General features: G+C 44.0%; 2 protein-coding genes across 7 annotated transcripts in view; one reads left to right on the forward strand and one right to left on the reverse strand.

Annotated features, from left to right (window-relative positions):
• Positions 1-18,681: 18,681 nt before the first annotated feature.
• btd (biotinidase) lies at positions 18,682-34,553 on the forward strand. The gene is made up of 3 exons (XM_033050763.1): positions 18,682-19,029; positions 30,027-30,176; positions 33,304-34,553. The coding sequence occupies exons 1-3, from the start codon at positions 18,934-18,936 to the stop codon at positions 34,480-34,482; spliced, it is 1,425 nt and encodes a 474-aa protein (XP_032906654.1). The 5' UTR covers positions 18,682-18,933; the 3' UTR covers positions 34,483-34,553.
• Positions 34,554-56,022: 21,469 nt separating this feature from the next.
• ankrd28 (ankyrin repeat domain 28) overlaps positions 56,023-72,089 on the reverse strand; it is a 210,697-nt gene continuing 194,630 nt past the window's right edge. For 4 of the 6 annotated variants that reach the window (XM_033050798.1, XM_033050785.1, XM_033050777.1 and 1 more), the window contains 7 exons: positions 71,015-71,102; positions 70,843-70,926; positions 66,370-66,515; positions 66,022-66,104; positions 61,725-61,807; positions 59,673-59,764; positions 56,023-58,254 (listed from right to left, as the gene is read on the reverse strand). In XM_033050798.1, the coding sequence (XP_032906689.1) occupies positions 57,968-58,254; positions 59,673-59,764; positions 61,725-61,807; positions 66,022-66,104; positions 66,370-66,515; positions 70,843-70,926; positions 71,015-71,102 (863 nt within the window). In that variant the 3' untranslated portion in view covers positions 56,023-57,967. The remainder of the gene's footprint in view (positions 58,255-59,672; positions 59,765-61,724; positions 61,808-66,021; positions 66,105-66,369; positions 66,516-70,842; positions 70,927-71,014; positions 71,103-72,089) is intronic. The other 2 variants (XM_033050790.1, XM_033050808.1) reach the window with 1 other exon arrangement.

Raw genomic sequence — 72,089 nt, forward strand, 5'->3', positions numbered from 1 at the left:
GTTCAGACACAATGTGGTTAACTTGCAGCCAGCCACCACCTTAGCTAAGTGCAAACTGTAATTGCCAGGATTTTGCATCCTGTGAACCAATTAAGCAATGTTCCATTGAAGACTATGCCAGATTTTAGGACAGCATTAGTCATGTTGCAATGTCAAGGATGCAACACTGAATTCAAGAATTTTCATATAACCATCCTTTCCCATTTTGTGCCAGAAATGATGCGTATTCTTAAAGAATCATGCTATGTTAATTCAATGTTACCCTCTCCACATTTGCTGCCTGACCTGCTTGGAATTTTCTTTTAGTACAGATTTCCATCAACTTCAAGTTATAGTTCCAACAATTCCTCCTCTGTCTCTTATGCGCGAGTTTGGTATTCCGACTGTGCATGCCCAGGTCATAGGTCACAAGCGAAAAACACTCTCGGCAGCCGTGCCACGGCATGGACATAGACCTGCGCCTCATCCGCAGCCAGGATCGATCCCGGGTCTCCGGCGCCGCAATCGTTGCTGAACCGCCACTGGACCATCCCCGTCCCCTCCCGAGTGCAGAGTTGAGCTGGATTTAGCGCTTGTTCTCCACGCTGGCTGTGGGCCTGGGGCGCCGCTCACATCTGACTCCAGACGTCTCTGGCTGCCCCTGAATGGGGGGGGGGGGGGCACTCGGGAGGGGACAGGGACGGCTGGCGAGAGTTTTTATCGCATGTGACCTTTGACAAATTGCATGATTCCTTGCGTTTTTCGGAATACCTAATTCGCTTATGCATTTGCTGCCAACATACACCTCTTCAAAACCAATTAACTGCAGTTTACAGACCTATATCATGCTCTCTCAACAGTCTTATTCTGTCGTTCATTTTCATTCTCCACATTGTCAAAGACATTCTCTTTGTTTTCACCATTCCTCCTACTTCTCTGCAACTTTAAATGCGTTAATTGTCCAATTTTACTGGTTCCGATATAAAATTCACCACCCTGAAATATATTGACTATTTTTCTCTCCGTACTCTGCTTAAATACTTTCAGAGTTGACAGTGTTAAGCTTTTTTTTAAATTATATTATATATTAATGGAATAGACCAGCAGGATATTCCCAATTTTAGTGAAACAGAATAGTACAGAACAGAAACTATTCTACTCCGCCTGCACGTGATTCCCTTCTGTCTATTCCCTGCATATCCATCAGCCTATCTGAATGCCATTTAAACAATATCATTGAATCTGATTATGTGTTAATAAAATTGCCTCGTGCATACTTCTCCCCCCGGCCCACTAGGCTTTGGCGATTCCACCCCAGGAAAAATACTCCGAATGTCTGTGTATTTATGCCTCTTATAATTTTATAAACTTGTTTCAGGTTACTCCTCAGTCCCTATCGCTCCAGAGAAAACAATCCAAATCTTCCTAACCTCACCTTATGGCTGATACACTCAAATCCAGGCAGCATCCTGGGGAACCTCTTCTGCATCCTTTCTACAGCAAAAGTAAAAAAAGTAACAAAAATAAAACTGCTGGAAGAACTCAGCAGGTCAAGCTGCAACAGTGGAGGCAAATGGATTTCAGTTCCATAAACTACATCAGAACTGAAGATACATGTACAGAAGTAACACAGAGGATTATTGGTGATTTGGATACAACAAGATGGGGGAGGAGATTGGAAAGTTGAACCAAGGAAGATAGGTATGTGGGTGATGGACAGTTGGAATTGGGTGCGGGAGAGTGATGAGTCGAGATAACGGAGGGCGGGGCGGAAATCACTATCAATACATGAGGGGGACACAATTCCTTGGTGGCCGCATACACACGCAAGGCTGTGGAGGCTTCAGCCATGGGCCCCGTGGACAGTAACATCGGGAGCTGACCTGGTTGGTGACCGACTCCGAACTCCAGCAACAGCAGCTTCGTCCGCCCTGAATCGTGGGGCTTGAATCGGCCCATTCACGGGGCCTTTCATTGCCCGGCGCGGCTTAAAATCGGCCGGCGGGGGCTTCAACATTGGGAGCCTCAATCGCCTCGATGCAGCAGTTTGATTTTAAGTGAATGGGCCGATTCAGCCCTTAGAAAGCATCTGACACCAGCTTGAATTTTTCAAAAGCTACAATGTGATAAATAACACTTAAACAAATAAAACTGAAGCAAATAAAGGCAAACAGAAGAACCAACCTTGGAGGGGGGAGAGAGAGATGGGAAAAACATACTAAATAACGTGAGCGACTGTGAATGAGCGACTTACCTGCAAGCCATCCAGGAAACCCGTTCGACCGGAGTCCTTAGTGACCTGACCCGTTTAAATCCGATACCCGTTTAAATCTTTCTCATCCACTAATACATCCAATTAGTTCAAATGGTAATTGTACCCGCATCAGACAGCTTTAAGAAATTCTCCGTGAACACCTTCAGTAATACTTGAAGGTTAAAACACAATTAGTGACACATCGTGTTAATACGATGTTAATAGAGCTTAACAAGAGGGAAAGCACAACTATCTACGCTGGATGTGGAAAAAACTCGTGAATTAGCACATTTACGCACTCATGTAGAATGTGTGATTGGTGGTGTCAGGCAAAAATATCTATGTCTAAGTCATACTGTGCCATTGGACTACATGATGACCAACTCTGAAAGTCAAGTACCCAAAATTGATAAAATTGCAAGGATCTGTTGCGCACTTTTCAGCTTAAATAAATCCATAGTCCCACAGCAGGTGCAGATAGTTGTGCTTTCGTATGGCCCCGCTACGCTGGAAGCCATGATAAGTGATTACCTGAAGTTCACCGCGTGTATTCCAGTTGGCGTTGCGATGCAACAGTACGGGTCACGGGTCGTGACCTCGACTGTCGTGCAACCTCCCTTACGCATTTATGATTGTGGCGTTTGGAGGATTTCAGACAGACATGCAGGGTGTGGGGCGAGGGTGGATGAGGGGTATGGAGCAAACTGGTCATTTGGCTCTGAAAAATATGCAGCTTTAAGAGATTTGGTAAGTGTTGCTTATTTGTATTGGATAGACACAAGGAACTGCAGATGCTGGAAACCTGGTCAAAATCCATAAAGTATTGGAGTAAATGCAGGTCAGGCAGCATCTCTGGATAACATGGATAGGGGACGTTTCGGCTCGAGACTCTTCCTCAGACTGCTCCAGCACTTTGTGTTGTTTTTATTGGAAACTTTCCATGACCTAAACGTGGTGCAAAGAGCAATGTTTGACTCAGAGCGTCCGACGAAGGGTCCCTATCTGAAGCGTCAGCTATCCATGTTCTCCAGAGATGCTACCTGACCCTGAGAGTTATATTTTATAGATTTGGCTATTGTTCTTGAGGGGGGGGGGGGGGAGTTATTGTGCCGTATGTATTTTGCATTTTACTGAATAAGTTGTTGGTTATATCAGCCCATGAAATGGACTGTGATGATCACGGAATCAGTTTTGTACAGCTTGCAAGACACTAAAGGAACTCTAATGGATTTGCGGTCTGGTTTGTTGGACTTGTTTGCTCCCCGATTCACTGCCACTCCACCTCCCCACTTAGCTGTTTATTTTCAAGTGTAAGTGGTGCTGTCTGAAGAAGGGTCTCCAGTGAAATGTCACCTATTCCTTATCTCCAGAGATGCTGTCTGACCCGCCGAGTTACTCCAGCATTTTGTGTCTATCTTCTGCAGAATGCCGTCCTCTCCAAACACCGATACAATTCTGACCTCAGAAGTTATCCCAGAGCTTCTGTGACCCGAGGACAAGATCAAATTATATTAAACTCAGTGTGTAGAAAGGAACCGCAGATGCTAGTTTACATACCGAAGATAGACGCAGAATAATTCGGTGGGTCAGGCTGCATCTCTGGAGAAAAAGGATGGGTGACGTTTCAGGTCAGGTCTGAAGAAGGGTCCCGGCCAGAAACGACGCCTATCTCCAGCGATGCTACCTGACCTGTCGAGTTACTCCAGCACTTTGTGTCCATCTTTTACATCAAACTAAAGATGTCTTGCACATCTTACCGCCACCCCCCCCCCCCCCTTCCTCCGCCACGCAATTATATTGAAACATAACTTCGCTGTGCTTCCCTGAACGACTCGGCCTGTAGTGTCCTCTTGGGTTTAGACTCTCTGTTACCTGCGAGAGGCAAGAAGAGTGTTTGATTGTATTTGCACCAAAAAACACTACCATTAAATCATTACTTGCCGCAGCATAGAAACATAGAAACATAGAAAATAGGTGCAGGAGTAGGCCATTCGGCCATTCGAGCCTGCACCGCCATTCATGGCTGGTCATCCAACTCAGTATCCTGTACCTGCCTTCTCTCCATACCCTCTGATCCCTTTAGCCACAAGGGCCACATCTAACTCCCTCTTAAATATAGCCAATGAACTGGCCTCAACTACCTTCTGAGGCAGATAATTCCACAGAGAGGAGGGGGGGAGAGGGGGGGAGAGAGAGGATGGGGGAGAGAGGATGGGGGAGAGAGGAGGGGGGTAAGAAGAGATGTATGGAGAGGGGGGGGGCTGAGGAGGGGGGGGGAGGACGAGAGGAGCAGGGGGCGAAGAAGAGGGGGGGAGGAGGAGGGGGAGAGGAGGGGGAAGAGGAGGAGGGGGGAGAGGAGGATGGGAGAGAGGAGGAGGGGGGGAGAGGAGGAGGGGAGGGGAGTGGGGAGCCGGGAGCAGCGTGGATTAGCGAGGGGGGATCAGCGGGGGGGGGAGCAGTACGGGGGGGCGGGGGAGTAGCGGGGGGGGAGCAGCGTGGAGTGAGCAGCGGGAGGCGGCATCACTCACAGCGCTGTGAATGTAAATCTTGAATCAGCACTGTAAAATGGTTATGTGAAGGGAAAATGGAGGTCAGGTGAACTGGGTTGAAACTTAAAATGTCTGCTCACCAAAGTTGCTGACTATGTGGCTGCAGGCCTCAGGAAGTTGTGATCCTGAGAAATACACATTATCCTGCTGATGCTGCATATTCGCAACTTTGATATTCCCCGCACTCGTCTGATTGAGGTGGCTGAGTTTCAGAAGGCTGAAGAATATGCAAACCACTGGCTCCCGAATGTCTGAGAAATGTCCCTGTCTTAGCTCTAGTATTGTTCCACTAATTAACATCTCCCATTGTGTACGTGCCTGTTATCATGACCATTGTGTACAGGTCTGTCGATTGTTTGGGTAATGTGGGAGGGGGCTAAACGGTGGCATTAATGTATATAAAGCATTGCAATTAAGGGCAGTCAGCTGACTCTTTGCTAGGTTGTCAAACCTGTGTGGAGACTACCAAGCTCAATAAACGTACGTTTAAAGCAACCCTGGTGCCTGATCGATTATTGTCGAAACAACCGATGTGAGAGAAAAACGTGAATCAACATTTGGTGGCAGCGGTGGGATGTCAACCAGCGACTGATCGAGCCGGCGAGTGAATCCTCTGGGCGACGGGATCGATGTGAAGGGTGCGCAGCCAAGTGAGTAGATTTAGTTAAATCTCCTCTTGGTCCTTCCTCGTATCCCGGCGTAGCAGGGTAATTCGCTGACTTGCATCAGTTGGTGGGACGACATCCGAACGTTCCGGTTGTGGGCACTGGGATAGGGCCGTCTCGAGGATTATCCTAGTCTGATCGAGCGGATAAAACACCCCGTAGAGGGGGACCGTAGACGGTATATAAGAGGAGTGCACTGGGTATAGGAAGTTAACTAGTATTGAGACGTTAACTGAGACCAAGGTACCCCCATATCTCACAGAAAGTCCACTTCAAAGTGACTGAGTGAGATACGGTGGAACCAAGGACTCTAGGTTAACCCTGAAAGAGTTAACAAGTATTGAGTGTTAACCGAGACCAAGGTACCCCCATATCTCACAGAAAGTCCGCTTTAAAGTGGCCGAGTGAGATACGGTGGAACCAAGGACTCACGGTTAACCCTGAAATTTTGTTGTGATATTTGTGTAACCGTCTCGAGGATTATCCTAGTCTGATCGAGCGGATAAAACACCCCGTAGAGGGGGACCGTAGACGGTATATAAGAGGAGTGCACTGTGTATAGGAAGTTAACTGGTATTGGACGTTAACCGAGACCAAGGTACCTCCGTATCTCACTGAAAGTCCGCCTTAGACTGGTTGTTAAGAGAGGAAATCCTCCACGCGAAGGTCAGGAATTGAAGTGACCAAGTGAGATACGGCGGAACCAAGGACTCGCGGTTAACCCTGAAAGAGTTAACAAGTATTGAGTGTTAACCGAGACCAAGGTACCCCGTACCTCACAGAAAGTCCGCTTTAAAGTGGCCGAGTGAGATACGGCGGAACCAAGGACTCACGGTTAACCCTGAACTATTGGTGTGTAATAGCATAAGTGTATATTGAATCGTCGGATTAAAAAGTATTGAGTGTTAACCGAGACCAAGGTACCTCCGTATCTCACAGAAAGTCCGCCTTAGACTGGTTGTTAAGAGAGGAAATCCTCCACGCGAAGGTCAGGAATTGAAGTGACCGAGTGAGATACGGCGGAACCAAGGACTCGCGGTTAACCCTGAAATATTGTGTGTGGTAGTATAAGTTTAAAAATGGGTAATGGTATGGACACCAGTGGTCACCCAGACCGGCCATTACATCAGCTATGTTTCTTGCATCCAGAAATGGAGGAGACCTTTAGGCGTATGTCGGGAGGACTCATTCATAAACTGGGGAAGGATGAATGGCCTGAAGGGGGTTCCAATGATATGGGTGTGTTGTCAAGGGCTCAAAGTGTAATATGGAAAACGGATTAAAAAAAATATATATAAAAAGGCCATTCAGTTGTGGATCGATCATTGTAACAGAGAAAAGGCACGGTCTTTAACGGCCAGTTGGCAGAGTAATGCCTTGAAACTAGGAATACCCCTGACCGAGGGGGGTCAGGAGAAGTCAGCGACAGTACTAAAACAAGAATGCAGGCATGCAAAGGAAAGTAAGGATCGTCAGCAGAGAGAGAGACAAAATAAGGCCAAGGTAGATAAAGACTTACGTAAGTCAGTGGCTGGCATAGATTTGGGAGGTGACGACGAGGAGGAGGTAGAGGATTATCCTTGGGGAGTCCGTGGAGCACCCCCGTTGAACCAGCCTGCCCCCGTTGCCAGTCCTGTGTCCGCTCCTCCAAATCCCGCTACCCGATCCAAGATTAAAACTCACCCTTCACCGATACCAGTTTCCAAATCTCCCGTACCCTCGCCGAACCCCAGAAGACGGTCCCATTCAGGGGAGACCACCGGGAAGACAGTTGCCCCCAGTGCCCCCCCCGCAGGCCGACCCCCTCCGTACTCACCTGGTGCCCCGCAATCCACTGACTCCGTGGGAGGCAGAACTAAACTGAACCCCCGGAACAAACCCAAAAAGAATATGGCACAGCGGCGAACACAATCCCCCTCCAGCTCCACCTTTTCGACCTCCGACGATAATAACGAATGGGAGAGTGAAGGGGACACGGCATCTGAAGACAGAGACGAGAGAAGGGAGGAAGAGGCTAGAAGGGCTAGGAAGAAGAAGCACTCCCCACGCGCACGGCAAATGCCAATGAGAACAGTCCCGAATCCTGCAGCCGCCGGGGTGGCCGTTGTAGCAGGAGGGCCCCCTGCGACCATCCAGGTGTATGCTCCGTGGAAACCAAACGATATGTTGATAATCCTGAATGGGGCACCAGATAAAGTCAAGTGCCCAGGACGATTTGTGGAGTTCATCGGCAACATGCTGGATGCCTACCAAGCCGTCTCTTTAGATGCCTGGAGTCTGGTCAGACAATCCCTGAATCGAACGCAGTGGGGCAAGTTCCTCACCCAGCTGAGGCACAATGACCACGCTGCTATGGAAGCCGTGCACCCGGGAGTTGCCGGAGATGACCAGCGGAAGACCCTACTCCTGGCGGCTCTCGAAGCGACCCTGAGAAAACCTATTGACTTGCCCAAGGTACTGGATCAGAAACCCAAGCGAAATGAGGACCCCGAGGACTTTTTGGAAAGATTTAAGGATGTGTATGGCTCGCATGCTGGGGACCAGAACTTTAACACCGGTCAGCAATCTCCCCAGTTCTGTGCTACACTAATGCTCTGCTTGCCCGATGATGTCGGTACCAGCGTTAAGACAAATAATTTAAATTGGACCGGCATAACCACCCCTGATATGTGCCGCGCCGTATGTGCATTATGGAAGAGAGGAGAAGCTAGGGATCCACCAGCAAAGGTAAAGACGGAATATGTTATCACCCGAGAGCAGCCGCCAGAACACAAGGGACCTCCGCACGCAGAGACTCAAGGATACCAGAAGGAGCACCAGCCCTGCTTTCCGGTATGGATGGATAGCCAGCACAACACGTACCCTTTCCCTTGGGGACATCCGAACGGACCTAATGCCTCCCCGTACAGGCCACCATATGCACCCCGTGGAGGTAACAACCAGCAGCCATATGGAGGAATAGGATGGGGACCAAGAAAACCCTTGATTTGTTATGAATGTGGAGGCACCGGTCACATGCGCCGACAATGTCCAAGTGATAACCAGCAAGGAGGAAGACGAGGAAGTGGCCAGGGACAATACGGACAACCTGGACAGCAAGGTCAACAAGGACCCCGAGGAGGGGACCCAGGTCCAACTCCCTCCTTCCAAGGAATACACCAAAACCTCTTTGAAAATTGACCACCAAAGATGCTGTCGATATCCCCAACAAGGAGGAATGACAGTATCCCGGAGCCACACCTGAAGATGATAGTTAATAATGAATCACACTCCTTCCTTGTTGATACCGGAGCAACTGTTTCATCAGTGCAATGTTCCTTAGCCCTCCAGACTACTGGACAGCATGAAATGTTACAAGGCTTTGATGGAATCCCCCACCCTTATCGCCTAACTGTACCAGTGTCTGTCCAGTATGAAGGAATCCGCATTATGCACCAATTCGTGGTGACTAACAATTTGGACATTAATGTTTTGGGACGAGACCTACTTTGTCGACTACAGCTTCTGCTTGTATGTCAGCCGCATTCCATAGAGATTGAACACGCTCAACATCGACAGTGCTATCAGCATCGAACCCCCCAGTGGTGGAGCCTGGACTTGGAGGACCAAGAACACCATGTCACACTTGCCTATGATGCGAGTGGATCCAACTCGGAACTGGAGCAATTCTTTGGGCCCCATGAGGGCAGTCAGTGGACCATCACCGAGTTGGCTACCGTAACCGGTCGGGAAGGAGAAGCGTTGGCTGTGTCAATATCTATGTCCAACTGGAGGCAAAGTCCTGGCATCGCACCTCATCTTACGCTAAAAGTATACCTTCCATATACCGCCAAAGATCTCGGACCAATGGTTTTTCAGGCCTTGAAGGGATCAGATGAAAATATCCAAGGCCCCCAGCAAGTTACCTCCGATCTGTCCATTACCTATTCACCCACCCGACCTACTCAGGAGGGTACCTTGAGACACCATAAGGGCCGAGATATTGTGGAATTTACTGATCCGGAAGTATGGGCGAATGATCAGACTCAAGTAGGACTTACAAATGTTGAGCCAGTCCTGGTGCAGGTCAAGCCTGGTGCAGCCATGCCATCTATACGACAATATCCCTTGAAAGTCCAGGCCGTACCCTATATCGACAGGTTACTCAAAGGACTATTGGAGCAGGGTATTTTGATCACATGCCAGTCCTGCTGCAACACACCGATTCTCGCAGTCCCAAAACCAGGAAAGCCGAATCAGTATCGTCTAGTCCAGGACCTGCGGGCCATTAATGCCATAGTACAACCATTACATGCTCTTGTTCCTAACCCAGCACATATTCTTGCTACCATCCCGGCTAAAGCAACCGTCTTTGGATCGGTGGATCTCCAACATGCCTTTTTCTCGATTCCTTTACACCCGGACTGTCAGTACCTGTTCGCATTCACCTATAATGGACAACAGTATACATGGACCAGATTGCCACAGGGCTTTGTAAACTCACCGACCCTATTTTCTCGTTGTCTGCAACAGCAATTACAAAACCTGCAGTTACCTGAGGGGTCTGCATTGATCCAGTATGTCGATGACCTTTTAGTGGCCAGTGAAACGGAGGAGCAAAATAGGGAAGCTATAATTTTGTTGTTAAACTTTGTAAAGACATTGGGGTACGTTGTGTCCCCCTCCAAAGTAAATGTCGGTCAAAAGGAGGTGAAATTCCTCGGAGTCATAATCTCTGCAGATGGCCGTCGGTTGGACGAGAGCCGCATAGACCCTATTTATAGAACAGCACCTCCCACGTCAGCCAGGGGAATGCGACAGTGGCTGGGAATGATCAACTACTGCCGGCAGTGGATTCCGAATGTGGCCCTGGACATAAAGCACCTGACCCCTTACACCAGCGAGGAAAGTACCTTTGTGTTGTCAGGTGAAGCCTTGACAGCGTTCAATAATCTACGAGAGGCCCTGCAGAAGGCTCCTGCGCTGGGGCGACCCCTGTATGATAGACCTTTTCAGCTCTATTGTACCGTCCTGGGCGAATGTGCCACTGCGGTTTTGACACAGCGGCATGGGGATAAGCACCGACCAGTGGCGTATTATTCATCCAAGTTAGACCCTGTGGCACTGGGGTATCCCCATTGTACACAGATTCTGACAGCAGTGTACAATAGTCTTCAGTCGGCCGCCAACCTCACTCTCCAGCAGGACATTACCGTATATTCCTCCCACTCTGTGACCGCCCTGCTGGGACAACTCCAGACCCAGCATTTGACCTCAGCCAGACAAAATAAATATGAGATCTACCTGTTGAATAATCCCAAGCTACAGTTCCGGCACTGCACTACTATCAACCCCGCTGCGTTTCTCTGTTCTCCTCCTGACCCCCTCGCTCCATGCGACCATAACTGCTTGGAGGCTATTCTCACAGATACCAGTCCGCGCCCTGACCTTAGCGATCAACCTCTAGCCTCTCCAGATTTGATCCTTTATACCGATGGAAGTTCGTCCATCAACGAGCAGGGACGCCGTCTGTCAGGCTTTGCGGTAGTTAAGCAAGATGGAACCTTGCTGGATTGTGGCAGTTTTGACCCACCGTTTTCAGCTCAGCAGGCCGAGTTGTTTGCCCTCACCCGAGCCTGTGTCCTTGCAGAGGGGCACTCCGTCAATATTTACACCGACTCCCGATACGCATTTGGAGTCGTTCACGATTTCGGACAGTTATGGAAAAACAGGGGATTCCTCACCTCAACGGGCCATAAGATTGCCAATCAGATCCTGGTCTCTGACCTGTTGAATGCTATCCTCCTGCCCTCTGCGGTAGCCGTAATTAAATGTGCGGCTCACACGACAGGAGATTCCCCGGTCCAAATCGGTAACAGGTTGGCTGATGAAGCGGCTAAGTGTGCTTCACGCGATAGATTTAAAGTGGTGGGTAGTATGATGAGGCAGGTGAAAAGTCTTTATATGGGCTCGTCTGAATCTGAGAAACCTATGCCAACCATAAATGATGTATTGCTCTTACAGGGGGACGCCTCTGCTAATGTTATAATGGAATGGGAGCAGCTGGGCTGTCGGAAGGCTGACTCCGGATTGTGGCTCACGCCGGCCGGACAGACCTGTATGACAGACCAGTTAGCGACCTGGGTCATTGATTGCCTACATCTAGCCACTCACTGTGGGGCCACCTTGCTAGTAGACGCTCTCTTACAGGCATGGTGGCATCCTCGACTTAAGGTTTTGGCAGCACAAACTAGCGCACGGTGCCTCACCTGTGCGACACACAACCCAGGTAAAGGAGTTGTCTGCCAGACAGGTCGTACTCCATTACCTACTGCTCCGTTTGAAACCTTACAGATGGATTTTATTGATTTGCCTAAGTGACAGTGTTATAAACATGTACTTGTTATTGTTGATGTGTTTTCTAGGTGGATTGAAGCCTTTCCCACCACTGATTGCACTGCTTCTACGGTGGTGTCTATTTTATTACGGCAGTTTGTTCCTCGATTTGGGGTTCCAAATACCATCAGTTCAGATAACGGCCCTCACTTTATTGCCGCTATCAATAAAGAATTGTGCCGACAGCTGGGAGTAACTCAGCGGCTGCATTGTGCTTATCGCCCACAGGCTGCAGGAATGGTGGAACGCTTGAACCAGACCCTGAAGACCAAGCTTGCCAAGCTGGTGGACCAATCAGGCTCCACATGGGTTAAAATGTTGCCTGTTGCTTTGTTCCAGATCAGAGTCCTTCCAGCAGGGAAGACAAGGTTGTCTCCTGCAGAGATCATCTATGGCCGACCTCTGCGCACCCCCTGGACAGACATTATCCCGGCCACAATGACATTGCATCACATGACGGAGGAGATGGTCTCTTACGTCCTTGCCCTTACAAGGGCCCTGCGTGAGATTCATGGGGAGGTCAAGGCCGCTTATGTGGGCGACATAGATTTTCCCGTTAATGGACGGATCACCCCGGGCTCTTATGTGTTGATTAAGAATTGGGTTCGTAAGGACACCCTTTCTCCTCGATGGTTGGGCCCCTTCCAGGTTCTCCTCACCACCCCCACCGCAGTAAAGGTAGAAGGACGATCGGCATGGGTGCATTTGCACCATTGCAAAGTGGTTGGTGACACCAAGCAAAGGGGGGAGGTCAAGGTCAGGGAGGGGGATCCAGTCCACGGGAAGCAGGGCACAAATTAATTTTGACATGAAATTGCACGTTCTTTTCTTTTTCCCTCCCTTGTCTTCACAGATACTAAATAAATCGCTGAAATGAGGGTCTTTGTGGCATTCATATTAGTGGTGACCACTGCAGGGTTAATCGGTTTTGGCTGGAAATGGATAAAGCCTGAACATGGACGGAACGAACGAGGAAAGAGAGGGGAACGAGAAGACTCCAATTTATTCATCCAGGCACACAACGAGCTATTCGGGAAGGGGCAGGTGGTTTGTTATCCACAAATGACATCAGTTACCTCCCTGTTTACCCCATCCCCTGCATGGGGCAGAACCGAACGATTGGTGAAGTGCCAGGGAAAAGAAATGGTCCCTGTCAAGCCCGTCAGCATCGACTATGATATGCTTCTTGCTCCACCGGCCAACTGCTTACCGCTACCTAAGAACAATAATCACTCCTACGACAATTGCTATAATGGATCTAGGATGGCGTCAAGAGCACCAGCTAGGCCATGTAACTTCACCACCAATAATGACAACAGGCAATATGAAAATTGTTTTAGTAACCAAGGACACGGGTGTATAGTCATATATATTAAAAATAGCCTCACTTGCGCTCTGCAAGGGCCCGTTCACGGCTCCACGTGTAACCTTACCTATAATGGAGTTCAATGTAATGTGTCTAAGGACTGTATCCCTGTAAATGCTGGATTTCAGTTGTTGTGTGGATGGGCTAACGGGACCCATCTGACGGTAGGATCCCATCACCTGCCAATCCCCAGTTATAGCAATGGGATCAGTGAAGCGTGGAGGGACTGGTCTGGAGGGGGAGAAGTCATTAATACCCGAAGGGGCTGTAATGGATCATTATATACGGAGGAAGGATATTACTTTTTCTTTAATGGGAAAGGAACCAATGTCCTTAAACCCCCTTTCCCCAAGAATGTGGCAGTTGGAGCATTGGTGCCAACCACGGTACCTTGTCCCGAGCAATGGACTAAACCCATGGCTCGGGTTCATCGAAGGACAGTGTCAGCCGAGTTTTGCGCGCAATGGAGAAATCCAGGAGTCAGGGGAGCTACCCACGGACATGCCATCGGATGGGGATTATTAAGCATGCTAACCATGGGAGGAGTGGGTGGAGGTGAAGCAGCCAAGAACCGAAATTACCTTGTTTGCGGCCTGACAATTCTGGGCAATGCAACAACTGGAGCCTTGGAGGCAGTAAAAACCCAGATGGCCGAAATGAGGATGTTTTCCCTACAAAATAGATATGCGCTCGATTACTTATTGGCTAGAGAAGGGGGGACCTGTACCGTCATAAAAGGGAAATGTATGATGGGGGTTCAAGACAGGACTAGCAACATCACACATCACCAGAAAGAGATTACCACCTTTTTGGATGGAATGAATGAAAACCAGGGATGGGGGAATTGGGAATGTGGGGGATTATACAACTGGATCATCAGCATGGCCATCTATGCTGCTATAGTAGTTACTTGCTTATTTGTGGGGATTGCCATTGTGAAATGTATCATAGCCCGATTAATGGTGGCCTTATTGGGCTTGGGGACCACCCCCGAGGAAACTAAAAATTCTGTACGAATAATGATCTTACAGCGTGAGCAGGAGAAACTGTTACCATTCCCCAACGACAGCGACAACGATGAAGTGAGTGAGGAAGGAGAATTGGGGGACAAGGGTCGGACGGTCCAAGAAGCCTTGGCCAGGGAACTAGAAGGTTACGAGATTCGGCGAATGGGACTTTTAAATGGACTGTGAGTGTTGCCATAAAAATGGCAAAAGGGGGGAATGTGAATGTAAATCTTGAATCAGCACTGTAAAATGGTTATGTGAAGGGAAAATGGAGGTCAGGTGAACTGGGTTGAAACTTAAAATGTCTGCTCACCAAAGTTGCTGACTATGTGGCTGCAGGCCTCAGGAAGTTGTGATCCTGAGAAATACACATTATCCTGCTGATGCTGCATATTCGCAACTTTGATATTCCCCGCACTCGTCTGATTGAGGTGGCTGAGTTTCAGAAGGCTGAAGAATATGCAAACCACTGGCTCCCGAATGTCTGAGAAATGTCCCTGTCTTAGCTCTAGTATTGTTCCACTTATTAACATCTCCCATTGTGTACGTGCCTGTTATCATGACCATTGTGTACAGGTCTGTCGATTGTTTGGGTAATGTGGGAGGGGGCTAAACGGTGGCATTAATGTATATAAAGCATTGCAATTAAGGGCAGTCAGCTGACTCTTTGCTAGGTTGTCAAACCTGTGTGGAGACTACCAAGCTCAATAAACGTACGTTTAAAGCAACCCTGGTGCCTGATCGATTATTGTCGAAACAACCGATGTGAGAGAAAAACGTGAATCAACAGCGCGAGCAAGACGACGCAGACCTATTGTGACGTCATCAGCGAAAGAGTTGTTTTTATTTCAAAGTTTTGTCGGAATCTTGAACATTTTCATTAATAACTCGAGAAATAGGATAAAAAGGTTGGAATCAGAATGGGAGGGGGAGTTGAAGTGCTGAGCCACCGGGAGATCAGGTTAGTTGTTGCGAACCAAACCGAGGGTGTGGTTTGGGTGGGAATGGACAAATTGACCAGGGAGTTACGGAGGGAGCGGTCTCTGCGGAATGCAGACAGGGGAGGAGACGGGAAGGTGTGGCAAGTGGTGGGGTCACTGTTGTACGTGACGGCTGGTAGGGTGGAAGGTGAGGACAAGAGGAACTCTGTCCTTGTTACGAGTGGGGTGATGGGGAGTGAGAGCAGAGTCACGGGGTATAGGAGAGACCCTGGTGAGAGCCTCATCTATGGTAGAAGAGGGGAACTCCCGTTCCCTGAAGAATGAGGACATCTCCGATGCCCTGGGGTGGAACATCTCATCCTGGGTGCAGATGCGGCGTAGACCGAGGAATTGGGAGTAGGGGATGGAGTCCTTACAGGAAGCAGGGTGGGGAGAAGTGTAGTCCAGATAGCCATGGGAGTCAGTGGGTTTACCTATCCCCGAACTCTACCTCCGCTACATAGACGACTGCACTGGTGCTACCTCCTGCACCCACACACAACTCACTGACTTCATCCATTTCACCGCCAACTTCCATCCGGCACTCAAATACACCTGGACCATTTCCGACATTTCCCAACCATTTCTTGACCTCACTATCTCCATCGCAGGTGATAGACTTCTGACCGACATCCACTATAAACCCACTGACTCCCATGGCTATCTGGACTACACTTCTTCCCACCCTGCTTCCTGTAAGGACTCCCATCTCCTCCCCTGTCGGCTTTCCGCAGAGACCTCTCCCTCCGTAACTCCCTGGTCAATTCGTCCCTTCCCACCCAAACCACCCCCTCTCCGGGCACTTTCTCTTGCAACCGCAAGAAACGCTACACTTGTCGATTTACCTCCCTCCTTGACTCCATTCAAGGACCCAAGCAGTCTTTCCAGGTGCGGCAGAGGTTCACCTGCACCTCCTCCAACCTCATCTATTGCATCCGCTGCTCTAGATGTCAGCTGCTCTACATCGGTGAGACCAAGCGTAGGCTTGGCGATCGCTTTCCCGAACACCTCCGCTCGGTTCGCAATAATCAACCTGATCTCCCGGTGGCTCAGCTCTTCAACTCCCCCTCCCATTCCGAATCCGACCTTTCTGTCCTGGGCCTCCTCCATGGCCAGAGTGAGGACCGCCGTAAATTGGAGAGCAGCACCTCATATTTCGCTTGGGCAGTAAGTACCCCAGCGGTATGAACATTGACTTCTCTAATTTCAGGTAGCCCTTGTTTCTCCTCCCCTTCTCAGCTCTCCCTCAGCCCACTGGCTCCACCTCTTCCTTTCTTCTTCCTGCCCACCCTCCCCCACCTCACATCAGTCTGAAGAAGGGTTTCAACCCGAAACGTTGCTTATTTTCTTCACTCCATAAATGCTGCCTCACCCGCTGAGTTTCTCCGACATTTTTGTCTACCTTCGATTTTCCAGCATCTGCAGTTCCTTCTTGTAAATGCACCATTTAGTTTGACTTTAATTTTCATGATGGATATTGAAGTCAAACTAAATGTTGTATTCATCTCACTATTCCATGTTGAAATTGATGTGATGTGAAGTTGTTAGGTCAGGAGGACCATTAAAGGTGCACTGCACACACCAACAGTCTAACAGTAACAGGCAATCAAATCAACACACAAAACATTTTCTAAAAAAAGGTTTTCTTTACTGCAAAACTTATAGTATTTTATTTGCAGTTTTTGAATGCTCCTTTATAACATTTTACATAACATTTTACAACAGTACAAATTGATTATTAAAACAAGGACAACTTCAATTCTTGATTTTACAAATATATGCAATGACCCCGGTCATCCCATTCCACCCACTCATTACTCTTGACTCAACTAAAATTATTTCTGAAATATTGGTCATAAATTTGGTGCACAAATGCTTCAAAATAAGGCTCAGAATGCACCAGAGAGCATCTAAAACCCCTTAAGCGGGCCATGGACCCTGGCCATGAGGGATTCGCGCTCATGATGTGCACTGCGGGCACATTATTTCACATCCATTTTTTGCAAGCTTGTCATGCCACCCCCCTTTTTGAAAAGCTTCGTACGGGCCTGAAAGAACAATGAAAATAAAACACCATTTTTACCTCTGTATGGTGGAACGGACTTGACGACAAACAGACTTAAATTGTTGAAATTCTCAGTTCAGATTCTGATTTGCTTTGCTTTGTTTTTTATTTATTTATTTATTTATATATTTATTTATTCATCCATTTATTTATTTATTTACTTATTTTGGGGGGGGGGGTCCTTTCTTTTTTTCCTTAGTTTAGGGGGTTTTGTTTCTTCCTTTTTCTCTCTTTTTTTGTCTTTTTATCTTTGTGTTTTTTTTCTACATATAGGGTGATTTCACGAAAGGTCACTGGAGCGTAAATCCCCACTCACGTGACCGAAATTTTTAACTGGGGGACAAGCGTCACTTCCGGTACATGTTAGTGAATGGGAAAACACGCACTTTCACACCCATTAAAAACATCGAAAACGGCCAGTTTTTGAGCTGCAATTTACTGAGCCAGTCGGGGTGACCGTGAGGAACAGCTACCTAAATTTACAGTCCAAAAAAAAGATAGAAACTAAGGTAAATACAAGAGGGAGCTGAAGGTGTAAAAAAGGCGGAAGTGCTAGCGGACTTTTTTCTTGGAGATTTAAAGATCCAAAATATCGGGAATTATCGCGTTTGCTCGCTGCATTTCATCAAAAGTGGCATTATTGACTTTTTATCTTTATTCATTTGTTATATGAAAAGTATTAAAAGTTAGAAACCCGTCAGTAAAATTGCAAAATCGCCCATGGATCTCGGGTGGGTTTTAACATGCAAAATGAATACGCTTCTGAAGCTCCATTTACCATTTAAATAATCGTAAGCTTGCATCTCAGTAAAATTGATTTCCAAACGCATTGAGAGTTTACGATTATTTAAATGGTGAATGGAGCTTCAGAATTGTTTTCATTTTGCATGTTAAAACCCACCCGAGAACCATGGGCGATTTTGCAATTTTACTGACGGGTTTCTAACTTTTAATACTTTTCATATAACAAATGAATAAAGATAAAAAGTCAATAATGCCACTTTTGATGAAATGCAGCGAGCAAACGCGATAATTCCCGATATTTTGGATCTTTAAATCTCCAAGAAAAAAGTCCGCTAGCAGATTTAACTATATTTACATAGAGACCGCACTGGACTCATATTAGGTTATACCTGTTATTATTGTAATCCTGATCCCTATGTATCAATATCATTGTTACGTTTATCATTATTCTTTTTGCTCTGTTTTTTATGTTTTGTTTTTGGTTTTTGGAAAAAAACGAATAAAAAGATTTTAAAAGAAAGAAAGAAAGAAAGAAAACACCATTAATTTCATCAGCGTGAGACTTGGACACTTTGCACTCCACGTGGAATTGCAACATTGCAAAAGGTCAGTAATCAGTCAGTATAATCCATGAACACTGTAAATCAATGAAAACAACAGGCGTGTCCAGGGAGACGGAAGAAGACAATTCAGAACGTCCAACGCCGGGGAATGAAGTGGAGCTCTTGCAAAACCCAGATCAAAGATATTAGAGGAGCTCCTCTAGTATCTTTGACCCAGTGATCCAGGGGCTTTCAGGCTGCTCTCTGTTGCTGCAATACTGCATTGAGCTTTAGTCACGGAGTTGCATGGAGTGAAGTGGCTGCTCCTGGTGTGGCAATGTGCAACGGTGTGCGGGCTCGATGTATACATTGCGGCGGTCTACGAACACAAGTCGGTGTTAAATTCAATGCCGTGGGTCCGCCCCACACGTCAGGAGGCTCTCCAGCACATGATGAAAAACCTGGACATCTACCAACTGCAAGTGCATGAAGCGGGCAAGCAGGTAGAACAGTTCAGCGCTGCCAACTCTCATGTATTGAGCGTGTGACTCGCATCACGCTCTGTCGTGAGAAATTCTGTGGTCAACTAGAATTTCAAAACTCATATCAAGTGCATGGGCCACGGGTGTTCGAGAGCCGGGCCTGAGGGAGGGATGGAAGCAGCAAGTAGCGGCGGGGACAGATGCGGACAGGGAGCCGGGGCCGGCGATTATTTGTCGGGCTGGCGAGAGTTTGCCGGGCTGGCGAGTCGCTCGCTGCAGCTCTGGCCATGCAGCAGCCTCAGTGCAAGAGTCCCGGGCCGACGGAGGCGTCGGAAGCGTTGCGCCGCTGCCGAGAGAGTTTCTGTGCCGAATTCGCCCTGGTGACCAGCATGGACCAGGCAGCATCTCTGGAGAGAAGGAATGGGTGACGTTTCTGGTCGTGAACCTTCCAAGGGGCTCGACCCGAAACCTTTAAAAGGGTCTCGACCCGAAACGTCACCCATTCCTTCTCTCCAGAGATGCTGCCTGTCCCGCTGAGTTGCTCCAGCTTTTTGTGTCTCTCTTCCGTTTAAACCAGCATCTGCAGTTCCTTCTCACACAATGAGACCCAACAAGATGACTTTGAAGCTAGTATCACTCGGGTGGGGGAGGGATGGAGAGAGAGGTGATGTTAAAGAAATTGATATTCATACTCAATCGGGGAAATTAGTTGATATCTGTCTTTAAATTGATATTTTGTTCATCTTTAAATGTAAGTCTTGGATACATGTATCGCGGGAACAAATAAGCAAAGGCAAGATGGTAAATATAAACTACAAATTAACTACAGAAAATGAAACTTGTAGAGATGAACTTTGCCCTACATTTTACAAAGAATACCCTCAGGGATTATGCAGTAAATTCCATTCAAATACTCTGCAACCTTGGGATAATATTGTTCATGTTCAAATCCGATAGGTAAGTCTTGATTTGTTCAATATTATAATTAACCATATAACAATTACAGCAGGGAAACAGGCCATCTCGGCCCTTCTAGTCCGTGCCGAACACTTACTCTCACCTAGACCCATCTACCAGCACTCAGACCATAACCCTGCATTCCTTTCCCGTCCATATACCTATCCAAGTTATTTTTAAATGATAAAATCAAACCTGCCTCCACCATTTCCACTGGAAGCTCATTCCACACAGCTACCACTCTGAGTAAAGAAGTTCCCCCTCATGTTACCCCTAAACTTTTGTCCCTTAATTCTCAAATCATGTCCTCTTGTTTGAATCTTCCCTACTCTCAATGGAAAAAGCTTATCCACGCCAACTCTGTCTATCCCTCACATAATTTTAAAGACCTCTATCAAGTCCCCCCTTAACCTTCTGCGCTCCAAAGAATAAAGACCTAACTTGTTCAACCTTTCTCTGTAACTTAAGTGCTGAAACCCAAGCAACATTCTAGTAAATCTCCTCTGTACTCTCTCTATTTTGTTGACATCCTTCCTATAATTAGGCGACCAAAATTGTACACCATACTCCAGATTGGCCTCACCAATGCCTTGTACAATTTTAACATTACATCCCAACTTCTATACTCAATGCTCTGATTTATAAAGGCCGGCACACCAAAAGCTTTCTTTACCACCCTATCTACATGAGATTCCACCTTCAGGGAACTATGCACAGTTATTCCAAGATCCCTCTGTTCAACTGCATTCCTCAATTCGCTACCATTTACCATGTACGTCCTATATTGATTTGTCCTGCCAAGATGTAGCACCTCACACTTAACAGCATTAAACTCCATCTGCCATCTTTCAGCCCACTCTTCCAAATGGCCTAAATCTCTTCTGTAGACTTTGAAAATCGACTTCATTATCCACAACGCCACCTACTTACTAATCCAATTTACCACACCATCATCCAGGTCATTGATGTATATTACAAACAACAGTGGACCCAACACAGATCCCTGTGGCACCCCACTAGTCACCGGCCTCCAACCTGACAAACATTTATCCACCATTACTCTCTGGTAACTCCCATTCAGCCACTGTCAAGTCAAGTCAAGTTTATTCGTCACATACACATACGAGATGTGCAGTGAAATGAAAAGCGGCAATGCTCGCCGACTTTGCGCAAAAAAACAAACAAACAAACAACCAAACAAACTACAAACAGAATGGAACAGAATCACATATTCTACATATTATATATTGTGTGCGGAAGGAAAAAGTGAAAAAAAACAGCAATTTAAAAAAAAAGCAGTAAAGTGGTACAGTAAAGTTAGTCCCTGGTGACATAGGAGTTTACAGTCCTAATGGCCTCTAGGAAGAAACTCCTCAACCTCTCTGTTCTCACAGCATGGCAACGGAGGCGTTTGCCTGAACGTAGCAGCTGGAACAATCCATTGCATGGGTGGAAGGGGTCTCCCATGATCTTATTGGCTTTGGAATTGCACCTCCTGATGTATAGTTCCTGCAGGGGGGCGAGTGAAGTTCCCATAGTGCATTCGGCCGAACGCAATACTCTCTACAGAGCCTTCTTGTCCTGGGCAGAGCAATTCCCAAACCAGATTGTAATATTTCCGGACAAGATGCTTTCCACAGCCGCTGAGTAGAAGCACTGGAGGATCCTCGGAGACACTCTGAATTTCCTCAATTGCCTGAGGTGGTAAAGGTGCTGCCTTGCCTTACTCACGAATGCTGCGGCGTGTGATGTCCATGTCGTATCCTCAGAGATGTGGACTCCCAGGTATTTAAAACAGCTCACCCTATCCACAGTATCCCCATTTATCCTCAATGGTGTGTACGTCCTCGGATAATGAGCCCTCCTTAAGTCCACGATCAGCTCCTTAGTTTTTTTGATGTTCAAGAGGAGGCTGTTGTCCTGACACCAGAGTGCCAGATCAGCCACCTCCTCTCGGTAGGCCTTCTCATCGTTGTCTGTTGAATCCATCTTGCTACTCCACTATTAATACCCAACAATTGAACCTTCTTAACCAACCTTCCATGTGGAACCTTGTCAAAGGCCTTACTGAAGTCCATATAGACAACATCCACCGCTTTACCCTCATCAATTTCCCTAGTAACCTCTTCAAAAAATTCAAGAAGATTAATCAAACATGACCTTCCAGGCACAAATTAGTTCAAAGATACAACGTGGAAACAGGCCCTTTGACCCCTCGAGTCCGTGCCGACCATCGATCACCCGTTCACACTGGTTCTATCTTATCCCACTTTCTCATCCACTCCCTACATGCCATGGGGCAATTTACAGAGGGCCAATTAACCTACAAACCCGCACGTCTTTGGGATGTGAGAGGAAACCGGAGCACCCGGAGGAAACCCACGTGGTCACAGGGAGAACGTGCAAACTCCACACAGACAGTACCCAAGACCAGGATCGAACCCGGTTCTCCAGCGCTGTGGGACATTAATTGTAATGCTAATACTTGGGCCTCCGCTGCTATGCCGGGATGATTACCCAATATTACTGATTATTAATCCATAGTATTATTGATTATATATATTGCGCCCGTTCTCCTTTATCTGTACATTGTGAGCGGCTTGCTTGCATTTACCGAATAGCACGCAACAAAAGCTTTTCCCTGTACCTTGCTACAAGTGGCAATAGTAAACTAAATCAATCTATTTTCATGTATCTGTGTGTTGTTGCTTTAACCGGCCTGTTAAGGAGCAGCAACTGAGAATGTCATTGTTCTGATGTCGCTGCACACGACAACTAAACACTCCTGTCTTCATTCTACACTTGAAATTATCACATTGACATTTAAACGGCATTTGGACAGGTACACATGTGGGAAGGAACTGCAGATGCTGGTTTAAACCAATAGACACAAAGTGCTGGAGTAACTCAGCGGGTCAGGCAGCATCTCTGGAGGGAAGGAATGGGTGACATTTCGGGTCCAGACCCTTCTTCAGACTGAAGGTCTGGTTAATTGACTTGGTATAAGTGTAAATTTTCCCTAGTGCGTGTAGGATAGTGTTAATGTGCGGGAAACGCTGGTCGGTGCGGATTCGGTGGGCTAGCAGGGCTGTGTAGGGCCGAGTGCCGGGACATGGTGACATCTGGCTCTGATCTCTACAATGCCAATCATGTATCGAGCAGCACCGCAAATCAATGGGCCTTTGGTGCTTGGGGTCGGTCCACAGACACAGAGAGGAAATTGGATGTTACTCTGGCTTTTTGTGTCTGCCGGCAACTTGGAGAGCAGGCTGGACAACGAGTGATACAGCTGGTTGCAGCTCCCCTGATCTACGCTATTCCCACTGCACTTATGGGACTGTCCCACTGAGGCGACTCTTTAGGTGACTGTCAGGGACTAGTTTTACTAGCATTCACCTACAGCACCTTGTGACAAACTACGACAGCAAATATTGTTGCCACTGCCGATGTAGTCACTCAAAAGATCGCCTAAGTGGGACAGGCCCTTCAGGCTGCGGCTCGGTGCATCCTGGAAGACAACCAGTGGCTGCTGGAAGTAGGTACCTAGCACTGGGTAGAAACGGTGGAAGATAGTGGCCTTCAAATGGGGGTGGTTGGAGAAAGCATCCTGCTTGCCTGCTAGATTTTCACTCACTGTAACTGCAGGAAAAATGTTACCGATGTTGGGGAAGTTCAGAACTAGGGGTCACAGTTTAAGAATAAAGGGTAGGCCAGTCAGGACTGAGATGAGGACAAACTTTCTGCATCCAGAGAGTTGTGAATCTGTGGAATTCTCTGCCATAGAAGGCAGTGGAAGCCAATTCACTGGATGTTTTCAAGAGAGTTACATTTAGCTTTTGGGGCTCGCGAAATCAAGGGGAAAAAACAGGAAAGAGGTACTGATTTTAGATGAACAGCCATGATCATATTGAATGGCAGTGCTGGTGCGAAGGGCCGAATGGCCTATTCCTGCACCTATCTTCTATGTTTCTATGCTTGAGTGTATGACAATAAAACTTGACCACTTGATTTTGAAGCATTTATACATGGTGGAGCTATAATGTAGTCATAGAGTGATACAGTGTGAAAAGAATCCCTTCGGCCCAACTTGCCCACACCCGCCAACATGTCCCAGCTGGTAGCTGCACTACCAGCTTTTGGTCCATATTCCTCCAAACCTGTCCTATCCATTTATCAGTCTAAATGTTTCTTAAATGTTGGGATGGTCCCTGCCTCAACTACCTCCTGTGGGAGCTTGTTCCATACACCCACCACCCTTAAAAAGTTACCTCTTAAGAATACTTCAAACATTGAAATCCATAATGCACTAAAACATGATTTCAATACATCAAATTTCAAAAAGTCCCTATCATGGGAGGGGGGGACACCCTGCTCCCACACCCTCCCTCCACTTGCTTACTCCACTCCCTCACCGGGTACCCCCAAGGCAATCAGTGATCGCTCAGCCCCCCCCCCCCCCCCCCCCCCTTTCAAAAACGCTCCGTGGCCCCTGGTTCAGACAGAGAGCACTGCCAGATGTGAGCCGGGAACTGAGGCAAGTTGTCCGTGATGTCTGGATCCCAATGCTCAGCGCTTCATGTTTCGGAGTTGGCTAATGTTATTGATTTTTAATTAGCCTGATTTGTAATTAGTTGACAAAACCTTAATTTATTCATCTGGAATATCCAGAGGGATGGGATAAGTGTAATATTAAAATGACATGCAAGGTGTCAGGCTGTCTGTCACAACATACAGCCCTGATAATCCATTATTTCCTTCAGTTAAATATTGGGAAGGTAGCACTATTGTCATTTGCCACTCAACTATTATGTTTGTTTACCTATTGACTATCCCCCACTGACTATTTCTAACCCCCCCCCCCCCTCGCCCCCACCAAATTCCTTTGACAGGTTGAATAGAAACGTCCCCATTCTCGTTGTTTTATTAATTGAACACGTAGATGAACATCCTCAAGGAGTGTAATCAGATGGAAACTGATTCAGATGCAATGTTTAAGAGCTTGTTCAAAGAAGAGGCATATTTTAAAGGAGTGACAGAGATACTTGCAAGGGAATGTGTGAGGAGGTTATTATTTGTCTTTAGTTTTAGCTTGAACCAGGACATCTGAAGATTCAAACTTTAATATACTAATTGTGCTGATACTGACTCCAACCAACCACGTAATGAATATCATCCATTCCGGTGGTTTTATTTTTCTGATGCCATTTAAACTTCACTTGGATTTCAATCACTTTAATGTAAAAGTAATTGGGAATGGGGCGCATTGGAACAAAAATTTGCCCTCGGTACATATTAACTGTAATATAATAATGTATGCATGTTGGTAGGTGAAATCAAAACATAGAACTTTTTATCATGTTTGTGTTATGAATACCACAGAAAATATTATGTAGCCAATGGATGTAGTAAATTATGTTGTACAAAATTTGGTCCGTGAAGTGCCCATAAAAGATTACCGCATTAGATAAGCACCTGGTAATAGGTTAAGTCCAGGGGGTCAGATATGGGGATTTATGTGTGGGCCAGATATATTGTCAGTGCAGAGAGGCTTGGAGCAAGGCCAAATGTGCATCCAGAGTCAAGGTCTGGAATAGTACTAGGTGTGCAGTCAAAGCTGGGACAATGGGAGTGTTCAGCACTGGGAACCTTAGCAGGTAAGCAGCTATGATCAGGGTAGAATAGGGGGCCAGGTGTAAGGCTGGACTCAGGGTCAGGAATGAGAGAAGCTATGCAACTGGAGTGAGGGTCAGGAGTAGTACCAGGTGTGCAGTGAGACCCAGGTTGGTCAACATGGGCCATGTGTTTGATTATAATCAGATTTGCATACATGAATATACTAAGATCATTCATGTGCAACACCTGTTGATCAGAGCCTGGCTCTAAAATGTAATTAGGAATATAATTTAGCCTAACCTTATTCATAGCTAATCCAATTTAAAGCATAAATATTGCATTCAAGTGTAAGTTAAAAGACTCACTACAGTCTGCACCAGATTGCAGCCCTGCAGAACAGCAATAAACTCCATCTGGTGTAAAGCCAGATTGATGCAAAATCAGAGACTAGAGAAATAAATTCAGTGGTTTGCAGAAAAACTGTTCTCAAAAGTAAGAGCAGCCTATAAATGCTGAAGATTGGGGAAGAAATTGGTTTGCATGTGAAATGCTGCAACCAGGTGGTCACACCGTCAATAGTTTGTCCACTTCTAGAAGGATATGCTTGAATTGGGGAGAGTTGATTGATTGATGCTTTCTTGTCACATGTCATGTAAAAGGAGCAGAATTAGGCCATTCGGCCCATCAAGCGTACTCCACCATTCAACCATGGCTGATCTATCACTCCCTCCTAACCCCATTCTCCTGCCTTCTCCCCATAACCCCATTTAGGAATGAGATGAGGAAAAACTGTTCCATAAGGATTGAGATGAGGAAAAACATTTTTAGCCAGAGTTGTGAATCTGTGGAATTCTCTTCCAGAGAAGGCAGTAGAGGCCAATAAGCGAGTTTGGTAATCCGACTGCGCATGCCCAGGTCATGGGTCACTCGCGATAAACATTCTTGGCGGCTGTGCTGCTGCGTGGGTGCAGACCTGCGTTTTGTACGTGGTCGGGATTGGGCCCGGTTCTCCGGCGTTATTGAATTGCTGCTGTGCCATCCCCGTCCCCTCACGTGTGTCCCGTCCCTGTCCGGAAATGGCCAGGGATGTCCGAGGTGGCCCTAGGCTGGCGCGGCGCTGACCCATTAGTGGTGGCCCGGGTTTGCAGCCGGCGCGGTGGAGCATAGGCACTGGCTCCAGCTCAGCTCTGCCTGTCCCGCCGGGTTGTCCGGCGGCCTTGGAATGGCGTGGCGCCGGCCCATTGCGGTGGTGCCGGCCCGGTGTCCCGGCAGGACAGGCAGAGTTGAGCTGGAATTGGCGCTTCTTCTCCACGTTAGCTGTGGGCCTGAGCCGCCGCTGCAAGGGGCCGGTGTCCCGTCGGTCCAGGGCTGTCGGTTGGCTGGTTGTGGGCCTGGGCCGCCGCTGTTGCGGTCCGATGACGCGGCGGGATGAGCGAAATTGGGCTGGAGTTAGCGCTTCTTCTTTGCGCTGGCTGCGGGCCTGGGCCGCCGCTACAGCGGGCCAGTGTTCCTTCGGTCCGGGGCTGTCGGTTGACCTGGCGGGGCAGGCAAAGTTGGGCCTGGGTGGGGTTGCCGCTTCTTCTCCACGCTGGCTGTCGCCCCGGGTGTCTCCGGCCGCCCCCAGACGGGGATGGGGTGCTCGGGAGGGGGGGAGGGGGGGGAACGGTCTAGTGACGGTTCGACGGCGCCAGAGACCCGGGTTCGAATCAGGCTGCAGATGGGCTGTGGGTCTGCGTGCATGCAGCGGCACGGTTCCCGGGGGTGTTTGCACTTTATGTGCAATGTGACGAATAAACCCGTTAGGTCTTTATTCTCTGGAGCGCAAAAGGTTAAGGGGGGACTTGATAGAGGTCTTTAAAATGATGAGAGGGATAGACAGAGTTGATGTGGATCAGCTTTTCCCTTTGAGAATAGGGAAGATTCAAACAAGAGGACATGACTTCAGAATTAAGGGACAGAAGTTTAGGGGTAACATGAGGGGGAACTTCTTTACTCAGAGAGTGGTAGCGGTGTGGAATGAGCTTACAGTGGAAATGGTGGAGGCAGGTTCGTTGGTATCATTTAAAAATAAATTGGATAGGCATATGGATGAGAAGGGAATGGAGGGTTATGGTATGAGTGCAGGCAGGTGGGATTAAGGGAAAAAAGTTGTTCGGCACGGACTTGTAGGGCCGAGATGGCCTGTTTCCGTGCTGTAATTGTTATATGGTTATATGTTTGTTATATGGTATTGTATTGTATTGTATTATCGCGAGCGACCTTTGAGAAATCCCATGATTTCTTGTCTTTTTCGGAATACCGAACTCGCTTATTCACTGGATGTATTCAAGAGGGAGATAGTGGGCAAAGAAGTGGGAGATGGAATATAGTGTAGCAAAGTGTGGAGTCATGCATTTTGATAATAGGAATAAAGGCTTAGATTATTTCCTAAATGGGGAGAGAATCCAGGAATCAGAGGTGCAAAGGGACTTGGGAGTGCTGGTGTAGGATTCCCAAAAATCTGCAAGTCGAATCAGTGGTCAAGAAAGCAATTGCAATGCTAGCATTTATTTCAAGAAGGCTAGAATACAAAAACGGATGTAATACTGAGGCTCCATAAGGTGCTGGTCAGGCCACATTGGGAATATTGTGAGCAATTTTGGGTGCCATACTTGAAGATGGATGTGCTGGCCCTGGAGTGGGTCTAGAGGTTTACAAGAATGGTCCCAGGACACTTTTTTCCCCAGTAGTTAGCAGGCAATCGAATGGTTCTCTCATCAGCTGGAGTATGGTCCCGACCTTCCATCCACTTCATTGAAGACCTTTGAACAATCTTTTTATCAGACTTTATCCTGTACCTGGGCACTGTGGATGGTTTGATTGTATTCAATGTATAGTCTTTTCTTTGCCCGGATAGCACACAAACAAAAGTTTTTCACTGTACTTCGGTACATATGGCAATAATAAACTGAAGTTTTTGTTTAGAAGATAGACTCAAAATGCTGGAGTAACTCAGTGGGACAGGCAGCATCTCTGAAGAGAAGGGTGTCTACCTTCGATTTAAACCAGCATCTGCAGTTCATTCCTACACTAAAGTTTTTGTTTTACTCATAAAGTGGTTTGACGTCCACAAGTGCTGCCATATTCACTGGGAGAGCAGGTATCATAGAAACATAGAAAATAGCAGGAGGAGGCCATTCGGCCCTGCGAGCCAGCACCTAACTTGTCCAGTCGTTTTATAATTTTATATGTTTCTATAAGATCCCCCTCATCCTTCTAAACTCCAGTGAATACGAGCCTAGTCTTTTCAATCTTTCCTCATATGACAGTCCCGCCATCCCAGGGATCAATCTCGTGAACCTACGCTACACTGCCTCAATCACAAGGATGTCCTTTCTCAAATTAGGAGACCAAAACTGGACACAATACTCCAGATGTGATCTCACCAGAGCCCTATACAACTGCAGAAGAACCTCTTTACTCCTATACTGAAATCCTCTTGTTATGAAGGCCAACATTCCATTAGCTTTCTTCACTGCCTGCTGTACCTGTAAGCCAACTTTCAGTGACTGGTGTACAAGGACGCCCAGGTCTCTCTGCACCTCCCCCTTGCCTAACCTAACCTCATTGAGATAATAATCTGCCCCCTTGTTTTTGCTGCCAAAGTGGATAACCTCACATTAATCTATATTATACTGCATCTGCCACGCATCTGCCCACTCACACAATCTGTCCAGGTCACCCTGCAACCTCCTAACATCCTCTTCACAATTCACACTGCCACCCAGCTTTGTGTCATCTGCAAACTTGCTAGTGTTGCTCCTAATTCCCTCTTCCAAATCATTAATATACATGGTAAACAGTTGCAGGCCCCAACACCGAGCTTTGCGGCACTCCACTCGCCACTGCCTGCCATTCTGAAAAGGACCCGTTCACTCCTACTCTTTACTTCCGGTCTGCCAACCAATTTTCTATCCATATCAACACCCTACCCCCAATACCATGTGCTGTAATTTTAGTCACCAGTCTCCCGTGCGGGACCTTATCAAAGACTTTCTGAAAGTCTAGATACACTACATCCACCGGCTCCCCTTCATCCATCAAGGGCCCTATGAGCAACACCTGCTCCTTTTCATTCTGTATGTTCTTGCACGTATATCCAATTTAAAATTAATATGGATCTATTCCTCATCTGCATGCATTATGTTTTAGTTGCCTCATACTGACGTAGCTTAATACGTCAAAGCCGCATAAATGTTAGTTAATTAGTAGTTTGCCACGTCCTTTGGAAGTGGAGTAGAGCTGTTCTACCAGTAATTATTTCATTTATGTAAATACAGCATGTGCACTCTAACACAATCCTGCCAGTACAGTAATATTTACATGTTATCTCTATAGTAGTACTATTTCAATGTTGAACTTTGTTTATAATTGTTATATTAATCAATTTTTTTTAATCTGTATTATAGGGAGCTAAGATAATTGTCTTTCCAGAGGATGGTCTCTATGGATTTAATTTCACCAGAGATTCTATTTTTCCATATTTGGAGCCCATGCCAGATCCTACGCTTGTTACATGGAATCCATGTTTGCATCCAAGGAAAATTAGTAATACAGAGGTAGAAGCTATATAAAGTCTTGTACCTCTTTTGTGATCTTAATTATAAGCATTTCAGCAAACCTAACACAAGCTTTTGCAGAGTAATTTGGAGGAAGATATTTAATGATTGTATTCGGTTGCCATTGGAAATTTTGTGTATATTGTATATTAAGTACTAACATTTGATTTTAAAACTGGTTTTGAGTTCGATATGGTGGCTTTGAATCATGGTCATAGAGTAATCAGCACAGAAACAAGCCCGTTTGCCCAACTCGTCCATGCCGACCAAGATACCTCACCTAATCCAGTCCCATTTCCCCGCGCATGGCCCATATCCCTCGGAACATTTCCTATCCATGAACCTGTCCAAATGTCTTTTAAAAGATGTTATTATACTTAATTACTTCTTTGAGCTTAGAAAATCGCACTTCTGGATTCTAAACTACCGCAGGAAAGGGTTGGACATTTAATTGGGCACTTTACATCATTTTAAATTCAAACTTTCAGAGAACGTCATTCTATATGCTCCTGGCAATTAAAACTTTCAGCGAATAGAGATTTATAAATATTACCTAGTATTTAATTTGTTAACAATACCCGCCACCCTCTGACTGAAAAAGCTGCCCCTCGTGTTCCTATTAAATCTTTCCCCTTTCACCTTAAACCTTTGGTTCTTGATTTCCTTACTCTAGGTAGAAGACTCTGTAGCAACTCTGTGAATTCACTATCTATTCCCCCCATGATTTTGTATACCTTTATAAGATCATCCCCCAGCCTTTTACACTTGAACCTCAAGCCTGCCCAACCTTTCCATATACTTCAGGCCCTTGAGTCCTGGCACCAAGCTCCTAAATCTTCTTGCACTCATTCCAGTATAGTCCTCGAACTGCCCCAACAACAGCATCACAAGAGTACCATGGCCAGAAGAATGGCAGCAATTCAAGGTTGCCCCCACCTTTCATTGGAAATTTGGGATAACCAATAAATGCTGAACTTGCCAGCATTGATATTGGTTCATCATTGTCACGTGTACCAAAATACAGTGAAAAACTTTGCAATGTGCTGAGAAATAGCAAAAAAATATTCAACTGGCTCTTTTAGGAAAGAATTGCTTAAAATATGAAATAAAGTAGAAAATGCTGGACAGGCTCAGCAGGTCAGGCTTTTTTAATGGTTTATAGTTAACATTTCAGAATGAAAACTCTTCGTCAGAACTGGAAAGGAGACAAACAAAGCTCACTAAACTGCAGGAATAGTGCGGGAGGGTGGCTCCGTTAGGGTGACCATGCGGATAAGCGGTAAACAAGGTTCATATGGTTTTTTGAGCGAATGGAAGCAGTTGGACTGCGAGAATATTTGCAGAAGAGTTGCAAAGTGTAGAGCAGGGAGAGACAAGAGAGGAAAAAAAAATCAAAAGCAAGCTGAGCAAATATCAAAAATTGGTGACTGATAGTGACAAAGAAATCAAGAAGTTGCCATCCTGAGGGCTGCAACATGGCCAGATGGGAGACGAGGGGTTGTTCCTCAAGTTTGCGTTGGGTGTCATAGGTCAGAGTGGAAGTGGGATGGAGAATTAACGTGGCAGGCAATGGGGAGCTCAAAATCACCTCTGCAGACTAAACCCATGTGTTCAGCAACGTGGTTTCCCAATCTGCATCGGTATAAGAATGGGAAGAGGAATTAAAATGGATAGCACCTGGGAGATCCAGCAGGTTTTGGCAGACAGAACGCAAGTTTCGCTTGGTCTCACCTATGTAAAGGAGGCCACATAGTGTGCATTGAGTATAATAGGTGATATTTGCAGTAGTGTATGTGAACCTCTGTCTCAACTGGAAGGACTGCTGGTGTCCCTGTTTGGATGTGAGAGAGGTGGTGTATGGACAGGTATTACATGCAGTTGCAGGAGAAAGTACCTGGGGAGGGGGTGATTTGGGTGGGAAGGGATGAGCGAACCAAGGAGTTGCCGAAGGAGCAATCTCTATGGAAACCGGAAAGGGCTGGGGCCGGGAAAATGTGACTGATGGAGGGGTCACTTTGAAAGTGGCAGAAATGTCAGAAGATTATGTGTTGGATGCGGAGGCTGGTGGGGTGAAAGATAAAGACAGGGGAAACACTATCGCCATTCTATCTTGGTGGAGTGAGAGTGTGAGTAGATCTACGGGACACAGAGAAAACGTAAGTTCCACAACAACAGGGGGAAACCACATTTACTGAAGGAAAAAACATCTTGGATCCCCTGGACTAGAAAGCTTCTTCCTGCGTGCAGATGCAGCAATTAAACAATTGTATCTAGGCTACTGTCCTCCAGTGTCATTCCATGGAATTTTAGAGTATGGGCAGAACAAAATATCATAAACATGTTGGTAACTTAGACATAATATGAAGTGGAATTAGGACCCTAGTGATTTTTTTTCCATAACTATTCCACAATACAATATTAACTGGAAAAATCTTGCTTTGTGTCTATAATAATCAGGTAAAACTGGGAACCATGTCTACACCTTTTGTCTGTCTGGCCTCATGGAACGATTCTGTATCTGCTTTCTGAGCTAGAACCCAGAACAGTACAGCACAGGAACAGGCCCTTCAGCTTACAATGTCTGTGCTGAACATGATGCCAAAATAAACTCATCTCATCTGCCTGCACACGAGCCATATCCCTACATTCCCTGCATATTCCAATGAGTATCCGAAAGTTTCTTAAATGCCACTATCTTATCTGCCTCCACCACCACCCCTGGCAGTGCGCTCCAGGCACCCACCCTCTCTGCTTAAAAACTTGACTTGCATATCTCCATTAAACTTTGTCCCACTCACCTTAGACCTATGCCCTCTAACCTTTGACATTTCCATCCTAGGAAAAACATTTAACAGTTTACCCTATCTATGCATCTCATAATATATCTACTTCCATTAGCTCTCCCCTTAAACCCCGATGTTCCAGAGGAAACAATCTTAGTTGGTCCAACAAATCAATATCTGAGCAGTATGCCACACAGTTATTAGCTAAGCATATAACTGCAATCAATATACTTTAGGAGATGAGACTTTAGAGAGTATAATGTAAAATGGTGCTTGTTCTTTAATTCACTGAAAGAAAAAAAATCACAAAATGTATCATAACTATATTCATATATTTTTTCCAGGTTCTTTATCAACTGAGTTGTCTGGCAAGGAACAACAAGATGTACTTGGTAGCAAACATGGGAGAAAGGCAGACCTGCGAACGCAGTGATCCTTGGTGCCCCCCAGATGGAAGATACCAGTTTAACACTGATGTAATTTTTGACGCAGAAGGTTTATTAATTGCCAAATACCATAAACAGAACCTTTATTTCGAAGATAGTTTCAACACACCAAAGAGAGTGGAGCACGTCATTTTTAATACTTCTTTTGCTGGTAGATTTGGTATTTTTACATGTTTTGACATATTGTTTTATGAGCCAGCAGTGAGTTTAATTGAGAATTATGGTGTGAAACAGATTGTATTTCCCACAGCCTGGATGAACCAACTTCCACTCTTATCTGCAATTGAGTTCCAGCAAGCTTTTGCAACAGCATTTAGGATCAATTTGCTTGCAGCTAATCAGCATCACCCAGAATGGCAAATGTCAGGAAGTGGGATTTATACTCCTTCCGTTTCTCACTATTACTACAACGTAGAAAGTAGTGAGGGGAAACTCCTGGTGGCAGAAGTTCCAATAATCCACAGTCTGGAGCTGCCTATGTCTCAGGTGACATCTGAACTTCTTGAAAGGTACAAATATATTGAACCTTCTGTTTCTCAGCTGCAGGAAATAAAGGTAATGATGGAACAATTACAGCCTTTGTCAAGCACAATGCTGTCCCAAGTCGAAGGTCCTAATGGTACTTTTCATGCTCCGATGATGTATGATAATTATACCTTTGCCCTTATGACAGGCCAGGAAGGTAATTTGCAAGTCTGTTCCAACACGCTTTGCTGCCATTTGGCTTACCGACGTAGCCGCAAGGCCAGTAATCTGTATGCATTAGGAGCCTTTGATGGTCTTCACACTGTACATGGCACATACTACCTGCAAGTGTGTGCTTTGGTGAAGTGTGCAGGCTCCACTTATGACACCTGTGGACAAAGTACTACAACTGCTTCTGACATCATTGACTTCAAGTTGTGGGGAAATTTCAGCACTTATCATATTTACACCGAGATACTTGCTGCTGAGATGAACCTTTATCGTGCAGATACCAACGAATGGCTGGATGATAATTATTACATGACTAAGCAAGGGATGTCAGCAGGACTTGTAACTGCAGCACTCTTTGGAAGATGGTACAAAAGAGACTAACTGGATGAAATGTAATTCATTTTCTGAGTGTGACAGTTCTTAAATAAAGCAACATCACTGAGAACAATTCACATGTTTTGATAGAAATCTTAATTTTGTCCAGTTACTGCCATCAGAAATATCTTTGAAAATAAAGACAGATAATGTGCTACTTGCTTTCTCCAAGAAGGCTTCTCTTTAAGAAAGAGTCATATAGGCTGTGGGCCGAGCATCAAAAATGTCTAGAATTTAAAGGGCCTGTCCACTGACGCGATCTATCAGCGACTGTCTTCGATCTTCAAGTTCGAGGGCACTCGCCTGAAAAACCTCGACCGTCAGCGATGAAACCACGAGCTGGATCGACCGACCGCCCGCGCACACACACACACACACACACAATGAACAGGAAGGTAAAAGACGGCTGCACAGTGTACGGTGAGTCCTTTAGAGAGCGCTTGGGGGGGGGGGGGGGGAGAGAAGGGGGGGGGGAGAAGGAGTGGAGACACTTTTAAGAAGCCAGCCAACTTACATTAAAGTTTAGTGGGAATTTAACATTACCGGTCGGTTTTCCTTGGTCCTGAAAACTCCAATGAGCCAATTAAAATGCCCGGTCAGTGAAGGAGTTTGCCTACGGCTGCCCTCGACTACCGATAACTACATAGCGACCCCACTCCACTGCACAACCAGCTCAAAAGAACCTTGTTGACCAATTTTTACTTGCGGAAAGTTTTTCAACATGTTGAAAAAGTTTCCTCGACCAAACTGAGGCCACGAGTATGCAGGAACTCCCCTCGAACATGAAGGTCAGTTCCAGTGACCTCATAGGACCTCCTACGACCAGGTGTCGACCATGCTGCGAGTTTGAGTCGAGAGCAAACTCTTCTAAACTCGCAGATTAGGTCGCCGCAGTGGGACAGCCCCTTAACCTTCATGACCCATGTCTGGGAACTACTTGAATTTTGCAGATTTAGATAAAATATAATTGAGAAGGAAATCATAACTCGTCAGTGCCAAAAGTTGCAAATAAATTAATTAAGCTAATTATAAAATGAGATCTAAAAAGTAAGTGCCATCTAGTGTTAAATGCTCATATTACTCCATGGGGAGCATAATATATATATATATATGACGTGACTAGGCTCCAATCCAAGAGATGGGCGACCGGCGCGGGCAGAGCCCTAGTGGTGGGGGACTCCATTGTCCGAGGAGCGGACTGGAGATTCTGTGGCGGCAGACGAGATGCGAGGATGGTCTGTTGCCTCCCTGGTGCCAGGGTTCAGGATGTCACGAGCCAAATTCAGAACATCCTCGAGAGAGAAGGTGAACAGCCGGCAGTAGTTGTGCACGTGGGCACAGACGACATCGGGAAGAAGAGGAAGGAGGTTCTCCAACATGACTTCAGAGAGTTAGGAAGAAGACTGAAACACTAGGGTGTTTATCTCTGGATTGCTTCCAGTACCTCGTGCTTGTGAGGACAGGAACAGGGAGATAGGGGATCTGAATGTGTGGCTGAGGGGCTGGAGCAGGGAGCAAGGATTTAGATTTATAGACCACTGGGATCTCTTCTGGGGTAGGGGTGACCTGTACAAAAGGGATGGGTTGCACCTTAACTGTAGGGGAACCAACGTTCCGGCAGGCAGGTTTGCTAGGGCTACACGTGTGGGATTAAACTAAATAGTGGGGGGGAGGGATTGACAAATTGGGAGTATAAAGATGGAGTTGAAGGGGAAGTGGCTGCAGGAAAAATTACAAAAGATTCTCGAATTAATGGGAAGGGAAGTTTGAGAATGGATAAAAGAGTAAGGTCAGGGCCAATTGCGAGCGGTGCGAGGGGGGACGTGAATACGGAGGTCAAAATGTTGTATATAAATGCGCGAAGTATAAGAAATAAAGTGGACGAGCTTGAGGCTCAGTTAGAAATTGGCAAGTATGATGTTGTGGGAATCACAGAGTCATGGCTGCAAGAGGGCCAGGGCTGGGAACTGAATATCCAAGGGTATACCTCCTATCGAAAAGACAGGCAGGTGGGCAGAGGGGGTGGGGTAGCTTCAGTCCCTTGGAAGGGGTGACATTGAAACAGGAGATGTGGAGTAAGTATGGATAGAACTAAGGAATTGTAAGAGTAAAAATACCATAATAGGACTTATCTACAGGCCCCCAAACAGTAGCCTGGACATAGGGTGCAAGTTGAATCAGGAGTTAAAATTGGCATGTAGCAAAGGTAATGCCGTGGTTGTTATGGGAGATTTCAACATGCAGGTAGACTGGGGAAATCAGGTTGTTACTGGACACCAAGAAAGGGAATTTGTAGAGTGCCTTTGTGATGGATTCTTAGAGCAGCTTGTATTGGAACCTACCAGGGAGAAGGCAATTCTGGATTTAGTGTTATGTAGTGAACCGGATTTGATAAAGGACCTCGAGGTTAATGAGCCATTAGCAGGCAGTGACCATAACATGGTCAGGTTTAATCTACAATTGGAGAGGGAGAAGAGTAGATCAGAGGTGTCAGTGTTGCAGTTGAATAAAGGGGACTATGGGGCCATGAGGGAGGAGCTGGCCAAAGTTGACTGGAAAGATACCCTAGCAGGGATGACAGTGGAACAACAATGGCAGGTATTTCTAGGAATAATACAGAAGGTGCAGGATCGGTTCATTCCTAGGAGGAAGAAAGATTCCAAGAGGAGTAAGGGGCGACCGTGGCTGACAAGGGACGTCAGGGACAGTATAAAAATGAAAAGGAAGAAGTACAACGTAGCAAAGATGAGCGGGAAGCAAGAAGATTGGGTAATGTTTAAAGAGCAACAGTAGATAACTAAAAAGACAATACGGGGAGAGAAGATGAGGTACGAAGGTAAGCTAGACAAGAATATAAAGCAGGATAGTAAAAGCTTCTTTAGGTATGTGAAGAGGAAAAAATTAGTTAAGACCAAAGTCGGACCCTTGAAGACCGAAAAAGGTGAATTTATTATGGGGAACAAGGAAATGGCAGATGAGTTGAACAGGTACTTTGGATCCGTCTTCACTAAGGAGGACACAAACAATCTTCCTGCTATAGTAGTGGCCAGAGGATCTGAGGTGACGGAGGAACTGAAGGAAATCCACATTATGCAGGTAATGGTATTGGGTAGACTGATGGGACTGAAGGCCGATACATCCCCAGGGCCTGATGGTCTGCATCCCAGGGTACTTAAGGAAGTGGCTCTAGAAATTGTGGATGCATTGGTGAAAATTTTCCAATTTTCTATAGACTCAGGATCAGTTCCTGTGGATTGGAGGGTAGCTAATGTTATCCCACTTTTTAAGAAAGGCGGGAGAGAGAAAACAGGGATTTATAGACCAGTTAGCCTGACATCGGTGGTGGGGAAGATACTGGAGTCAATTATAAAAGATGAAATAGCCGCACATTTGGATAGCAGTAACAGGATCGGTCCGAGTCAGCATGGATTTACGAAGGGGAAATTATGTTTGACTAATCTTCTGGAATTTTTTGAGGAACTAAATAGGAAAATGGACAAGGGAGAGCCAGTGGATGTAGTGTACCTGGATTTTCAGAAAGCATTTGATAAGGTCCCACATAGGATACGGTCCCACATTATATATAATTATATATAGTTATCTCTATTACTAAAAGTCTGATCTTGACCACTTCCTGTTGTTCTGTATATTGATTTTAGAAAAAAACGCTGCCACTTACAGCTGTGATTTTTGGCCATCTTACTCATAGTCCCCCTCCGTTGCGCAGGACTGGAGGGGGACTATTTTTCCCATCGATTAAAAATAAAAGAGTTATTAGTGTTTAGAAAATGTTGAGATTCTCTCTCCTGAAGGCCACGCCCCTTCCGGAAGTGTTGAATGCCTCAGTCAGTCTCTGCAAGATGGGGGGAGCAAGAGGGTCATGTCTCTCAGTCTGAACTGTAAATAACACTGAACACATGTCTACTAAACTGTGAGTGGTTTTACTGACCTGTCAGTGCTAAAGCTGTGTTGCCTTTGGTTTGGAAATGCTAAAGTTGTGTTGCCTTTGGTTTGGCAATGCTAAAGTTGCCTTGCCTAATTAAAGATGCCTTGTCTAATTAGTTGCCTTGCCTAATTAACGTTGCCTTGTCTAATTAAAGTTGCCTTGCCTTCTATATAATTAAAAGTCTAATCTTGACCACTTCCTGTTTGTGCTTTATATTGATTTTAGTTTTTAAAAAAAGCTACCACGGACGGCTGTGATTTTTGGCCACCTTACTCAGTCCCCCTCCACTCATCAGGTGCCGAGGATTTTTCCCATCGATGAAAAATAAAAGAGTTATTGGTGTTTAAAAAATGTTGAGATTCTCTCTCCAGTCGATCACGCCATGAAGGCCACGCCCCTTCTGGTGGGAGGGGGGAGGGACTATAATACCCAGAAGTGTGGGCGTGGCTCCGTCTCTGCAAGATGGAGGAGGGAGAAGTCACGACTCGCTGTCTTTAGTGGCCTTTCACCCTGCTTGAAATGGTAAGAAACTGCACTTGAATTTGGTGGCCTTGCACCCGGCTTGAAATGGAATTTCAAGGAATATCCGTGAGTCAACTGCCAGCCCACCAGCCGTGAGTGAGTGAGCTGCCAGCACAACAAGCTTGAGTGACTGAGCCACCAGCCCAAGAATCCATTCGGCCCACAATGTCCATACTAGCCCTCTGGGAACCTGTCCCTTCAGCCCATAACACCCATACTAGCGCTCCAGAAAGCTCCCCCCCCTCCACTGGCCACCAATATTGGAATTGGTAGAGAGGTGGAATATTGCGTTGGGGGACCTGCCCTCCCGTGTGATGCTGGGACCCAACAGGTCCCACTTAGTCTAGTATTATATAAAAATAATATAATGAATATAATTGTGCGTATTTTGAATGAGGCTGCCTCAGAGGTCCGGCTCCTGAACCCGCCTAATTAATGGGTGAGGGCAGTTCTGTAGATTCCCCTGTTTACTGAACCCCACCGACTGCCAGTGTGCAGAGTGGGGGGTCACGGCCATAGTGGGACTGGAGCAGTGCCAGGCTGGGGGAAGGCTAAGGCATCTTCCACTGACAGGAAAATGCCTAACCCTAACCCAAACTCGCCCCCCCTTCCAGAGCTGCCCACGGAACTGGAGCCGCTTTGGGACCGGCTGCGGGCTTCGTAAGTGTGGCCGCTCAGTGTTTCCACCTCGACCAGCATGCCCTTCTGGATCATCATGGTGATGATGGTGGGGGGAAGCACTGCCCTGCACGCCTCCCGGGCTGCCTTCAGCACCCCCACAGCGCCAGCTTCATCAGTCCTACCACTCGCTCACTGCAACACTGGCCATCCGACAGCCCAACTGACCACTCGCAGCACCCACCGGCGGCCTGACCGACCACTCTCAGCACCCACCCGCGGCCCAACAGCCCGACCGATCCTTCACGGCATCCACTGGCCTACTGACTAACTGACCGACAGGCCGACCGACTGGCTGTCTGACCCTAACCCTAATCCTAACCCTAGCTCTACATTTGTTATTTATCATTTTTATTTAACAGTTCACATCATAACTTTATAAAGATAAATCAATTGTAAAACAAAATTATCAGCAAGGTTAGCATTACCTTTATTCCTTGGAAACCTTGCTATTGTTTTGATGTAATTTGGAGGCAGCCATGATCCCAGAGTGCTTGCTGCCTAGCGACCATGAAACAAAGCGTGTGATTGAGGTCGGACGCCAATTGACCAATGTCAAACGTGCTTTGATTGGACAATTACTACTCGGAAAATTGGAGGATTTTCTCGTATTTTTTAAATATGTGCAGTTTCAGGTATGATTTATATAATATTTTTACACAATATGTTAAAAACTCAGGTAGTTCTGTGATTTGGGTCACAAACTTAAACGAAAAAGCACCTCAGCCCACAGCCTAATAGAGTTATACAGCACAGAAACAGGCCCTTCGGCCCAACTTGTCTATGCTGATCAAGACGCCCCATCTACGCTAGTTCCACCGGTTCACGTTTGGCTCAAATCTAAAACTTTCATATTCATGTCATAGTCATACAGCACCCGAGGGGTACCTTATCTGTGTATATCCTATCTGTGTGCACCTCATCCGTGCCCCTCATGATTTTATACACCTATATAAGGCCACCCTCAGCCTCGTAAGCTCCAGAGAAGAAATCCCAAGCCTATCATTTCTCTCCTTATAACTCAAGCCTTCCTGTCCTGGCATCATCTCTGTAAATGTAAGACAATAAATGTGGAAATGTGGAGTGGAACTAGGTCATAAGGATGAGGAGTTGACAATAGACAATAGGTGCAGGAGTAGGCCATTTGGCCCTTCAAGCCAGCACCGCCATTCAATGTGATCATGGCTGATCATCTACAATCAGTACCCCATTCCTGCCTTCTCCCCATATCCCCTGACTCCTCTATCTTCAAGAGCCCTATCTAGCTCTCTCTTGAAAGTATCCAGAGAACCCGCCTCCACTGAGGCAAATTCCACAGACACAACTCCCTGTGTGAAAAAGTGTTTCCTGATCTCCGTTCTAAATGGCTTACCCCTTATTCTTAAACTGTGGCCCCTGGTTCTGGGCGGCCCCAACATCGGGAACATGTTTCCTGCACAACACCACATTGCAGTTAGTACTTCATTAGTACAGTTAAATTTGGCCATTCGGCCCATCAAGTCTACTCCGCCATTCTATCATGGCTGATCGATCTCTCCCACCCCATTCTCCTGCCTTCTCCCCATAATCTCTGACACCTGTACTGATCAAGTACTAACTATTTCAGAAGGTGTGACCATCATGAAAACTGGTCTTGGGCAGCCGAGACTAGTCTGGTGACAACCTTTAGACCCTGCTCTTTTCACGATTAATCATTACATCTGTCAGCTTTAGCGTCAGCAAGTGCACCACTGCAGGCAGATATCTGTACACTATAAGAGGCCACATGCAATGGTCCAGAGTCCAATATGAACTCACTCCATATCAGGCACGTAAATAATTCTGTTAAAAATTCTTAACACTGAGTAGATTCACTTTATACTGTCCAGCATTTCCAAATCTGTTTCCTGTAATATGGTGTTGTGCAGGAGATATTACACATTTGAGGCCACACTGACTATCAATCACACTAGTTCCATGTTAACCCACTTATGTATCCATTCCCTACACACTAAGAGTAATTAATAGAGTAATTAACAAACAGCCCGAACACAAAATGTCACCAATCCATGTGCTCCAGCGGTGGTGCCCGACCCACTGAGATACTTCAGCACTTTGTGTTTCTAACCTACAAACAGCAGGTCCTTGGGAGGAAATCACAGCACCTGGAACAAACCAATGCAGGGAGAACATGCAACCTCCACACAGACAGCACCTGAGGTTAGGATCGAACCCAGGTCTCTGGGTTGTGGCCTCAGTGTGGGTGTGAAGCTCCATCCAGCTGCACCACTCTGCCGCCATTGATGGTACTTAAACCCAGCCTAATCTGTCAAATCCTTAGCTGATGGCTGCACCCACACTGAAGCTACGACATCCATTGTCCAACCATGTGAGCTCACCACAACCTTTGTGGAAGATCACCCCTTTCATCATTGCATCTGCTTCCCCTACCTGACCCCGGACTCAATCCTTGACCTATTGCCACAAGCTCTCCCTTCCTGTCCTAAGTTTCCTGCTGTCCCCTGGAACTACCCACCCCAAGCAGCAGACTTTTGACTATAAATATCTCCAAAACCCTCTGAGTAACATCAGAAGGTTTGGGGCTACTGAAACATTCAACTGGGGGTCTTCAGTATGATCTTTAGTGCACTACAGAGATGATTATCTTTAGTGCACTACAGAGATGATTATCTTCTGCACCTACTTGGTCACACTGGAATTTTTGGGCTGAAGCAAGGTTTCTCTTAACATGTAACAATTTTAAATATACCCAATCTTAGTGTGATTAACGTCTTGTTTATATATTTATATCAAACTTGGTGATCTCAGTGAAAACTGCACTTTTAGCACAGCCAGCAAGATTCAGTTGGCTATTAATTATTCAGACCTTACAAGTGAATTCATTCTTCACTCATTCTTCTTCTTTCATGACATTTGATCCCTTACTGTTTACTCATGTCATTTGCTGCCCATTTTGCTTAAAGTGCGGTAGTCATCACTCTGTTTGCGTTGCTTTTCTGAAATAAAGGCACATATCAGAAAAGAGGCACAACAGCTTGAACATAGTCATAGAGAGTGGAAACAGGTCTTTCAGCCCAGTTTATCCATGCTGACTATGTTGGCATTCTGGGCTAGTCCCATTTGCCTGCATTTGGCCCGTATCCTTCAAACCCTTCCTATCCACATATCTGTCCCAATATCTTTTTGAAAGTTTGAAAGTCGTAATTGTATTTGCTTCTGTAGCTTCCTGCGACACTTATTCCAGCTACTGACTAGGGGCTGTAGAGAGGACAGCGGGTATGAGGACGTATCCAAGACCTGTCATTTGGCATCTGTAAGATTGCGGTCACTATAGCAGATCACAATGCCATCACTCTACTTGTGGTGTGGTTGGTGTGAAGTGAATGTGTGCTGTGCATTGAGGGGGAGGGGGAAGGGGAAGGGAGGGAGGGAGGGAGGGGAAGATTAGACAGTCGAGGGGAGTGGAGATATTGTGACAGCAATTGGAAATGAAAAGGTCTTGAGTGGGTAAAAGCCCACAGGGGGTGGGTGTCCAACCGCACCCGGATACGCAGGAAATGGAAGGATATGGATCACATGCAGGCAGATGAGATTAATTTAACTTGGTATCGTGTTCAGCACATTTTGGGTGAGGGGCTTGTGCCTGTGCTGCACTCTTCTAATGTTCCATGTGTAAGAGGAAGGGGAGTGTTGGAGGCACAAGAAGGGGTCATCAGTGGGAGACGAGGACTCCTTGCCAAATAAATAAGCATGGTGGTGGAGGCAAAGGAAGAAGATCTCGATTTTGCAACAAGCCTGGAGCTGGTTGAACTGTGGATGTTGGGGTACAAAGGCAAGCTCTCTGCTGTGGACTGACCACTCAGCATCAGAGAGGAGGGGGTTGGGAGATGTGGATATTGAAGACCCAGTGGGAACACGGGCAAGGTTTGGAGTCAGAGGAGGGAGAAGTGGGTAATGGAAGGGGTTTTGCGGGTGACAAGGGTGGGCGAGCTCAGAAGAAAAAGGGGAGAAGGAAGGGGTGATGTTGGTTCATGGATTGGGAGTGGGTCTTTGGTTGACTGGGAGCCCATCAGTGGTAGATTTGAGTCAAACTGAAGGGAAATTATCATATTATCCCAAGGTAGAGGCAGCATCTATGGAACGAAAGAAAAAGGCAACTTTTTGGGCCGAAGCGTTGACTATTTCCTTCGCTCCATAGATGCTGCCTCACCCGCTGAGTTTCTCCAGCATATTTGTCTACCTTCGATTTTCCAGCATCTGCAGTTTCTTCTTAAACACATTATCCCAATTTAGTTCCAGTACTGACTATTCCTTCATAGGTGAGAATGTGATCCTCCACTGCTAATGGGTAGGGAGTGTTAATATTTGTTTTGCAGCCATTAATGGATGGAGAATGGAATTCAACTGCTGTGTGCAGTGATGGCAAAAATATAATTGTAAAATATGAATTATAATTTTATTTATTGCAGACAGCACGCGCTGTTATTTAGAATATTATTAAAACACGGCCAGTAATATAATTGGTCATGTTGAAAAATAAAGTGATATTTAAGAAGCTTCATCTAAGTGAATCACTTTTCTGAACTGCCCCCGGGTGAACATATTCGAACTTTCAGATAGGGAGTTCTAATACAGTGATAGTGATGGAATATCAATATATTTACATCTAAAATAATAAAAGGCTGGGAATATTCAAAGGTCAGACAGCATCTGCAGAGAGAAACCAGAGTTCACATTTCAAATGGATAAACTTTTCAATGATAGACACAAAACTCAGTGGAACAGGCAGCATCTCTGGATAGAGGGAATGGGTGGTATTTCCGGTCGAGACCCTTCAGACTGTCAGGAGAGAAGGAGAGACAGAGATATGGAAGGGTAAGGTGTGAAAACGAGACATCAAAGGGAACGAAATTCAAGGAAAATGTAGAATGGATTATTGCTAGCTAGGGGAAGGTGACAATGAAGCATACAAAGATAACATTTAATCAGGAAGACAGTCAGACTTGTCAAACTAGAATGAGGGAGGGATGGAGAGGGAAAACACAAGTTACTTGAAGTTAGAAAAGTCAATATTCATACCACTGGGTTGTAAGCTGCCCAAATGAAATATGAGGTGCTGAACCTTCAATTTGCATTGGGCCTCACTCTGACAATGGAGGAGGCCCAGGAGGGAAAGGTCAGTTTAGGAATGGGAGGGGGAGTTAAAGCGTTTAGCAACCGGGAGATGTAGGTTTGGGCAGACTGAGCGGAAGTGTTCAGAAAAATGATCACCGAGACTGCGCTCAGTCTCACCGATCTATTGGAGTCCACACCTGGAACCACGATACAGATGGGGTGGGAGGAGGTGCAAGTGAAGTGAGGGAGGAGGTATAGGGACAGGTGTTGCATCTCCTGCGGTTGCAGGGAAAAATTCCTGGTGAGGGGTGGTTTGGATGGCAAGAGATGAGTTAACCTGGGAATTCCGGATGGAACGATCTCTATGAAAAGTGATAAGGGGTGGAGATAGGAAGATGTGGCAATTGGTGGAATCCCGTTGGGGTGGTGAAAATGTCAGAGGATTATATGTTGTATGAGTCGGCTGATACGGTGAAAGGCGAGGACTGGGGGTAGGGGGGCAAGAGCGGAACTGCAGGATACGGAAGAGACCTTGCAAGGTCTTCATCAATGATGGAAGAGGGGAACCCCCGTCCCCGAAAGAGTCAGATGTCCCAGATGTCCTGGTATGCAACAACTCATCTCAGGCGCAAATGCGGCGTAGACGTTGGAATTGGGAGTAGGCGATAGAGCCTTTGTCGCTAGCAGGGTGGGAAGATGTGGAGTCTAGAAAGCTGTGGGAGTCAGTAGGTTTATAATAGATGTCAGTCGATGGCCTATCTTTTCATGAGAACTGCCTTCTGATATTTTTTCATGATGATGTATGACTAAGTAGGGATACTTGTAGATGATTAAATGACTTTGAGAAATCAGGAGTCAGGACACTGCAAAACACCCAACTTTGAGCCCAGTATTGGAGCTGCAGTATTTATGCTGGGATGCATTTGATTATGGCAATTCCTAAAATATTTCAAGGGTAATTGGTTAGGTTTCATCTTGTAGGAAGCAGTCTTGAAAGTAATATGCTATGAAAATAATCTGTCACTGATCAGTCTAGGTCTTGACTCTGACTGCTTCACTACCTTAGTGGTAAATGGATCTGATCTTTGTACAATCATTAGCAAACATTCTGGAAAGCTCACAGTAAATGATTGTTAGGATTACACTCCTGATGGATTGGCACAGCATTTTGCTGGATCTGAGAAGGAAGGCTTGCAAAAATGCACAGGATTTGCTATCTCTAGGGCACTCTGTCATTTTTAATAGCACTCTGGGCAAAGTAGATAGCTTTGCAAAATAGATAAGCCACTATGACATGAGAAACAATGACAGTGCACTCAAGCTGAAGTTGTGCTACGAACATTGTACCCGTGTCTTTTGCAATTGCATCCTAGGCTCTGAGAATGAGAATATTCACAGCACTTTATCTTCCACTTAATTGTCCAATAATTCGTACTGAATATGTAAGACTCACAGAACTTTGCTGTAATCTGCTAGTTATGGGAGTGCCTAACTCTGTAAAAGATTGATTCCGCTACTTAGCCCGTGGATCTTGTGCTGTAATTTCATGAGGTTAGTAAAGCAAATGTATATACATTCAGTGCTGCTCCTGGCAAACTCGTCATCAAACCATCAAACAGAAAGACTATACATGATTACAACAAAGCCATCCAGTGCAGATACAGGATGAAGGGAGTATCCGGGATAAAGGGTCATATAGCATGATGGCAGTGCCACATGGAGTCCGCTCAGAATGCAGGTGGGCCAAAGACCTTCCTGTGGCCAGCTCTGCAAAAAAACACACATAAAGTGCTGCAGTAACAGCGGGCCAGGCAGCATCTCTGAAGAGCCTTCATAGAAACATAGAAATTAGGTGCAGGAGTAGGCCATTCGGCCCTTCGAGCCTGCACCGCCATTCAATATGATCATGGCTGATCATCCAACTCAGTATCCCGTACCTGCCTTCTCTCCATACCCTCTGATCCCCTTAGCCACAAGAGCCACATCTAACTCCCTCTTAAATATAGCCAATGAACTGGCCTCGACTACCCTCTGTGGCAGGGAGTTCCAGAGATTCACCACTCTCTGTGTGAAAAAAGTTCTTCTCATCTCGGTTTTAAAGGATTTCCCCCTTATCCTTAAGCTGTGACCCCTTGTCCTGGACTTCCCCAACATCGGGAGCAATCTTCCTGCATCTAGCCTGTCCAACCCCTTAAGAATTTTGTAAGTTTCTATAAGATCCCCTCTCAATCTCCTAAATTCTAGAGAGTATAAACCAAGTCTATCCAGTCTTTCTTCATAAGACAGTCCTGACATCCCAGGAATCAGTCTGGTGAACCTTCTCTGCACTCCCTCTATGGCAATAGTGTCCTTCCTCAGATTTGGAGACCAAAACTGTACGCAATACTCCAGGTGTGGTCTCACCAAGACCCTGTACAACTGCATTAGAACCTCCCTGCTCCTATACTCAAATCCTTTTGCTATGAAAGCTAACATACCATTCGCTTTCTTCACTGCCTGCTGCACCTGCATGCCCACTTTCAATGACTGGTGTACCATGACACCCAGGTCTCGCTGCATCTCCCCTTTTCCTAGTCGGCCACCATTTAGATAATAGTCTGCTTTCCTGTTTTTGCCACCAAAATGGATAACCTCACATTTATCCACATTATACTGCATCTGCCAAACATTTGCCCACTCACCCAGCCTATCCAAGTCACCTTGCAGTCTCCTAGCATCCTCCTCACAGCTAACACTGCCCCCCAGCTTCGTGTCATCCGCAAACTTGGAGATATTGCCTTCAATTCCCTCATCCAGATCATTAATATATATTGTAAATAGCTGGGGTCCCAGCACTGAGCCTTGCGGTACCCCACTAGTCACTGCCTGCCATTGTGAAAAGGACTCGTTTACTCCTACTCTTTGCTTCCTGTTTGTCAGCCAGTTCTCTATCCACATCAATACTGAACCCCCAATGCCGTGTGCTTTAAGTTTGTAAACTAATCTCTTATGTGGGACCTTGTCGAAAGCCTTCTGGAAGTCCAGATACACCACATCCACTGGTTCTCCCCTATCCACGCTACTAGTTACATCCTCGAAAAAATCTATAAGATTCGTCAGACATGATTTACCTTTTGTAAATCCATGCTGACTTTGTCCAATGATTTCACCACTTTCCAAATGTGCTGCTATCCCATCTTTAATAACTGACTCTAGCAGTTTCCCCACTACCGATGTTAGACTAACTGGTCTGTAATTCCCCGTTTTCTCTCTCCCTCCCTTCTTAAAAAGTGGGGTTACGTTTGCTACCCGCCAATCCTCAGGAACTACTCCAGAATCTAAAGAGTTTTGAAAGATTATTACTAATGCATCCACTATTTCTGGAGCTACTTCCTTAAGTACTCTGGGATGCAGCCTATCTGGCCCTGGGGATTTATCGGCCTTTAATCCATTTAATTTACCCAACACCACTTCCCGGCTAACCTGGATTTCACTCAATTCCTCCAAATCCTTTGACCCGCGGTCCCCTGCTATTTCCGGCAGATTATTTATGTCTTCCTTAGTGAAGACGGAACCAAAGTAGTTATTCAATTGGTCCGCCATATCCTTGTTCCCCATGATCAACTCACCCGTTTCTGACTGCAAGGGACCTACATTTGTTTTAACTAATCTCTTTCTTTTCACATATCTATAAAAACTTTTGCAGTCAGTTTTTATGTTCCCTGCCAGTTTTCTTTCATAATCTATTTTTCCTTTCCTAATTAAGCCCTTTGTCCTCCTCTGCTGGTCTCTGAATTTCTCCCAGTATGCTGCTTTTTCTGGCTAATTTGTACGCATCATCCTTCGCTTTGATACTATCCCTGATTTCCCTTGTTATCCACGGATGCACTACCTTCCCTGATTTATTCTTTTGCCAAACTGGGATGAACAATTTTTGTAGTTCATCCATGCAGCCTTTAAATGTCTTCCATTGCATATCCACCGTCAACCCTTTTAGAATTAATTGCCAGTCAATCTTGGCCAATTCACGTCTCATACCCTCAAAGTTACCTTTCTTTAAGTTCAGAACCATTGTTTCTGAATTAACAATGTCACTCTCCATCCTAATGAAGAACTCAACCATATTATGGTCACTCTTGCCCAAGGGGGCACGTACACCAAGACTGCTAACTAACCCTTCCTCATTACTCAATACCCAGTCTAAAATAGCCTGCTCTCTCGTTGGTTCCTCTACATGTTGATTTAGATAACTATCCCGCATACATTCCAAAAAATCCTCTTCCTCAGCACCCCTGCCAATTTGATTCACCCAATCTATATGTAGATTGAAGTCACCCATTATAACGGTTTTGCCTTTGTCGCACGCATTTCTAATTTCCTGTTTGATACCATCTCCAACTTCACTACTACTGTTAGGTGGCCTGTACACAACACCCACCAGCGTTTTCTGCCCCTTAGTGTTTCGCAGCTCTACCCATACCGATTCCACATCCTGCAATCTAATGTCCTTCCTTTCCATTGCGTCAATCTCCTCTCTAATCAGCAACGCTACCCCACCTCCTTTTCCATTCTCTCTATCCCTCCTGAATATTGAATATCCCTGGATGTTCAGCTCCCAGCCTTGGTCACCCTGGAGCCATGTCTCCGTGATCCCAACTATATCATAGTCATTAATAGCTATCTGCACATTCAACTCATCCACCTTATTACGAATGCTCCTTGCATTGAGACACAAAGCCTTCAGGCTTGTTTTTACAACACTCTTACCCCTTATACAATTTTGTTGAAAAGTGGCCCTTTTTGATTTTTGCCCTGGATTTTCCGGCCTGCCACTTTTACTTTTCACCTTGCTACCTATTGCTTCTACCCTCATTTTACACCCCTCTGTCTCTACGCTCACACATTTAAGAAACCCTTTCCCTTTAACTCCATCCTCCACTAGCCCATTCGACACCCCACCCCCCTTATTCATCTGGCCACATTTCACTTCCCTTCTCTTCTGATCTATTATTCTTTTTCTCTGGCCTTCGTGCACTTATCTGCCAATCAAACTCCCCTCCAACCCTCCTGTAAACATATTCCTTGCCAGGCTTTGTCCCTGCCACTCCCCCGCTTACTTTGCGGAATCTGCTTACTTTCCTGACAGCCGTGCCTACGGCAGCATCTCCAGTAATGGATAAGGAAATTGAATGAGCTTGGTAGACATGGCTTTTTAATAAATTGTTAGCTTATGTTTAGTTTAGTTTAGAAATACAGCGCAGAAACAGGCCCTTCGGCCCACTGAGTCCGATTTTTAAAAGTAATTATTTGCAGAGGGATAGGTAGAGTAAACGTGAGACAAAGCTAAAATGTGAAGCAGCACCTGCAGCCAGAAAGAAACCAAAGCAAAATTGTTCAAAAAACATCTGAGAGGTTAGTTATATGGACGGGAAAGGAATGGAGGGTTATGGTCTGAGCGCAGGTATATGGGACTAGGGGAGAATACGTGTTCGGCACGGACTAGAAGGGTCGAGATGGCCTGTTTCCGTGCTGTAATTGTTATATGGTTATATATATGGTTATAAAACATTCACTATCTTAGCAACTGATTAATATGGATGACTTGGTTTTCAAATACAACATCACAGCTCCTGTTACATACAAGTTTAAAGGCTTGATTGCTTATGAATGGGTGCAGTATTCCACTGACAGAATAGGGAAAACAATCCTCTTCTATGTTATGGCCCTTGATTGTCTATTATAAGTGCACGAGCAATCTCTGCCATTGTACGATTTTTTTAAGTTTCCTGTCCTCCCACTCATGAAAAGCAGGATCTTCATTTCAATCTGCCTCTCATGCTCCTTCAGCTTCCAGTTCAAAGAAATGAAGTTTAAACACATTATTTTGTCACACTAGAACAAAGCATCAACATATTAAATACTTCTAGAGAGTAAACAAATTCCACCAGTAGTTTGAAGAAGGGTCCTGACCCAAAATGTGACCTATCCATGTTCTCCAGAGTTGCTGCCTGACCCAATGGGTTACTCCAGCACATGTCTTTTTTTCAATTTCAATTTCAATTTAATTCCATGATCTTGCAGAAACATTTACCCAAACATACATTTTTAATCTGACAAATTTTCAATTTTCCTAGTGGAGAAACATACAGGATTTATTGAGTAGAAACAAGTCAGAAAAGGAGCGCTTTAACAGAGATATGTTCAACAATGAAAGATCACTGACCTGACAAATTAACTCTTTCTCTCATCATAATGACAGAATAATTTAAAACACAGGCAACACTTAATGGTTCAATTATAAAACTCCAATAATATTCATGGTATATGAAATTAAAGGCATGAGTTGCCAATACCAGGTGGTACGGGGAATGTTCAAGTTTGGGCAACATCTAAACACATTTGTTCATGCAACAGAAATATTTCCCATTCTTTAGCCTTGACAATGGCAACTATATTTTATACTAAATGTAATTAGATTTCTAGAGCTCCACATTGAGGAAGGAATTATTTTATTTTAAGTTGACAAACCAACATGTAACATAACTTTCTGCAGTTAATCTCCATGTAAGCTACTATGAGGAATGCATCTTGTAAATCATGTTCCTCATTGATTAACACACAAATTGCAATGCATTGAAATCCAATTTCAATATTATAATGTTTTAGCAGAAGAAGAAGTGTGAAACAAAAGGAGTTTCCTTCATGGCTGAGGATATCCTTAAGCACTTACCAGCAAAAAAATCTATTTCAAATGTGGTCACTTGTAACATTGAAATAGCTGCAGTCAGTTTGCACATAATCGTCACATAAACAGCAAAGGGATTAAAAAAAAAGATTGAGGGATAAATGGTTGCCTGGGCACCCGGAGAAGATATCTTGCTTTGTGTTTCGAGTGCTTTGGAATCTTTAATGCTTACTTGATATTTTTTGAAAGCCTCATCCAAAAGATAGCACATCTGTGAACAAATGTTCAACAGTACTTTATTGTTGCATGTATCTGGGTGCAATGAAATTCCATTTTTGCATACACTTCAGTAAATCTCACTGTACACAAGCATAATCATACTTAAGTACAAGAGTGTAAGATACAGATTATAGTGAAGCAGTACACAAGAGTTGCCACGTTTCTGGCACCATCATGATCTTTCAAAGTTCTTAAAAATATAGAGTCTTAACTTGACCTTGAAGGCCCATTGTCCTGGCAGTAGCACTGGGTTGGAGTTGAAGGGGTCGGCCTCATGGGGCGATGTCCTCCACTGCTGCTCTGTGGCGTTGCACACCTCTTGAGCTGCACGGCATCCAATCGAGCCTCAGGATGCTGCAGAGTGTCCAGCAGATTATTCCACCAATACATCAGCGTGGATACATCCTGTCCCATGGAAGCATCGACTCCGTACACTGGGGGCCTCCAGCCGATTTTGGAACACCCAGAGTGTCTCTGAGGAAGTGGGAAGTTACCCTAAAATCTCCCTTCACCCCACTCACCTCCATCTGCTGCTGCCTTCTTGAGAGCATCTTTCACTCATGACCAAAGGAGAGGAAGAGGAGGGGAGGAGCAAAAGAGTAAAGAGGGGAGGGAGGGATGGAATGAAGATGGTAGAACAGAGGAAAGTAGTGTGTATGGCCGAGTGGGTGAGAATTGGTCAGTGGTTGAAATTGTCTTGTTGATAGTGGAACAACTTTGGAGTCTCAGTGAAGGGTCTTTTCCTGCTCCTGTTTTTTTGTGTTCTCCTTAATTATCCACCTCATTGAATCTCCCCAATTCTCCACATTTTGAACATGCACAATCCTCCTCTAGCTTAAAACATAGAAGTCTCAACAATGACAAGGAGAGTGAGTGAAAGAGGGGTTTGTATGAAGGAGGGTCCCCCAATGCTGTAGTTCAGCATACTCAACTCACTGGATTGCATTGTGAACCCACAATCTTCAAACTGCAGCAGAAATGCTGCAAAACTGAGACACAGATAAGAAATTAAAGATATGTTCAAACTTCAGGGGAGGGAAAAGTGGTCTTTCTAATTAATTGCATGGTACTCAGACGTGGAGGTCCTGGCAAGCTACTGCTCCCCAGAATGGAATATCTTACGGTGAAGTTTCATCCTTACTACCTGTTGCAGGAATTTACTCTGACTATCCTGACAGTAGTCTACATTTCACCCACGGCTGATGCTAAGCTTGCTCTTGAGGAACTACACAATGTCATCAATAGCTGTGAAACCAAGTACCCCAAGGCCTTGTTCATTATAGCTGGAGACTTCAATCAGGCCAACCTTTAGAGCATGCTGCCAAAATACCATCAGCACATCCCCTGCTCAAAACCAGAGGCCAAAAACATCCTCACACGCTGCTACAAAACCATCAAAAGACTGAAGTAGGAGAATCCGGTACTGAAAGTCATGCAGTGCGGGTCTAAGGACACAGATGAGGTACTTAGCGACTACTTTGAGTCGGTGGACTGGTCCATATTCAAGGACTCTACAGCTAACCTAAACTAATATGTCACTGCTGTCACAGAGTTCAGCAAATGTGTGGAGGCCTGTGCATCAAAGAAGATTCATGTGTGACCCAAGTCCAGGTCAAGTCAAACAATCCCGAACAGTATAAGAAATCTATCTTTAACCTTCACAGAATCATTAAGAATATCAAGAGGGAATTCCAGACCAAGTTGGAAGTTCCAAGCCAATGACACCTGTAGATTGTGTTAAGGCTTGCAAATTATAATGGGCAAAAGTAGGCAGAATCACTAACAGCAATGGGTCCCTTCCCGATGAGCTCAATGCATTTTATGCCTGAAGGCAATTTATTCCTGAAGGAATTGAATATTGGTGGAGGAACATCACTCGCCCCGCCAGTCTCGGGTGCAACGGTATCAACAGTTACAGTCGCAAAGTAAGATTGCCTTCCTGAGCGCAAATCCACAGAAAGCAACTGGTCTGGATGGAGTCCTGGGACACAAGTCCTCAGGACTTGTGCAATTAAGCTAGCAGAGATATTCACAGACTTCTTTAGATTCTCATTACTCCATTTTGAGGTTGCCACCTACTTCAAGAAGGTCATCATCATCCCAGTGCCACAGAAAAGCAAGATAGCGCGTCTAAATTACTACTGTTATTTACCATAATTAAGTGCATTAAGTGCCTTTAGAGACGAGTGATGGCACACATTAACTCCACCTTCCCAGTCAGCCTTGAGCCGTTGCACTTTGCTCTGTTGCAAACTCCTGGACCTAGGAATCAGCAAACCTCTGCCACTGGATTCTCAACTTTGACTCACAAAATAATTCTCAACACTGATACTCCATAAAGAAATGTTCTTAATCTCCTACTATACTCCCTATGGCTATGGACAAATTCTGCTCTAATTAGGTCTACATAGTCATATAGTATGGAAACAGGCCCTTCTGCCCAACTTGCCCACACCGGCCAACATGTCCCAGCAACACTAGCCCCACATGCCTGTGTTTGTCCAATATCCCTCTAAACCTGTCCTACCCATGTATATGTCTAATTGTTTCTTAAACTTTGCAATAGTCCCTGCCTCAACTACCTCCTCTGGCAGCTCTTTCCCTCCACCCATTACCCTTTGTGTGAAAAAGTTAAACCTCAGATTCCTATTAAATTTTTTCCCCTTCACCTCAAACATATGTCCTCTGGTCCTCGATTCCCATAATCTGGCAAGAGACTCTGTGCGTCTACCCGATCTATTCCTCGCATGATTTTATACACCTTTATAAAATAACCCCTCATCCTCCTGTGCTCCAAGGAATAGAGGTAGCGTACTCAACCTCCCCCTATAGCTCAGACCCTCGAGTCCTGGCAACATCCTCATAAATCTTCACTGTACCCTTTCTAGCTTGACAACATCTTTCCTATAACATGATGCCCGGAACTGAACACAATACTCTAAATGTGTAGGAAAGAACTGCAGATGCTGGTTTAAATCAAAAGTAAACACAAAATGCTGGAGTAACTCAGCGGGACAGGCAGCATCTCTGGACGGAAGGAATGGGTCGACACCCTTTTTCAGAAGTCAGAAGGGTCTCGACCCAAAATGTTTTCTTTTCTCCAGAGATGCTGACTGTCCCGCTGAGTTAATCCAGCATTTTGTGTCTACAATACTCTAAATGCTTCCTCACCAATGTCTTATACAGTATAACTGCAACATGACCTCCCAATATATATACTCAATACTCGGACTGATGAAGGCCAATATGCCAAAAGCCTTTTCGACCACCTAGTCTACCTGTGACTCCTCCTTCAAGGAACCATGTACCCACACTCCTAAACCCCTCTGCTCTATAACACTCCCCACAGGCCTACCATTCACTGTGTTGGTCCTGCCCTTGTAGACTTCCCAAAATGCAACGCCTCACATTTCTCTGTATTAAATCCCATCAAACAATCACTGCAGTTTTCAGATAACACCACTGTGGTGGGGCCAAATCACAAACAATGACAATACAGATTACACGAAGGAGATAGAGAAATTAGTAACATGGCGTCAGGATTACAACCTCTCCCTCAATGTTAGCAAAATGAACGATCTAGTTATCAACTTGAGGAAGTATGATGGGATACCTGCCTCAATCAGCATCAATTGTGCCGTTGTGGAAATGTTGAGTGCTTAAAATTTATTGTCATTAATATTACAAATGATCTTTCAACCACATTGATGCAACAGTCAAGAAGGCACATCAAAGTCTCTGCTTCGCGAGTAGACTGATGAAATTTGGTAGGTCTCAATGACTCTAACAAACTTCTACAGATGCAACCTAGAAAGCATACTGTCAGATTGCATCAACACTTGGATTGGGAACAGCTCTGCCCAAAACCACGAGAAATTGGAGATGTAACCTAGTCCATCACACAGACCAGATTTCTACCATTTACTCTGTCTATACTTCACACTATCTCGGAAAAACAGCAAACATAATCAAAGACTTAGGCGACGTTTCGGGCCGAAACCCTTCTTCAGACTCCTTGTTCCTTTCCTCTTTCTGTTACTCCCGTCTGGCAGAAGGTACAGAAGCTTGAAAGCACACATGCATCACCTCAGAACAGGTTACATTTTCCATCATACAAGATCCCGTAATTTGAAAAGGCTGGAATATGGATTAAACTTATGGGGAGCTGCTGAATTGTTCTGAGAAAGTGAAAGTGCATAACGATATCAAAAAGAAAATTGTGTAGCATAGGTACCGACATTGTCAAAGTTGTCAGTGGATATTATAAGCTTAAATAAAGAAGCATTGAGAACTTTAGAACACAATTCTAGTGCAGTTGCAAAATATACACTAAACCACATGCTTAATTACATACAACTCACATTTGTTTTATTATCCATAAAATATACAGTAATCTCAGCAATGTATTTAAAGAATGCAGGTAGATAACCAAGCAGTCTCAATATCTATATACATGCTATATTCTTAACTTCAAGGAAATAAAACAAACCAGAAGTACATTAAATCATAAATTTTATCCTGTTTCACACTGTCATTGAGAAATTAGTTTATACTTTACAGGTTTCCAGTTATTAAAATACCATGGTTTGATGGAAGATTTTTAAGGGCTATTACCCAAGACTGCTGAAAAGTCATGCCAACTAAAATAAGTGGAATAACAATTAAAATTCATATTGTAGTTGACAACCAAATAAAGAGCTGCTGAATGAAATGCAACAGTAAACTTCAAGAATGTAGTGATTTAAAAGGATTAAACTGAACTGAATCCAGTCATTAATTGTGCTCTCCAGGCCTGCTGTTTGGAATGGAATGAACAACGTACAATACACTTCAGGAGCACTATTTTAATTAAACTAATTTGTACCAAGTAGTGTTTTTATATTAATAAAACAACTATCCATTGGGCAGCTAACTGGTAAATGTCCTTCACACAGCCTTTTCAGTCAGAACTGAAGTAAAAGCAGTACTATCATGCTAAAGCTGTGCTAACTGGATGGAAATGCTGCCTGCTTCACTGCCAGTCATTACATTCTAGATTAATTCTTCCCAAATAGAAGTAAATCATCAACAGGTGGCTAATTGTTGCCTATTTCACATGGGGTGTTGGGAAGAAGAAATATCTCAGAGAAAATTGTCTATTTTCATACATTCACTCTCCCTTAATGTACAGATACTAGAACAATAAAAACAGACAATAATGAAGGCACTGAAGTGGAAATCAAACACAGTTGTACAAACATAACTTAAATAACTGCAAAATAGTTTATTATCTAAAAGGTGAAGAGCAGTCAAAACTAAAATGTTCTAATCTGCAAGTCCAGGCAATCTTCCTTTCCAAGACTCCAACATCTTGTGGCATATTTGACCTCCAGAATCAACAAATCTGAATTTTAAAATACTAATTATACTTAAAATACACCTGTAAAATTAAGAATTAAGAAGTGAAATAGAATGGACAGGCTTCTGCAATAAATTTAGAAGATTTGTACATTAAATTATCCATTCCTCTGGCTGCACCACATTCATTGGTCTTAAATCAAACTAGGACAGTAGGAAAAAGACATATGTTGGCTAACAACAGTTTTCAATTTTCTCTTCCCTTTCCCTCCCTCCCTATCACAACGCCTCTACCACAGACATGCAAAACCAGTAAGATCTAGAACTGCTCAACAAATGTACATCAAAATCCTGAACACTTTCACTTTAATACTGTTAAAGCAAAGTTCTAAAAGTTGCAGCGTGAGAGATCTTCAGATACAGATAAGTCTTTAAATTTTTTTTACATAATATATTTTTAAAAATCAGTTTATTTGGTCCCTTTGGCAAATCACCATGCAAATGAATAATGTGATGTATACCAGCTTTATTCTTTAAATGCCATTTTCTTCACTAAATACAGTAATGCCCTGGATTCAGGAATATTTGATTGCCCAAATTTAGATAGTGCTATTCCACCCAGCTTATAAAATCTTCTTCTTCAAACCATTAACCAGTGTAGACTGTTGAAATGGATCCTGGCACTAGAAATAAAAAGCATTAAAATAACATAACATTGGCATTTATCGAAAGAGCCTGTAGTTTCTTATATTGTTTACACACTTTGAGCCACTTGCTTTTTTGTTCCGTGGACCTGCAGTCTTCTGTGTCTTCGGATAAATTCAACTTTAAACCTATAATGTTATTTTTCCACTTGACTGACAGAGTTTAGAAGGCGCTCGTTTTAAAAATACCCATCCATTTATGGGCATGCTGTAGGGCTTTCATTGTGAAAACTGAAATCAGTGCATTCAGTAGGTCTCTGAATCAGAATCATTTAGTTCATCATCTTCAGCATAAGGATAACCATCTTCTCTGCCTATACTGTTCAAACTGCAGAAAGAACTATGATCGCTTCTCATTATTGGTAGAGAATCAAAGGACACAGTCTTTGAAGGATTGCTGTAGTGATTAATGGTATTAAAACTTAGAGTAGGTAAAGTGCTGCTGGATGAAACAGGCATCATGGTGGCTAGAATGAGGGCTAAACAGTCTGCCACATCTTTATTTGGAGCACAGGCCAATGCAGGCGTGTAACCTAAAACAGAAATGTTTAAAAGATAAATTGTAAAAGCTTACGCTATCTATTTACTAACAAACAATTCAATCCATTTTGAGTCCTAAACATTCTTAATCTTTTAAATTAGTATATGCAAAATACATGAAATTTCATTACAACTCATCAAGAGTTAAGAACTTGGATGAAAATTTAAAAACAAGGATATATCAATGAGCAAATTGTTAAGAGTGATTTTTGCCAGCAAACAAGATTAAAGCAAGATTAAAGCAAATAACTTCAATAATGGGCAGCTACAATTGTAAGTCTAATGTGCAATTAAGATCGTCCTCACTTCTGAAAATATGACAAGAAATTGATTTTAGCATGAGGGAGCAGTCATTTATACTTCAAGATGTCATCTCCTTGGAGCCACATTTGAATTTTGTTGCAGTTTTATGCACTAAATCAACTAAAAGTTATTTGCAATATTTAACATCGCAATTTAAGTTCTATCATGTGCTGAACACTGATGTTGATCCAGTGTATTCGACAAGATCAGTAAAGTTGTTGAAAAAGTTTAAGGGCAGTGAAGAGGAGAACAAACCTGACCATTATCTACAGCAGGCAGTGAAGAGGAGTTGAATATAGGAGCAAAGAGGTCCATCTGCAGTTGTACAGGGCCCTGGTGAGACCACACCTGGAGTATTGTGTGCAGTTTTGGTCTCCAAATTTGAGGGAGGACATTCTTGCTATTGCGGGAGTGCAACATAGGTTCACAAGGTTAATTCCTGGGATGGCAGGACTGTCATATGTGAAAGAATGGAGCGACTGGGCTTGTACACACTGTAATTTAGAAGGATGAGAGGAAGTCTTATTGAAATAAGATTATTAAGAGATTGGACACGCTAGAAGCAGGAAACATGTTCCCGATGTTGGGGGAGTCCAGAACCAGGGGCCACAGTTTAAGAATAAGGGGTAGGCCATTTAAAACGGAGATGAGGAAAAACTTTTTCACCCAGAGAGTTGTGAATCTGTGGAATTCTCTGCCTTAGAAGGCAGTGGAGGCGATTCTCTGGATGCTTTCAAGAGAGAGTTAGATAGAACTCTTAAAGATAGCGGAGTCAAGGGATATGAGGAGAAGGCAGGAACAGGGTACTGATTGTGGATGATCAGCCATGATCACAGTGAATGGCAGTGCTGGCTCGAAGGGCCGAATTGTCTGCTCCTGCACCTATTGTCTGTAAGGTTGAGTATTATGAATTAATGCTAAATTCATTTTAGTAAAAGCAAAATTAGAATAATTGAGCATACAATTAGAAATGTCCCCATAAATATCTGCAGCATCAATAAACTAACCTGAGGCAGTAGTTTCCAAAGTTTATTAAAATTATTTATCATCAGGTATTAATTAACATCACCTAAATTTTCTGCAGGACAAATTTATAATACAAGCTTACCATTCTCGTCTACAGCTAGTACACTGGCTCCTTTGCTTAGAAGCTCTTGCACAACCACAGTAAGTCCATTGCGTGCTGCAACATGTAGTGGTCTGTGGATACAGAATATTTGCATTTATTGGAGAATTGTAAAGCATGGAAACAGCCAGTTGGCTCAACTCTTACACACCAACCAGTGGGCAGCGTTTTGTATGAATCCCATCTCCCATCCCTTGATTAATAGCCTTCTATGTGCAAGCAATACAAGTATTAACCTGCATACATTTTAAATGCTGTCAGTGATTAGCTACAACCACTCTCTCAAGCAGTGCACTCCAATTGTTTATCACTGGTACACAAAAATGCTGGAGAAACTCAGCGGGTGCAGCAGCATCTATGGAGCGAAGGAAATAGGCAACATTTCGACCCAAAACGTTGCCTATTTCCTTCGCTCCATAGATGCTGCTGCACCCGCTGAGTTTCTCCAGCATTTTTGTGTACCTTAGATTTTCCAGCATCTGCAGTTCCTTCTTAAACACAATTGTTTACCACTCTCTGGGAAATGTCCCCCCCCCTCATATCCTCTGTGAATGATTTCCCCCTTAACCTAAACATGTCATCCAATTTTATCCACCACAGATATGTGGAAAGTTTCCAGCAGCCTTCCCGATCCATAATTTTATATATCTCAATCATGTCATCTTAACTTCTCTGCTCCAGGGCGAGCAGTTCTAGCTTCTCCCCTCTCTCCTCATGAACTGCTCCATCCCAGGTTACATCCTGGTGAATTTCCTCTGGATTTTCTCCAGTGCTATCACAACCTTCCTGCAGCATGGTGACCAGAACTGCACACGGTATACCAGTTGAGATCAGCCCAAGATGTCAGGGATTATGGGGAGAAGGCAGGAGAATGAGGTTGAGAGGGAAAGATAGATCAGTCATGATTGAATGGCGGAATAGACTTGATGGGCCGAATGGCCTAATTCTGCTCCTATAACTGATGAACATAAAGTTGACGCATAATCAGATCAGATAATACTATACATAAATACAATCGAGTGAAACTCAATTAAAATAGGCAGAACAAAGGGGAAGATCCAGAGTGCAGAATGTTGATCTCAGCATTGTAGTGGAACAGTTCCATAAACAAAGTCCAATGTAGTGAATCACACAGTATCCTAGCTAATGGAAGGACTGTTCAGAAGCTTGATAACATAGTGGAAGAAACTGTTCCTGAGGCTGGTGGTGGGCGCTTTCAAGATCCTGTATCTTCTGCCCGATGGGAGCAGGGAGAAGGAGGAATGACCTGTTCAAAAATTGTGTTGCTTCGATTATTTTCTCCAACATTTTACCAATCAGAACAACAACCAGAATGGGCCAATGTAGAATTTATAATTTAAGAAAGTGACAGAAAGTTTACATGAGCATTTCATTCTTTTAATAGTTTTCCACATACATTTTCACCATATTTTGTTGCTATTGAACTAAAGACCTCAATATTTGAAGATTAAGCAGTGTTTGCTATCTATCTAATCCTGTTATTTTGCAATGACCAATATTCAGTTTAGTTTAATTTAGATTCACTGCATGGAAACAGACCTTTCGGCCCATGGAGTCCACACCGACCATCAATCACCATACACATTAGTTCTCTGTTACCTCACTCCCTGCACATTCGGGACAATTTATAAAGGTCAACTAATCAAGAGGTCAGGATGGAACCCAGGTTTCTGGTGCTATGAGACGGCTGCTCTACTGTGCTGCCCCAGCTAAACAAAATCATTAAGTTATGTAAGCTGGTAGATAATTAACAATTCTAATAAACCAGCTCATCAATGCAAATACTTTTCCTTAGTTTGAGAAATCTGTTTACTTCCAAAATACCATAACTAACTTGTCTCTGACCACCATCATTGGATAATACTAGATTTCTGTTTTTCAAATTAACATTAATAGATTTGGAATATTTATTGAGGGTACAAAGCTTTAAAAAGACAACAGAACATTTCAATGTTAGCCCCTGCAAATGTACAACATCAAATTTATTTTAGAAAAACGATCAAAATTACATACGTTTGTAATGAAGTATTTGTTGAGTTTATGAGGCTTCTGTCACTGATCTTCTCTAGTATTAACAAGGCACTAGTTTCGTGGCCCTAAAGTGCAAAATGAATATTAATTTTAACATTGTAAATCTTACTTGCAAAAACAAAAGACACTGACAAATATAATTTTTTGTGTGGGAAGGAACTGCAGATGCTGATTTAAACCGAAGATAGACACAAAATGCTGGAGTTACTCAGCGGGACAGGCAGCATCTCTGGAAAGAAGGAATGGGTGACGTTTCGGGTTGCCAGTCTGAAGAAGGGTCTCGACCCGAAATGTCACCCATTCCCTCTCTCCAGAGATACTGCCTGTCCTGCTGAGTTACTCCAGCATTTTGTGTCAATCTTCATCTTAAATATAAACTTCTCTTTGAACTATTCAATTGCCCAGGTGTTACATTAAAAGGTATACAAATAATTTACTTATACTGTTTCTTCTAAAATTGGAATCCTTTCTCAATTGTACAAAATTTGATCATTATGCAGAATAAAAAAGACAAGGGCTTCCAGTCAGGTTCTTTCATAAATAGAATGCTATGTAATTGGTACCACAAAGATCTGGCAATCATTAGGATTTTCATCATTTAAAGTGTTGGCCTTTCATGTAGCTCAACATTTGACAATTGCTTTTGAAAGAAACTCATCTAATATTTACTTGGACACAAGAGGCCATTAATTCCGGGTTGGCTTCTACGGAGGAATTCTATCTACCCCGTTTCCCCAGCAAAAAATAAAATGCTGGATGAACTCAACATATGATGCAGTATCCGTGAACGTGAAGGGATGACTGACTCTGAAGCTGAGCTTCGATCTGAAATGTCTGTCATCCCTTCACCTCGGCAGATGCCACTTGCTGTGCTGAGTTCTTCCTTTTTGCTTCAGATTCCAGCATGTGTAGTCTCTTGTTCTCTAGACCTATTTCCCCTCTTCTTCTATGTCCTTACCTCTGCAACTCCTATAAGTGATATTAATTCTCTTTCCATTTTCCTATCATTAATCTACACTATGGGGCAATTGACATCAACCAACTAATCTACCGTTACATCTTTGGAATGTAGGAGGAAACCAATGCAACTGGAGAAAATCTACATTGTTACAGAGAGAAAATTCAAATGCCACATGTACAGCACACGAGGTTAGGATCAAATCCAGGTTTCTGGAGCCGAGTCAGCAGCACTAATTGCTGTGCCACCTGCAAATTAAATAACATTGAGACTCACATTGTGTAACTAAAAGTCTGCTACTTTCCTTCAGGTGCAAGTGTTCCATTTAGCTGATGTGCTAATGCACAGGTTAGCCGACGTGTATTGGCATTCACCCTGTGTATCGAGCCATGTGTAGATATTGCTTCTGTGATTTTCATTCAGATTTTTACCTTACAAATGATACATGCAGGAGCAATCCTTCACAAAACACGGCCCGCTTTGTCCTATATCCTCGACCTAAGTAAATCCACCTAAGCAGATTTCAGTTTATGCTGGGGGGGGGAGGGTTGGGGGGGAGGAGGGGAGAGGGGGAGGGGGTGGAGGGAGGGGGGGTGGAGGGAGGGGGGGTGGAGGGAGGGGGGGCGGGGCTTAACTTAAACACCTAACCCTCACTGTGCCTCACATTATGCTTCCTAGGCCAATTCTTATCGCCTCAACACAACACCTGATGGAGACACTTTGTTCATGGTCTAGTCCAATCTAATCCTCGAGATTCTGATCTTTCACAGCTCACACCAGTTTCCAGTCTTGGATTATGTTGTGTGATAGGACTTTGCAATCAGGGTCGCGTAAAAAAAAAACTTATGCTGGCCTGCCTAGCACTAACCGTTTCATTCACATTGTCACATAATTCAACCCACATTGTTGAAACTAACTGATGTTACTCAGCATTGCTAAGCAAATTCATTAAAAATGGCAGGCCCAAAATGTAACCCTTATCACACAAAAATTACTTAAATGTGTACTTGAACAGCAGTGACTGGTATCGCTATGCATCAATTATAGGAAACTGAGATTAGATGGGGTAGCTGTTTTTCAACTGGCACAGGCATGAAGTAATGAATGGCCTCCTGTGTCTTAGGTTCTCCACAATTCTGTTTATATCTTTATTTCCATCATAGTCATTGGTCCTGCATTTATTATTATTTTTTGTTACATTCCATTATTTTCCAATTCTAAACAAGGCTAATTAATTGACTAATTAAATCTGAAGGGCCCAAGCCAAAAAATCACCCATCTATGTCTTCCAGAGATGCTGCCCGACCAGCTGAGTTATGTTCATACTTTGTGTTTTGTTTAATAAACCAGCATCTGCAGTTCCTTCTGCTTAATTAATTACTTCCAATGCAAAACTACAAAAACATTGGGAATATGATCAAAAAGGTCTACTCCAAAAAATGGAAAGATTAATTCATCAGAAGTTAAAAAGAAACCCAATGTTCAACACATCCAATAAACAATTAAAAAATCATGGAATTTCATTAACAGTTTAGAGTCACTTATGGTTAATTGTTATTGTGGTTACTGGATATATATATTTTTTAAAGTGGTTCAACTTCTACAACTGAAAAATACCGCTGTTGTCTCAGAGAAAGGAGTGTGAGAAGAACGAGAATGGTGAAAAAAAAAAATACATAGCTGCAATAGTGTATAGCAGGCTTTGGTCCCAACATCTTCCAGAGTACAAAAGGTATCAAAATGCAAATAGCTTGCTCCTTCTGCACAGACAACACCATTTTTCATGTGCCATTTCCAAGAATATACACTACAATAATATCACAAGAGTAATCTGCACTGATATGGACTAAAACAATCTAGTGATCTACAAAATCTGCAGTGATATGGACTAACAAAATAATGGTGAGAGGTTCTGATCATCTTTCTGCTATTAAATTGCTTGTGAAAATTGAAATGTTAGCTAAAATATTGTGCATGTGAACAGATGATACCTCTGCTTGGATGCAAGCTATGATGATATGTATGGTATTTAAGTATTTAATTGGATCAAAGCCAGTAATAGTCTACCAGACCAATGTCAGTCATACTCAGTAGCTTTTGTGTCCAAATCAGTAAATGAGATTACGTCCCAATTCAAAAACCAGTCAGAAATATATTCTAGTCAAGTTTATTATACATGCAGAGTGGTAGAGGTACAGGTACAATGAAATTCTTGCTTCCAGCAGCATCACAGACCTATAGAATCACACAACACACAGATGTAAATTATACTTAAATGCAGGATGATGGCATGGAACCATGGTTAGCTCTTGACCGCCAAATGTTGGGGGTGCAGGAATGGGACATGTCAACTACGTCGAAGCATCATGAGAAATATACCATGAAGCAGATGCCACAGCATTTTCCTATTCCAGGGGGTATAGGGAGAAGGCAGGAACGGGGTACTGATTGGGGATGATCCGCATGATCACATTGAATGGCAGTGCTGGCTCGAATGAACATTTGGGCTGCTGTGCCGAGTCTGGAGAGTTGAGGGTGAGCCATATTTCCCTGAAACAGAGTACACAGCAGTCCCTCATGTCCCCCTGATATAAGAGTCTTGCTCTTAGGTTTTCTATCTTGCTCTTCAGTGAATATCAAAATAGTCTGGTATCCTATAGGTTCCATTCCTATGCAACATTAGACTATCAGAGCTAACATGGGATGAGAACAAAGTTCTCTCTTGAGTTGGCAGAAAGGATCCCAGGAAACCATTTTGAAGAGATGACGGGTTCTTGCCGTGCTTTGAACAACATTCAGCAATCAACCAAAGGTTCAGTACGACAATGACATAATGCACTGTAAGAACTGGTATGAAAGCACTGAATCCGCAATTGTGAAAGATCCTATTTAATTGGACTGTCATCTGTACTTCTGCATCATCCTAGCAATTTTAAGACAATCGCTCAAAATTTTAAGTTGAATGAACTGATTGAGCAATTGAACCATGAGGGAATTCAGTGCTCTGATGTCATCTTAACTGCAAGCCACGACTCACCGGTATTTAATAAATTTAATCTTCATCCAAGCTCTTTGATTTTCAGCAACAAGTAATTAACACAATAATAAATATATGGTAGAGATACAAGAAGACAACCTTTAGGGAGAGGACATAGGAAACAGAATGCCAATATTGCAAAGATTCCGGAGTTGATATATACTGCAGTGTCTTCTGGTTGTTGCATTAGTATAAGGAAATGCTAAACAGCTGCCAATATACTACATTGTAAAACTGCCATTTTATTACATTTATGAATTTTTTAAAGTTAAGTTTGCACTCACCTTACTACAGGCCAAATGGAGGGCTGTATTCTTACTCACATCCTGCAGGGTAAGATTTGCCTTTGCACTGCTAACTAATACCTCTAAAATAAACAAATATGTGCAGAGACATTTAACATTTCAGCAGAAGGTTTGCATTAAAATAAACAATACATTAACTAAAATGATTGATTTATTAAACAGATTTTTATCCTCTCTAGACAAAAACATTACATGTTCAATAACACTACTACTTCAATAACCATGAAACATAACGTTAATATGTATTAACCACACACAACCTTGCGACTCAGTATTTAATGTTTTATTTGTTCAGTAAAAGCAGTAAAGGACAAGTAATATATTTACCAACTGCATTAGTCTGCCCATTCTCTGCAGCCATCATTATTGGCGTTTTTCCAATTGAATCTGCAGTATTTACTTGGGCATTATGGCTGAGAAGAAGCTGTAGACATTCAACGTGATCTGTAAAAGCCGCAGCATGAAGTGGGGATCTGTGGTAAATATATTAAGTTACAGTTGTTGAATGGTGCTTGCTTACTGTGTCCTTCAACTTTGCAAAGGATAGACTACTTGCTGAGCTAGCCATAGAGCTGTACAGCACGGAAACAGACTCTTCAGCCCACCTTGTCCATGCCAACCAAACTGATATATTGGGTTAGTCAATTTTGCCTGCATTTGAACCTTTCCTATCCATATATCTGTCCAAATGGGGTTTAAAAGTCATAGTTGTATCCACTTCTACAGCTTCCCCTAGCAGGCGATTCCAGATACAAACTACTCTCCGAGTGAATAGGTTGTCATGTGGTCGCTCTAAAATATCTTCCCTCTCACGTCCTCTGGAGAATAACACAGTGAGCGTTCATGGGGATCTTTTACGCCTCAATAAGGACACCCCTCAGCCTATTACGTTCCTAAGAGAAAAGTCCCAGCCTAATTAACTTCTTACAACTCAAGACCACAAACCTAGCTAACATCCTGGTGAATCTCTTCTGCACTCTTTCCAACTTAATGATATTCTTTCTTTGCTGTGTAACCATCACTTTTGTGCTCAATACCCTTCCCAATTAAGGCAAATCCGCCAAAGGCCTTCTTCACCACACTCTCCACCTGACTTGCCATTTATACGAAATCATGCACCTGCATTCCCAGACCTCCCTGTTCTGTAACACCCTCCAAGACTCTATAATTTACTGTGTATCTCCTGCCCTGGCCTCTCATACCAAAGTGCAATACCTCACACTTGACAGTGTTAAATTCCATTTGCCATTCTTTGGCCAACTTTCTAAACTGATCTAAATCATCTTGTAGTTAGAAACCCTTCCTCACTGTCTACTATACCACCAATTTTAGTGTCATCTTCAAATTTACTAATAATGTTATTGTCATCTAAATTGTTAATGTATATAACAAATAGCAGTGGACCCAGTACTAACTCCTGTGGCATGCCACTGGTCACAGACCTCCAACTGAAATGCAGACTTCCACAACTACCCTTTGAATCCTTCCTCCAAATCTATTTGAATCCAATTGGTTAGCTCACATTAGGATCTAACCTTTCAGACAAACCTACCATGTGGGACCTTATCAAAGGGACCTTGTTTCAATGTTCTTGGCGATCTCTTCATCTCTACCATGGGGTCGTCAATGCATACTGGGGTATGTGTACCACTTCGCTTCATGAAGTAGATCATTACCTCCTTTGTCTTGCTCACATTGAGAGAAAGGTTGTTGTCTTGACACCAGATCACAAGGTTCTCCTTCCTGTACTCCGTCTCATCATTATTTGATATCCGGCCCACAACTATGGTATCGTCCACGAATATGTAAATTGATTTGGATTTGTACTTAGCTGCACAGTCGTGGGCGTATAAGGAGTAAAGAACGGGGCTGAGAACGCATCCTTGTGGAGCACCAGTGTTGACGATTATCATAGAGTATGATTTGTCCCCTATCCTCACTGATTGTGGTCTGGACCTTAACCTGTAAGCCAGACCAATCCTTCTCCATAACCATGTTAAAATTAACAGAATATTGGTCACTGGTCTCCCCAATCATTGATAGACATACAGCATAGACAGAGGCCCTTGGCCTTAATCGTCCATGCCAATCAAGCCGTCTCCCTAAGCTGGTCCCATTTAACCACCAGTTATCAAAAGGACCCCTGCCATGTACTTATCCAAATGTTTTAAACCTTCTAAATGTACCTGCCTCTACCGCATCCTTTGGCAGCATGTTCCATACATCTACTACCTTCAGAAGATACCTTATTCAATGCATAAGAAATATGATCTGTAGAAAGGAACTGCAGATGCTGGTTTACACCAAAGATAGACACTAAATGCTAGAGTAACTCAGCAAGACAGGCAGCATCTCCAGAGAGAAGGTGTAGTGGCCATTGTCTTGATGATCTCCTCAAAGCAGAAAATGCGATCATTTCTTTCTGTCAAAGGCAGAAATACAAAGAAGAGATATTAACATTACAAGCTGGTGGAGAAGGGGTAAAAAGAAGTAGTCAATTGTATAAGCTCGACCCAATTTGGGAAGGAGATCTTCTGCGGATGGGTGGACGCCTAAACAGATTGGCAATGCCTGAAGAAAGGAAACGTCCTATCATTCTCGCTAAGGACTTTTACATAACAACATTATTATTACGGCATATTCATGAACAAATTGGGCATGGAGGAAGAAATTACATGCTATCCCAACTTCGTAAAAAATATTGGGTTACCAAGGCAAATTCAGCAGCAAGAAAGATAATAAAAAATTGCATCATATGTACGCGAGAGCGTGGGAAACTTGGTATACAGAAGATGGCAGACTTGCCTTTGGAGAGGATCACTCCAGACAAACCTCCATTCACAGATGTGGGGGTGGATTATTTTGGTCCTATGGAAGTTAAGAGAGGACGTAGCCTTGTGAAAAGATATGGTGTGATCTTCACTTGTATGGCGAGTAGAGCGGTACATCTTGAAGTTGCATCTACACTCGACACGGACTCATGTATTCAGGCATTAAGGAGATTTATTTGTCGACGGGGTCAAGTTACTTCGTTAAGATCGGATAATGGTTCGAATTTCGTTGGAGCGGATAGGGAACTAAAAAAAGCACTCAAAGACTTAAATCAGGATAAAATCCAATATACTATGCTTCAACAAGGCATAAAATGGAACTTTAATCCTCCAATGGGTTCCCATCATGGCGGTATTTGGGAACGATTAATTCGTATGGTACGAAATGTGCTGCGCTCCGTTCTGAGACAACAAGTTTTGGATGATGAAGGGTTACAGACACTGTTTTGTGAAATTGAGGCGATTTTAAACGATCGACCTATTACAAAAGGTTCTGACGATCCTAATGACCTGGAAGTACTCACACCAAATCATATTCTTCTGCTGAAAACCATTCCAACACTTCCACCTGGGCTTTTTGTAAAAGAAGATTTGTATATGAGACGTAGATGGAAGCAAGTACAATATATGGCAAATCTTTTTTGGAGGAGATGGATACAAGAGTATTTGCCTTTAATCCAAGAACGACAACGATGGCTAAGGATTAAAAGGAACTTTGTTCCAGGCGACATTGTGTTGGTGGCTGACTCTAGAGCTACAGCATCTAGAGGTTCTTGGTTAATGGGTAGAATACTGGAAATCATGCCTGATGTTCAGGGTTTGGTACGTATAGTGCGACTGAAAACAAAAAACAATGTTTTAATAAGACCAATAACTAAGTTGTGCTTGCTTCTAGAAGGCGAAAGCGAAGATGGAAGAGTCGAGAAAGAATTGTGATTGCAGATATATAGTGCATGCTATTTTTTCCTCATTAGTATGGTGGTTAGTATCCACGCCTGGCATGCGGGCGATCGCGGTTTGATTTCCTGACGAGGGAGCCACAGGGTTTTATTCCCTGATATTTTGATTTTGATTTTGATGTATGTTAAGCCTTAATGGCCACTTTTTTGATGTTATTTGGTAATTGCCTCATTATGTATTCGGAACAATTAGGGGCCGGTATGTAGTGGCCATTTGGCCTATTTTGCATGTCATTGTGGATGGCATGTTCCTTTAAATTTTAGCCAGCCCGTTATAATGTGGGTGGGATTTTATGACGTGTCTTGGGGCGTGTTTATGCAGCTTAACTGCTTGCGTGTTAGTTTAGTTGGGAATTCGTTTTGGACAGGAGAGGGAGAAGGTTTATCCTTCGACCATGTCAAGCATGTCAAGCATGTCAAGCATGTCAAGCATGTCAAGCCTCATGTGAAGAAGAAGACACAAAGAGTTTTCTAGTATCTGAAGCAATGAGCCAGGAGTTCGAAGAAGATTGATGGAACAAGACAGGAAACCCTTGGATGTATCTTACTGTTTTATATCTACAATAAAGAAAATATTCATTAAAAGACTGTGTGCTGAAGCTTTATGAAAGTAGAAGCTCTGTAAGTCTCTGAGGCAGCTTGCATGCGTACCGAAGATATTCCCCTTATCCCCTCTCAACCAATTAGTGGCTAGGGAGTTAATTTCCTGAAAGATCTGAAAAATCTGCCGCTACAGAAGGAATGGGTGATGTTTTGGGTCGAGACCCTTCTTCAGACAGAGGCAATTCGTTTTTTTCAGATTCCACTGGTTTAATGATAAAAATGGTAATGGTAGAGAAGTGCAAGGATTACAGTCGGTTCCTGTGCTTTATTGCTCTAACCTAATATTCAAAACAGGAGAATGTCAAGTCTTAACAAGTAGATGACGTGTTATCGTACATGACAAATAGAAACATTCACAATTTCCAATGAAGCCAATTAAAAGTGTCAAAAAGTTATAATTTAATTACCTTCCTTTTCCATCTGCAGAATTTACTATGCCAGCACCCAGAACATCTATTAACATTTCTGCCGAACCTTCATTGTCATTTATCCTGAAAGGAAGCAAAAAATACTATTTAAAGGCTAATTTAAACTCAGATACAGTAACTGAGATTTTAATAGCCACGAAAATATACTTACACAGCACAGTGCAAAGGACTAAAAGAATTGCCTTCCAGTTTCTGAAAAACCTCCTGTTCCAGCAGAAGTTCTACACAGGTATCATGACCTGAGGACATTAAAAAAAAGACTCAACAGTTTGAACTTGTACATTTAAGGTATAAACAAACACACCAAAATGAAAATATGTGCAAAAAAAGACCTGGGGCAATTTCCAGGTTAAGACAAGCTATTCTTCCAGTTATTTACTTATGATCAATTTCCTTCACTTTGTTTTATTTCTGATGAAAGTGATAAGAAATATTCAGCACATGACATTACATTGAGAAGCGAATATACAAACATACATAGCTTTATGGGTTTGGAATATTCAAATTACAGAGTAAAACTGAGCTATTAAGCATTTTGAAACAATTACATGTTGCCTGTGAAGACACAATGTAAAGGCATGTCACTATCGTTGGAAGATATAAGAACAAGTATTTTAAAACATTATGTGAAAAGTTAAGTATAAAAGGCAGCAATGCACCCGAACAGAAGACGAGGTATTGTTTCTCGTGAAAACGTTAGTCCTCTTTAAAACACTACAGGATACTACAGACAGATAGCTACAGTGGTAGGGGGAAGCAAAATTAAAATGGCAGGTAACAGGAAACTCTGAATCTCCGTGAAAACAGAATACAGACCTTCCGTAAAGTGATTATGCAATCTTTATCTGATTTCCCTAATGTAGAGAAGACCACATTGTGAACATCAAATGCCGAACACTGGATCAAAAGAGCAAGTGAATCACTGTTTCACTTGGAAACAATATTTGAATCCCTGGATGGTGGCAAGGAAAGAACTAACAGGACATTAATAATATATTTTGCATTTGCACGGTTAATATAGTGGTGTCAGGAGAATAGACCAGGATGTCAAGAAGGGACAGTCCTTTTGAAAGGATGTAATGGAACGCAGAGGAAGATGCATCCAGTAGTGGAACAGTAGTGTTGGAGATGGAGGAAATTGCAAAGGATAGCAAAGGCTGATGAAGCGGAAAGTGAGATTAAGGAAAACTCTATGCTTGATCAACTAGGAGAGGGGATAAGAGCAG

This window comes from Amblyraja radiata, chromosome 2 (assembly GCF_010909765.2).
Source record: "Amblyraja radiata isolate CabotCenter1 chromosome 2, sAmbRad1.1.pri, whole genome shotgun sequence".
Taxonomy (NCBI): domain Eukaryota; kingdom Metazoa; phylum Chordata; class Chondrichthyes; order Rajiformes; family Rajidae; genus Amblyraja; species Amblyraja radiata.

What these genes read in the sequence shown, in the direction of transcription:
- btd (XM_033050763.1), top strand. Translation starts at nt 18,934, where the DNA reads ATGCCGTGGGTCCGCCCCACACGTCAGGAGGCTCTCCAGCACATGATG. An exon ending in TGCATGAAGCGGGCAAGCAG is followed by an intron (nt 19,030 to 30,026) that starts GTAGAACAGTTC and finishes TCTGTATTATAG; the next exon opens with GGAGCTAAGATAATTGTCTT. An exon ending in GGAAAATTAGTAATACAGAG is followed by an intron (nt 30,177 to 33,303) that starts GTAGAAGCTATA and finishes TATTTTTTCCAG; the next exon opens with GTTCTTTATCAACTGAGTTG.